Source organism: Arachis stenosperma, chromosome 3 (assembly GCF_014773155.1).
Source record: "Arachis stenosperma cultivar V10309 chromosome 3, arast.V10309.gnm1.PFL2, whole genome shotgun sequence".
Taxonomy (NCBI): domain Eukaryota; kingdom Viridiplantae; phylum Streptophyta; class Magnoliopsida; order Fabales; family Fabaceae; genus Arachis; species Arachis stenosperma.
The window spans coordinates 25,742,752-25,803,699 of record NC_080379.1 but is presented as its reverse complement, the minus strand read 5'-3'; the positions used below and the strand labels follow the sequence as shown (position 1 = coordinate 25,803,699).

General features: G+C 33.6%; 3 protein-coding genes across 6 annotated transcripts; 2 read left to right on the top strand and 1 right to left on the bottom strand.

Moving 5' to 3' along the window:
* Positions 1 to 2,324: 2,324 nt before the first annotated feature.
* On the top strand, positions 2,325 to 10,244 carry LOC130967832 (MLO-like protein 6). 2 transcript variants are annotated; one of them, XM_057892861.1, is made up of 14 exons: positions 2,325 to 2,601; positions 2,878 to 2,935; positions 3,086 to 3,309; positions 4,164 to 4,280; positions 5,975 to 6,035; positions 6,282 to 6,370; positions 7,255 to 7,329; positions 7,433 to 7,521; positions 7,684 to 7,733; positions 8,314 to 8,354; positions 8,435 to 8,608; positions 9,019 to 9,054; positions 9,148 to 9,276; positions 9,440 to 10,244. In XM_057892861.1, exons 1-14 carry the CDS (start codon positions 2,473 to 2,475, stop codon positions 9,950 to 9,952), a joined length of 1,785 nt encoding a protein of 594 aa, XP_057748844.1. In that variant the 5' UTR covers positions 2,325 to 2,472; the 3' UTR covers positions 9,953 to 10,244. The 2 variants fall into 2 exon arrangements, with proteins under 2 accessions (XP_057748844.1, XP_057748845.1); XM_057892862.1 differs by lacking the exons at positions 5,975 to 6,035; positions 6,282 to 6,370.
* Positions 10,245 to 18,070: 7,826 nt separating this feature from the next.
* On the top strand, positions 18,071 to 18,895 carry LOC130967686 (monothiol glutaredoxin-S9-like). The gene has a single exon (XM_057892656.1). It carries the CDS (start codon positions 18,327 to 18,329, stop codon positions 18,834 to 18,836), a length of 510 nt encoding a protein of 169 aa, XP_057748639.1. The 5' UTR covers positions 18,071 to 18,326; the 3' UTR covers positions 18,837 to 18,895.
* A 1,296-nt stretch (positions 18,896 to 20,191) lies between these two features.
* Positions 20,192 to 24,350, bottom strand: LOC130969200 (protein ECERIFERUM 16). 3 transcript variants are annotated; one of them, XM_057894837.1, is made up of 6 exons: positions 23,955 to 24,350; positions 22,670 to 23,249; positions 22,168 to 22,280; positions 21,104 to 21,208; positions 20,808 to 20,900; positions 20,192 to 20,678 (listed from the first exon to the last, which is right to left on the bottom strand). In XM_057894837.1, exons 2-6 carry the CDS (start codon positions 23,082 to 23,084, stop codon positions 20,229 to 20,231), a joined length of 1,176 nt encoding a protein of 391 aa, XP_057750820.1. In that variant the 5' UTR covers positions 23,085 to 23,249; positions 23,955 to 24,350; the 3' UTR covers positions 20,192 to 20,228. The 3 variants fall into 3 exon arrangements, with proteins under 3 accessions (XP_057750820.1, XP_057750818.1, XP_057750819.1); XM_057894835.1 differs by having other exon boundaries at positions 20,192 to 20,900; XM_057894836.1 differs by lacking the exon at positions 23,955 to 24,350 and having other exon boundaries at positions 20,192 to 20,900; positions 22,670 to 23,920.
* Positions 24,351 to 60,948: the final 36,598 nt, after the last annotated feature.

The window sequence follows — 60,948 nt, the reverse complement described above, 5'->3', positions numbered from 1 at the left end:
AAATTTTTAACTAATCCTTAAATATACATTTCTAAACTTCTAAAAATAGTAACAATAAATATGTAATAATAACATAAATTTTGAAATAAAAAAAATAAAAAATTTAACTTACATAATTAGAATGGCAGAGATAATTGATAATATGTAGTTCAGGACGATCAACATCTTTAACTTTTTTTTTGGCATTGTAATTTTTTTTACAGTGCAAGAAGCAAAACTTTGTCCCAGTAAAGATGAAGAAGCAGAAAAAAAATGGTGAAACTTGAGATGTAGAAAGGAAAAATGACTTCTGAAAGAGAGTGGAGCTTCAAGGGGGAGATAGTCACGCATGGAGGGGGCACCGCTGCTGGGGAGACTGCATGCTCGACACCTGGCCTGCAACCAACAAATCGGACGGTCCGATTTGCTCCCCTCTAATCGGACCGTCCGATTACTCACCCCAAATCTGGACCGTTCGATTTTAGTTACGCTGACACCACACTCCAGTATTGCACCCATGTATCCCATCATGATGTCTCACACCATTCCTAGCTCCATAACAAAAATAAAAAGCGAAAAAAGAAAGCTTTAAGCAGACTCAGAAATTCGCTACAAATATGAGTGTGCAAGAGTATTTTCTGATACAAGATTCCAAGCAACCACTATTTCTTCAAATCTTCACCTATTTATAAGAATCTTTAACCAATCAAATTTAAATGTAACTTTCACGTGCATTAATTTTTAAATAACAGTTTCCACCTCTTGTACGGCGTGAGTAACTACCATCAATTATCTTCACTTATTATTCTTTTTCAATAGGACTTATCGATCAATCTTACCTCTTTTTTCGATGAATCTTTTTTTGATGAGTATTACATTCTTTGAAAGAATACCCATCAAACTTTTGCTTCAATGTCTTCAACTTTATATATTTTCTAACTAACAATATCATAATAGTTAAAAATCTAAGAGATAAATATCTATTCAAAATCTATCACAAAATTATCTAAAAAAATTTCAGACAAAATATAAATTAGTAACAAAGATTTTTGATACAAAAAGTTTTAACTTGCTCGAGTCATATGTTTCTATTGTTGCATACATGGAAGGTGTTGTGTATGCAGGACTTCTATGTATAAATTGGAGGCTACTATTGCATGTACGAGAACGATGCGTATGTCTTGAGAGTTGTGCATCTGATGTTGTTGTAGGCACAGAAGGTTGCGTATGTAATAATATGTTTTGATTGTCAGCTTTAATTTTCTTTATCAATTTTATACTTTGTTCGTGTTTTTTCATTATTTTAGACCACTAAAAATTTTTTATTTAAATAAATAAAATAAATATTTCAATTATTGAAATAAATAATTTTAAAAATTATTATTAAAATCTATTCTCCAACCTTATCTCGTTTAGACGTTTACAATGTAAACAAAATACGTGCATGTTTAATTTATACGTTAATGCTCTAATTTTATACCAAAATCTCATTTTTCTTGTCTTTAATGCATTTAACTTAATTTAAATTTTTCGTTTTTTTATTCTTTGTGATTTTTTATATATACTTTTTTATCTTTCTTTCATATTTAAAGACTGATAGAGATTATCGAATATTCTTGTTCTTGTTTTATTTATTGTCATTTTTCAAATATTGCAGTACAAGAACTACTCTTAAAAAAAAAAAAAATTTATCTGTGCCTTTTTTTATACGCTTGTGTCCCATCATTATGACTCCTTTTTATAACTTCGATTTTTTTTTATTTTAATTTCACTAAAATTTTCTTTTGTCACTATTTTGATAACTCTTGCCATACCACATCTCGTCTCCATTTCTATGTCTTTCTTACCTTGCTTCTTCTTCTACTTGTCTTTGGAAATTTTTTTATTTCTCATCATTTATCTTCTATATATCACTTCATCTTCATAATATTTTTTTAGTGTTTTTTTTTTCTCATCTTTTGCTTAACGCAAAAGTTCATTATAAGCACTTTAATTTTTGGATTAAAAAATCATTTTTGTTTGGGTTTATTTTTTTATATTTTATGGATTCATGATATAAAGTATATATTGTTGTTTATGTAATAATAATTATTATCGTTAGATGTCTATAAATTTCTTTTTATCATTGTGGTAGTGTGTAGACAAATGAAGTACATTTACTAAAACACAAATTTGCGAGCATATGAGGTTGCTTATAGACATAGTTTATTAATTTAATATTCTTCCTACTAGCTAATCGGTGACGACTTTCCCATATTGTATTGTGACCAATGAAGCATTTCTTCTCTATAAAAACAACATCAACCTTCTAATATTGAGGCTAATATCCTCCTCCTCCTCTTACATTAAGTTATAAGCATCATCATATATGCATATATCATAAATGTACAAACACTACACAAACAAGGAATTGTTCTCTTTTCTTCTCTCAAGGGATAAAGAGATTAGAAGAGAAGAAGCTCTTCTTCGAAGCAATAAGAACTCATCATCAACATGGCGGCGGGGGAACAAGAAGAGCAAAGAACCCTTGAAGAAACACCAACATGGGCTGTCTCAATCTGCTGTTTCTTCTTTATTTTGTTATCTTTGTCCATTGAAGCTGGTTTACACAAATTGAGTGCGGTAATTAATAATAACAATAACACTCAGCCTAATAATTAATCTAGACTCTTCTTTTTAATTTGGAGGAAATTAATATTATGCTATACATGCAATTGTCTATCTATCAAGTTATATTAGGTACTATTAACTTATATACCAAAATATTTATACATATTATACTCTCTCCGTTTTCTTTTTTGAAAATCAAGTGTTATTTAACTATCTCAATAAATAAATAAATAAATTCGGAATCTAATCCTAACCAGATTTTTGTATTCATCGTCAACCATGCTTCAGATTTTGAAGAAAAATAATCGAAGGTCCCTAGGGAAGGCTTTGGCTAAGATCAAAACAGGTTGGTCTATAGTAATATGTAGTTGCACCTTGCTTTTATTGTTATTTTTTTTTTCGGAGATTAAGAATTTCTTAATAACATATTGCGCTGCACATATTATTATTATTATTATTATTATTATTATTAAATTATTAACTCGTAATGATATAGAGATGATAAAATATGGATTCATATCGTTTCTTCTGACAATATCGCAACAAATACCGTTATCCAAAATCTGTGTGAGAGAGGCTGTGGCAAATTCTTTCCTACCATGTAGCGATCCACCATTGATGAGGAGCTTAACAGAAGAGGTAGCTTCTTGGGACTTTGGAGAAGAAAAAGGACGTTCCTTAAATGCAACAGCAAACGAGGTCAACTATTGTGAATCAAAGGTGAGAGACTCGGTAAAGAACTTTAATTACATCCAAATTCAAATATTATATTAATTATATTGCATGAAAATTTTAGTTTAAATGATATTTTAATAACTTTTATGATTTCATCCTCAGTATTTACATAGAATTACATGACATGAATTTACTACTTTTAATTTTACTCTTATTTAAAATAAGAGTTTAGCGAAAAGCACTTGATAAATTTATTATTAGTAAAAAATTTTAATATTTTTATTTAACGAAAACAAATATTAAAAATTTAAATTTATATATTTTTAATAATTTTTTTTAATTTATAAATTTAAGGATACTCTTAAAATAATTAGTCTCAATATATATGCACACTCGTACACACACAAACTGCATTTACTTTTTACTTTTTCTTGCTTACAACATGCATTGATTACTTCTTTAATTAATTATTAATCTCCCTTATACTATATATACGTCACATTTTTCAATAATAATAATAATAATTAATATCACTCTTTAAAAGTTAAAAAATTTAATTTAAGAAATTATAGTGACGGCCAATAAAAATGAGACAAGTATTCTTAAAATGCAAATTTTTACTATTCGTCAATAATAGTAGAACAGAATTTATATAGAATAATAGTGGCTTTTCTTTTTACTTTTTTTGTCCACGCATACACTTAAATAAAGTCTTTCTTCATTAAATTAAACAACAATGGCATTGACTTAGCTTTCGTTTACAACAAATGGCGTTGACAATTAACATTATTCATTCATATATGAATAATTGAGTATGATATATGTATCATTATGTATCATCATCATTATTATTATTGTTATTATATGACCCTATGAATATGATCGGTTGAGGGTTTCAGGGCATGGTTAGTCTGATCTCGAATGATGGAATCCAACAATTAAATATCTTCATCGTATTTCTGGCGGTTTTTCATATATCGTCCTGCACTCTAACAATGTGCCTTGGAATGGCCAAGGTCCGTAACATTTATTTACCTCAAATAAAATTACATTCAATCTTTTACAAATTACTAGTAGAATGAACAAATATTCTTGCATAACTAAATTGTAGTAATTGAAGAAAAATAACATTTTGTTCAGATATTTAACTGAAAGAATTTATAAGAGTTAAGGAATTTTAACAAAAAATTCAATTAGATAATATAAGGAATTTCAAAAATTTCACTATAATGAGAACATTTTGATTTCTCCTTTTCTCTATCTCATTAAAAATGAATAAAAAGGAAAGTCAACTATATTTAATGAGAGAAAAAACAAACTGATGGAAATAATTTAATTACCTTACCTATGTAAAGAATTTTATAAATATTTTTTTAAAAGTATATGTTAAGATTATTATTATTATTATAGTAAACATGTTTTAATTTTTTTTAATAAATAAAAAATACATTAGAAACTTAAATTTTGTACATTATTGGCTGAACCTTTTTATAAATGCAACTAATATTTTTATTTCAATCAGATGAAAAATTTTATAATTAATGGAAATTCAATTAAGGCATGTGAATTTCTTGGTATTTGAAATTTCGTGAAATTTGAAAATATATACCTTATTTGTTAGTTTTTTATTGTAATTTTAGTTCATTTACCTTATCCAAATAATAACGTTTTTGTATATAAATATTAAAGTTGATCTAGAAAAAATATATTTATTTTTAAATTTAATCGATTTTTTAACAAATTAAACTTGTGCAATATAATGAAATTATAAATTATTTTTAGTTGTTTAAGTAACTTATAAAATAAAGTATATTTATAATGTTTATTCTTTAATGATATTTTTAAGTCTGATATTTAAAATTCATTTTAAAAGTTGATCAACTACACATTTTATCAGGTTAATGGTCAAATTAGCTCTTAAAAAATGAGTCATTCTTTAAATTCGTCCTTAAAAATTTTATCAATTAAATAAATTCTTTAAAAATTACAAATTAATCATTTTTGTCATTTCGTCACCCAATTAATAGTTTTCATCAACGATTGATGATATAAAACGTTAACTAACAACATATATAACACCGCTCATACCCAATTAGACACAAATATGTTTATAAAAATCAATCAATTTAATCATTTTTTCAATTATATAAACCCTAATCCTAATATAACCTAATGACACTAAATTGATAATTTTTCATAAATATATTTATTCAAAATCTAATTAGATATATTAGGTGTCATGTATTATGTAAATGAACATTTTGCATTATCGTTGATGGACAAAAATGATTAATTTATAATTTTTAAAAGACTAATTTAGTTGATAAAATATTTTAAGGACGAATTTAAAGAATGTATCATCTTTAAAAGACTAATTTAACTATTAACTTATTTTATTAGTTTTGAAAATAAAATTAAGTTTGACAACTCAATCTCATTTTCTAAAATATGATCATTTAAATGAAAAAAGAAATTAAAAATAAAATATTTTCACAGACTAATCTTTTCTAAGTTATTCTCTATATTATTACATGATAGACCTAATTAATTATAGACACATTTAACTTATAAAATTAATTTTCGTTTTTTTTTAAATTTAATATATAATAATAATAATAATAATAATAATAATAATAATAATAATAATAATAATAATAATAATAATAATAATACTTTAATTTTAACATTTTGTTTTAATTATTTGTGAAAGATGAGAAGATGGAAAAAATGGGAGAACGAGACTCAAACACTTGAATACCAAATAGCTCATGGTAATCTAATTTAATTTATTGCTTTATTATATACTTCTTATCCCCCCGCCCCTCTTCTCTCTTTTCCCTTTTCTTTTTTGTTGTCTATTTCTTAATCTGATCCTAATTGTAAAATGGAATCATGAAGAGTGAAGTTTGCAGACTGTTATGGAAACCAATCTTGTTAAGTTTGCTATCAGTATATATATTATAATGTTCTTAGGTTTTTTAGCTAGTCAATAAATAAATTAAAATTCGTGTGTGCAGATTCCAGTAGGTTCCAATATACCCGTCAAACATCGGTTGGCAAGCGTCATTTGAACTTTTGGAGTAATTATTCTCCCTTACTTTGGATGGTATGTAAATTTGAAAGGCGGCTTGTTAATTTAACAATAAAAATTTAAAATTTAAAAACCGTAGCCTCTATATTTCATAAATTAAATTAAAAATATTTTTTAATAAATATAACTAATAATTATATTAATAAAATAAATTTTAAAATTTAAAGTAACTGTAATAGATGTAAATTAATGAAAAATTTAGTTATAAATAAAATTTGATATCAATAATTTAATTAAGAATAAATCTAAATAGTATGAGTATATAGGACTCCTTTAGATTTTTTTTAATTTTAATAAACACAAATTAACTTTAAAATATATATTTTTAAATATTTTAAAAAAACGTCCTTAACTTTTGATTAAAGCTACCGTATAAGGATACAATTTTTATTTATTTACTAAACACAATCCAAAAGACTAGCGATATTTTGGTTAAAATTTAAATTAACTATACTAAGAACAGAGAAGAGAAAGTGATTGATTACATGAAACCTGAAAACTGCAGAATTGTGAATTTTGTGAATTGAATTACATTACTCAATGTGATATATACAAGGAGTTAGTTATAACTGGCAATAACAGCTTCTGTTAATTCAGTTTACATGGCAAAACAGAATCGGTTGCTTGTGTGCTAAGTAACAGCTTCACTAGTTGATCTAAATCTGTGATTAACTTCGTTACATTTAAATAATCTATTTTGATTGATTCATATTACTCCTGTGACTTACTTATTTTATATTAATTTATGGTGATGCTTTATCATGAATCATAAAAATACTACTTCATGATATCAACTATCAAGCATTTACTATTTCTATGGAATAGTGATTATTGGGAAAGTCACTTTTAAGTCCAATTATTATTCACTATACTAATTAAAACCAAACCGTGCTTAATAGGTTTGTTTTTTGAGGCAATTCTATAGGTCAGTCTCAAAAGATGATTACTTCACTCTCCGAAATGGATTCATTGCAGTAAGTGAATCATCTAAACCAACTTCTAATTTACTATGAATGCATGTCGTGACTCTTCAAAATTTATACCAATTTTAATGTAAATTTTATTATGAATTTGCAGGCTAATATTTCTGTAGGGGGCAATTTCAACTTCATGAAGTTTCTTTCCCGTACTTATGATCAGGATTTTGAGAAGATTGTTCGAATCAGGTAACAAACTAAGATCACACGCTATAAAAGCAGCACTGTCATTCATCTATATATTGTTACTCAGCAATATACATTTTAATTTCAGCTAGATCAGCATTTATAGTTAAGTATATTATTATTTTTAGTAGTGTCAATCAAGCTTTTATTTTGATGCTCTTTCAGGTCTTGGATCTGGATTTTCTCCATACTTTTCATATTCTTCTCTGCTCATGGTATGATGACACAGTAATTATGTCTCCATAGTTACTTAGAAATGTGACAGACACAAAATTAAAAAATATATTCATCTTTTATTTACTTAAAAAGCGAAAACAATTAGAATAGAAACAAAAATATAACTTTTTTTAATCTTTTCTTTATTTCTATTATCTATGTATTTTTTTAAAAGAAAAAACTTAATGAAACGTATTATTATAACTAAGATAAAATACAAATACATGAATAGATGAACAGGAAATTTGTGTCTCCCATGTTCTAGATTTATAAAAGAGAAAAAAATATTACAATATTATTAGAGTTGTTAGTAGTTGGGAATTAAGTTAGTAATGGCTAGTAGTTAGTAGATGAATATGTACGAGGTTAGCTGGTAATATCCTTATAAATAGAGTGACTCTTGAATTATGTAACAGCAACTTCAACACAAGAATTTCACATATAATATTATCTTTATATATTCTGCTCTTTACCAAAAAATTTAACAAAAAGGAATTAAATTTATATGTTGTGATAAACTATGATTGCCTCAAAGTTCAAATATATTTATGTATCTCTCTATTTTTATTAAATGTGCAGAGTTCTATAATCATTACTGGCTTCCATTTATTCCCCTTGTGGTATGGTTCGTTGTATTGAGTTACATTTTTTCCTTTTATTTCTTGTGTCATGTTTGGTTTGTTGATTATTATTTATGAAGGTTGCTATAATTGGCGGGACAAAACTGCAAGTGGTTATAACGAACATGTGCGTGGATAGTGTGAAGGAAAAGGCAGTTATCAAAGGAACTATTCTTGTGAAACCCAACGATGACTATTTCTGGTTTGGTAGACCTGAATGGCTTCTCTATTTAATTCAGTTCATCCTTCTTCAGGTACTCACAACTCTCAAACATATAAATATTCACACACATTCCTGTAGTCCATGATTGATGATTCAATCTACACCTTCGTTGATTCTGCTCAGTGGACACAAGTTAAATGTATAATAGATATTTCTCTAATATTTAAATGAAGAATTAGCTAATATTGATTCAAATATAAAGCAAATATAAAAAAAAATATTAATCACTTAATATTTTCATAATCCTTAAATTAAACCGAAATAAAACACGTGAAAAAAGAAACTATACGGTGAACATGACATTTAACTATATTCATTGCAAAACAAAACTGAGAGGATCCAATCCATTTTTGTAGGCTAAGAATAGAAAACAAAAAGATTTTGGAGTTAAATAAATAAATAAATATGCTGATGCTTATATTTGAATGTGATTGATGGCAGACCTCCTTTCAACTAGCATTCTTTGCCTGGACTTGGGTAAGTATTTGATTGACTAAGACAATTGATTTACTCATCATGAAAGAGATGTTGAAATTTCTAAATGCTGATGATTTTGTTAACAAATAACAGTATGAATTCGGTCCAAGATCATGCTTTAATCGAGAAGTAGAAAGCATTGCCATACATGTTATCATGGGCGTAACTGTGCAGATCCTCTGTGGTTATGTCACTCTACCCCTTTATGCTCTTGTTACTCAGGTAACTAGACACATACAATTTCCTTAATTGCTTCAAAAATTAATCTAATTAACTGCACCAAGATTAACTGTTATCATATAGTATCACTCATAATTAAATCGTACAATATATACAAATTAATATAATAAATTATGAATTATTTTTTCATTTTTTTAAACGACAGATGGGTTCTGGCATGAGGAGTGCTGTATTCACAGAGCGCGTAACTGAAGGCCTTAAAAGTTGGCACAAAAGGGCCAAACAATCAGTTTCAAACAACAATTCAACTTCAAGCAAATACTTAGCTTCTTTACATTCCAGAAAAAGTGAATCTTCAATAAAAGAGAATCTAAGCAACCGAGGTGATTCAAGAGAATCTAATGAAAACACAATGCACCCTCTTCCACTACCTTTGGCTAGTGGAAGCGGTGAAGAAGAGGAAGAGAGTACTACAGGTGAAACACAAGAGGAAGAAATATCAACTCATTCCATTTCAGAAATCAAAACTGTTGAGGAAGAAGAGAATGAGAATAATAACGACAACAACAATCAGATTATTGTAAGAGGAGGAACATTTATTGGAGAAGCCTCTTTTGGAAGTAGCTGGAAAAATATGGACAGTCCAAGAACCATTATTTCAAAAGTTGGTTCCGTAACCGAAGAAGATGACAACATTAGTGACATATACCTCACTTGATTTTCTAATTAGTATTATTTATCTGGCGGAAATATTTCTGTGTAAGATAAGTTATATTGAATTATTTGATTAATGTTGTAGCTACATCACGACACAAGATTTATTTGAGTTGAGAACTTGAAGAGAAACTTGTAGAGCAAAGATAAAGATGTAAAATCTTGAACTTTGGCAGTGCTAGGAATTAGTTAAGCTAGAGTTGTTGTGGTTGGTTAGAACTTAGAAGAGGTCTTTACTTGTTAACACTGACTATAAATACTATCTTGTACATTCAACTGAGATTACATTAGTTCAATTCAGATCATTTTCAATTCCTTATTCTTCTTTTTTTATTGTGTTATTCTTTTTGCTCTACAAGTCAATGAGCAAGAATTTTTTTATGGCTTCACCAACTGATAATTCTGCTAGTTCAACAAACATGGTTGTAAACAATGTCAATTCGATTCTTCATCAATTCTACAATCAAAGGCCCTTTAATCTGCTCAAGATAAATTAGGGGAGAACAATCATAAAACATGGGAGCAACAAGCTCTTGCTGCAGTTCAAGAACAAGCACTAGAGGATCATTTGCATAAAGATAACATTCCTACACATTTTGAAAGCTCAGAAAATCAACTTTCTGGTATTGAATCTTCTCAAAACAAACAGTGGCAAGATGATCAAATCTGATCTCGTGGATGTTGGACTCTATGGATTTAGTCTTTAAGCCAAAAACGGTAGGCTATGCTTATAACTATCAGATATGGGACGGAGTCATATTTTGTTGAATCTACCAGATTCAAAAATCAACACCATCATTTTCAAAATTCACAAGCTTTTCTTGCTGCACCATCTACAATTTGTGATCCAACAATGTATCGAGATACAAGAGCGTCACATCACGTGATTACAAATCAATCCAACATGATTTCTTTCTCAAAATATTCTGGTCCTAGTCAAGTTCAAATTGGGAATGGTTCAGGTATCCTTATCTTCCAATTTGGTAACTCTTTCTCGTATGCTTTATATTCAAAAAGATAGTTTTCATTGCAGTAATTAATTCATACACCTTACATCACTAAAAATCTAATTAGTGTGTCTAAATTTACTGAAGATAATTTTGTCTATTTTGAATTTCATGTCACTTATTGTGTTGTTCTATGTTAATTCACCAAGAAAGTGCTATTACAAGGTTTTAAGAGGGGAGGCTTTTATCAAATTGTGAATATTGTGCCTCAATCTACACTAGATGCTATTAAACCTCATGACCTCACTGTTTCTTGTTCTATCTTTGATTTGTGTCATAAATGATTAGGACATTCAACCACCAAAACTATTCAATTAGTTCTTAATCAAATGTAATATAGCTAGTGTTAGATCCAATTCTGATTCTATTTCAATGTTTGTAAAAATTTTGCTAAAGCAAAAAATGTATAAGTTGCCATTTTCAAATTCTAATACATCCTATAATTCACCTTTTCAATTGGTTTATTCTGATGTTTGGAGACTGCTCCTATTGTCTTTCATCTTGGTTATAGATATTATGTTATTTTTATTGATGCCTTTAGTGGATATACCTGTATTTTTTCGCTTGTCAATAAATCTCAAGTATTGCATGCTTTTAAAATATACAAAACTCTAATGAAAAATCTTTCTAGTTGTAAAATAAAAGAGTTTCAGTCTGATAATGGAGGTAAGTATAAATCTGCTACTTCTGCTAATTTTATGACCCAAGAAAGCATTTTACATAGATTCTCTTCCTGAACAGAATGACTGAGCAGAAAGGAAGCATAGACATCTCATTGAAATGAGCTTGGCTATGCTATCCACTACTGATATGCCTTTAATTTATTAGGATGAAGCAGTTATTACCGCTACCTACTTAATTAATAGAATACCAACTACAGTATCTAATAAATCACCATATGAAGTCTTGCTAAATCAAAAACTAAATTACAATACCTTAAAAATTTTTTGACATAGCTGTTACCCTTGGTTAAGACCTTACAATAAGAAAAAGCTGACTTTAGATCTCAAAATGCTTGTTCTTGGGTTATGCTACTAATTATAAAGGATATAAATGTCTTGCTTCAAATTATAGAATTTATATTACCATACATGTTTTGTTTGATGAATGTGATTTCTCTTATATGGAGCTGTTTACTAATTCTAATACTAAGCCTATGTCTGAGACTACTCCTAAAGTTCTACGTATAGGCCCTACTTTGTGTGATTCTGTTTCTCCTATCAAGCAAGACAGTAGTAATTTGACTCTTTCTCAGCTACATCACATATTTACTGATGCTTCTTTGTCAAGTAACTTTGATAATGATGAGTCTCATGATAATGAACATTAAAATCATAGTGAACTCCCACTTATACCCAATTTTATAATACCTGTTTCTGGGATTCAAATTGAACTCCCATCCATAGATAATCAAGATATTCAGCTTACTGAGAAACATCAACCCAAGACTACCACTAATATTCACTCTATGGCTACAAGATCTAAAACTGAATCTTCTAAACCAAAAACATATACTGTTATTGTCTGCACTGCATCTTATGATGAGCATGTTCCTAAAACACCTATTGCTTTTTTAAGTATTCCTCATTGGTATAAGGCCATGGTTGAAGAATACAATGCTCTCATGAGAACTAAGACATGGGATTTAGTCCTTATACCTCAAAATGCCAAAAATTACTGTCTGCAGATGGGTTTACATTATTAAGAAACTTCCTTATGGTAGTATACAGAAATGTAAGGCTCGTTTAGTTGCTTAGGGGTTCCACCACCAAGAGGATTTTGATTTTGAACAGGATTTCAGTCTTGTTATTATACCTACTATTATTCGATTAGTCTTAAGTATAGTTTTATCTAGGAATTGGGTTATTAGAAAATTCGACTTTAATAATGTTTTTTTGAACAAAATGTGGACACTCATGTTTGTAAGTTGAAGAAGTCTCTCTATGACTTAAAGCAAGTCCCAAGAGAGTGGTTTCTGAAATTGAGTAATACTTTGAATCCTTTTGGCTTTAAGAGTGCAAATTCTAATACATCATTATTCGTTATGAAGTCTTTAAATTCTATAATCTATATATTATGCTATGTAGATGACATTATCATAACTGGAAATAATGTATAACAAATTAATTCTATGATTCAACAACTTGAAAGCTATTTTTTAAGTGTAGAATATCAATATACAGAAGATGGTCATCTGCATTTGTCACAAACAAAATACATAAAGAACTTATTGTTTAAAGTAGGTATGTGAGAGGCATCACCAATGCCAACACCCATGATATCTTCTTTGCAGCTACTATCCTCAGGTTCAGAACAATTTGATGAGCCAAAACTTTTTAGGATTGTTGTTGCTTTTTTGGAGTATCTTACCATCACTCGACCAAATATCTCGTTTTGTTGTCAACAAATTAGACAATTCATGCACTCTCTTTTGTTGGCACATTGGAAGGATGCTAAGAGAATTCTAAGATATCTTCAAGGAACAGAAGAGTTTGGTCTGATTCTACACCTGCTGACTATCTACTATGACAATTTCAACACAGTCCTGCTCAGGCACAATCCAATTCTGCATTATAAGACTAAATATTTTCAGATTGAAGTACAATTGATAAGAGACAAGTTGAAGAATAAGTCCCTGCATGTTGTCCACATTTCTTATCTGCAGCATCATTTGAAAGATTAAGGGTCAAACTTAGAGATGCTCTTCGAACACACTCAAATTTGAGGGGGTGTGAAGGAGACCAAAGATAAAGATATAAAATCTTGATCTTTGGCAGTGTTAGAAGTTAGTTAAGCTAGAGTTGTTGTGGTTGGTTAGAAGAGGTCTGTACTTGTTAACACTGTCTATAAATACTCCCTTGTACATTCAGTTGAGATTAATTAGTTTAATTCATATCATTTTCAACTCATTCTTGTTTCTCTCTTCTGCATTCTTTCTTTTCCGGTTTGCTTCATAGCTTGTTCTTTTTTCACTGTGTTCTGCTTTCTTACTCTACAAGTTAGTAAGCGAGAACTTTTAGGTAGGTGGGGTATCTACTAGGGTGTTTGGGGTGCAGTTTGGTTTGGTTATTTAGAAAAAAAAGTCATCTAATCCGATTGTTTATTAAAATTGCAGTTCACATTGATTCGATTTTTTTGTCGAAATTATCCAAATTAAACTAAACCAATTAAAATTGGTTTGGTTTATTCGATTTTTTCAATTAATTCAAACAAAATCTATTATACTATTTCACAAAGTCATAAAATTAAAATCATACAACACAATAAATTAATAACTAACAAGAGTCTTGCCATAATAAAATTCATCGACAAAAAAAATTACAATGATAATTAAAGTTATTAAAAGTTCAATTAGTTAACATAACAAAAGTTAAGAATAAATTTTCAACAAAAGACAGCTACATTTTAGTGTTCTCTCCGGCAAAACGACGAAACATCTTTAAACAAACCAACCTAAAATTAAAAGGCAAAAACACAACAACAACAATAATAAAAAAATATGAATACATAACTCATCATAATGATCAAATATTTTAAAAAAAAATTCAATTATACTTTAAGATCAAGAGTGGGTGTAAAAAAAATCGAACCGAATCAAAAAAAATTACAAAACACCTTTTTTTTTGTTATTTTGATTGTCAATTTTTTTGGTTTTTAAATTTTTTATTCGGTGGATCAGTTTTATTCGATTGAATCGATTTTAAATATTTTTAGTATCTTTACTAAATTTTTGACACTTCATTAAGAAGAGTCTTTGAGGTAGGATATTAAGATCAAAGGAGGGTGGATCATACTCTTGAGAGATTATAACCTCTCTTATTTATAAATGAGAAACTCCAATATTAGAATTGTCTCTTGAACACTTTTTTCAAAATCTTTGAGATTTGGATTTGATCATATATGACTTGGGTGCTTTGGCGGTCTACCAGGTCCTACTTAGTGTTTTGGTCAGACCTTAAGATAAGTAATTTTTATTAAGTATTCTCAAACTATTTAGAATAGTGACCCGAAATAGACACAGGAAATTGGGATTTCTTTTTTACTATAAAATAAAAAATTTTTATTTTTTAAAAAAATGATCCGAACTTTAATTTTTGGGATACAATTTTTTTTTGCCATTTAAAGTAAGTTAGTCCCCGACAAATTTCATTTTTTTTTATTAAAGTTTGCCGTACTCTAAGTTTTATATAGTGTTCACCATATCTTCAATAAATTTCACATTAAATTCGTCTAAATATAAAAATTTGTGGAGACCACTTTATTTTTCACATTTTCATTTCATCTTTTTAACTCTTTTCACTCTATCCTCTCTTTTCTTGTTAAAGTTATTTTTTTGGATATTGTTAAAGTTTTTTGTCTCTTTAGTTTGTCAGTTTTAGATAATTTTATTATTCTGTTTTTTTTTTGTTCGATTTATTGTTATGTTCTCATGTTTTACGTTTTCACTTCATCTTTTCATTCTATTCGCTCTCATCCTCTCTTATTTTGTTAAGATTATTTCTTCGAACATCGTTGAAGTTATTGATTTCTTTAGTTTGCCAATTTCAGATAATTATATTGTTATGTTTATCTTTTCTGTTTGATTTATTGTTTTTTATTATTTAAATATGTTTCTTTAGCAAGTTAGATTAAGTTATTAGTTATGTTAATTAGTTTGATAAGTGGATGATACATTTAGTTTACATAATTATGTATGTATTGTTAGTTTAGAATATGTAAAACAATCATGTGGTTATGAATAGATGTTAGGCAAGAAAAAAATTTAACATGATTATTGTTTTGTTTGAATTAATTATAGTTAATTTTGGTATTTTTACATATATATTAATAATTTTTGTGTATAAATAATATTTTTTAATTTAATATTATTTTGTTAAATAATTTAGAGTTAATACTCAATTTGGTCCCTAAACTTACACACGAGTCTTAATTTAGTTCTTGAAGTTTCAATTGTCTCTATTTAGTCCCCACACTTTATAAACATGCCTCACATTAGTCCCTGAGACAATTTTCAGTACAAAAACGTTAATGGAGTGCTGATATAAACAGTCAGATGTCACATTGAGACTTATAAAATGATGCAGTTTTGGTTTTGACATTCAAATAGCTCATAATCGGCTTCGTATCACTTATTTTGTTAGGTAAAATTTTAATAAACACCACTTATGATGTTGTTTTTGGGTTATTTGAGTGCCAAAACTAAAACGACGTCATTTTACAAAGTTTAGTGTAACATCTACTGTTCACGTGGGTATTTCGCTAACGTTTGTACGTTAAAAATGGTTTATGTTCACAAAATTTAGGGACTAAATAAAAGAAATTAAAATTTTAGAAACTAAATTAAGGCTTAAATGTAAATTCAGAGACCAAATTAAATATTATCTCAATAATTTATTTAAATATTTCATTTTATAATTGGACAATTTATTTTGTAATTAAGAAATACAATAGGTATTAAAAATATTATCTATATATAATATTAACCTATATAATGTAACCAATAACCAACGAGCTATAATTCAAATAGTATAATCTTTTTATCGTTACTTAAAAATTTTAAATTCAAATCTCACTTCTAATTTTATAAAAAAATATAATATAACTAATAATTAATATTAATGAAAAACTAATTAACTATTATCGTTGGCTGATGATGAGACATTCGTCGAATTAATTAAATTTTTTATTTTTAAATTTTAAAAACATATTTTATCGATACTCAAGACGTTGCTAATAATAATCAATTTTACCGATAATTTTTGGATGTAAAAATTATTCAAATTTACCAATGCAATTTTGACTTACAATTTTACCAATCTAAGTAGTGTTTGATATAATTTTTTTACAAATATAATTTAAAAAGTAATATATTTTAATTACTAAAAATTAATATTACGTAATTTGATTTGATTTTTGAAAATTTTTTAAAAAGCTTAAAAAATAGATGTAAGATAGAATTTTTCCAATCTTTTAGATGTGTTTTTTTAAAAAGTATTTATTAAATAAAAAAATTATTTTTCAATATAAATTTATTTTTTATAAAAAAATCTTATTTTTATTATTATTACCAAATTAACACTACTTTTTCAAAAGGATTTTTTTTCGCTTTAAGATTTTAGATTTTTTTTGGATAAAAATTTATATACAATTATTTTTATATAAAATTAAAAAAAATATAGAGTATCAATATACTATCTGTCAACTTATTACCAATAATGATTAATTATTATATTTTAAATATATGTATAAAGAGATCTAGAAAATACATATATAAAGACACTTCTATTAAACACAATCATAAAAAAAGATATTTTTATTAGACATATCCACAAAAACACTTTCATTAAATACAATCATAAATAAACAAGAGTTGGCAGAAGTGGACAGAAATACTATTGGTAATACAGCAGAATTGATAAAATTAATACTTAAAAATTATTAAATAATAATTTAATTAAATAAAAATTATCTAACCATGTATAACTAGGTTGCACCTTACTTTTGTAATTTTTCCGGACGTGATGGCGAATTACGGACGAAGAAGGAAGCTTCCTCAACCACAGTTTCTGCGCCTGCCGTTGTTGATTTAAAGTGTAAGGGCCATCGCATCAACGCTCAACCACGACGCTTACGTCATCCTCGATGGATTTCTTAGCTACGTGGCGCTGCCTGTGCTGGTTGGCGACAATACAATGACGTCATGTTGTGGTATGAGATTTATCCACATGGTGGGCCCCACTCACACCCTTACGTCATGCCACACGGCTCCCGCTGCGCGTCATCCTTTTTCATTCATTAACGTGTGTCTCGCGGCGCTCTTCGTTTTCATGCTTCATCATGAGTCATGACTCATGACTAACAATTTTTTTAAATTTGTTTTATTTTTATGAAAATATATTTAATAGCAGCATTATGTCAGAAAAACATTTATTCTTTCTGCAGATATAATTATATAAAGATAGTATTTTCATATAATTATATAATGATAGTATTTAGTTATATAAAGATATAACTAAGGATAGGGATATGCAATTGCCGTCCCGTGCATAATTAAAACGTACATAATAAAATAGACAAAGGAGGAAGTGACACAAATCCAATCAAATGCTAATACTACCAAAAACAATAAAAATATGACCTTTAATCTTTCGAATCTTAGAAAAGAAAAATATATGCTTATATTGGCGTTGACGTTATCATCATCATCATTGTAAGTGAAATAAATAATATCACCCACTCACAACCCCACCTCTTCAATTCAATACCCCCATATTTTATATATGTTCATTCGTATATAAGGCATGGCTCCCCTAAGATTCAGCCACCACACATTAATAATTTGATCATATCCATTATAGTAACCTCAACACCATGCAACAAGCAATACCTTACAGGTCATGGCGAATTGATCCACACACCCACACCATCACCACCACCACCACACACTTCACAACCCCACCGCCACACTCAGAAAGCAGGGATACCAACAAGAAGAAGAAGAGTAAAATGGTGGAGAGAATAGTGTTAGAGAACGCGGTTATAGTGTTTGGGAGGAGAGGGTGCTGCATGAGCCATGTGGTGAAGCGGTTACTTCTTGGACTTGGTGTCAACCCTGTTGTTCATGAGGTGGAAGAGAACGATGAAGAAGGCGTTGATGGAGAATTGCAAGCAGCGGTTATTGCTGCCAACAACAAGAACAACGAAGATTATTCTGATGAAGGGTATTTTAGGAATAGCAGTAATAATAATAATAATAAGGTGCAGTTTCCAGCAGTTTTTATAGGTGGAAAGTTTTTTGGAGGATTGGATCGAATTATGGCTACTCATATTTCTGGTGAATTGGTTCCCATTCTCAAACAAGCTGGGGCTTTATGGCTGTAATTAACTCATATACCATGGTTTAATTTCCTTTGATTAATAAATTATGATCATTTTTCTTCTTTTCTCTTTTCGTTTTGTTTTGTCATAATATGTATTGATAATGGTAAGTGAAAGCTAACATACTTATTTTGATTTCATGATGATTTTAGTCTTTTGGACATTTGATATATTTAATTATTTTTGTAAAGTTGAACCTGGTATATAACAATAACACTACCGCCTACAATGGTTTTCTGATTGAGATTTTGTTAATGCATAGATTAATATCATTGAAAATTTTCTCACTTAAATTTTCTTTCATGAATTCCTTTTTAATTAGTAATCAATATAGAGTGTTTTAATAAGTGATGAATGAAAGTTGAAGAAATATGTTCAAATGTATTAGAAAAGGAATGTTACAGCTTACAATGCTGTTAAAGTGAAGCTATTCATCGCATGTGCAAATTATAAATTGTAAAACTTGTCGCTCGAGTTGCAAAATAGAGTTATAAATATGACTCTATTTTAATAAATGGTACTCCAATGAAACATTTTAAATGTAAAGAGGTCCTAAACTGGGTTCTTTTTTTTTTCCCTCCATTTTTGCAGAACAAATAAACTCCTTTTATTTTTGGATCTGTATACAATTCAATTTCATCTTCTTTGAACCACCATATATGGTTCAGCCATCATCCATCGAGTCTTATTCAGACTCTGTTAGAAGTTAGTACTTTTTGTTAGTTGCCAACAACTGAGCACTCATAAAGTCTATTTTCCATAAAGTTCAAATTAATTAAAATGATGACTTAACGTAGTTTTTACTTTCTACCATCTTGTTGAATGACTGTTCAATGCTCAATAAATAAAAACGCAGATTTGACGGGGAAAAAAACTGATTATGGTTAAATCAAGAGTGGTCGAGAGTCTGTCGCAATAATAATTCAGTTGCCTCATGAGTAACCACATCCAGGTTCGAAATTTGGCTGAAGACCAAATAATGGATAGAAAGTTAGAAACTCTTAAAGTGCTGCGCTTGTGAGAATATAGTGTGAACAAATTTGTGATGTTAAAATGTCTTGCGTTGAAGGCTGTCCGATTCGTCTAACCCAAAAAAATAAAAAAAAAACAATAATCAAGACTTAGCAACAATATAGCTTATCATAATTCGCTAATTCCTTTTCCTAGTTCTTGAGTTTTTTTTTTTTCCATTTAAGAGTTCCATACGCAGTAGTTATTGATTTCAATGTAGTCCCTACAAAATCCTTGATCAAATCCCAACGTACCAGTTTTGCAGGACCAAAATTCCATTCTGAAAGGGTCCATCTAACCCAAAAAATGAAAGAAAAAAGACGGTCTGAAAGGTTAGGACTTAGGAGTAAGTAAAAAGGATCACTTTTCATTCACCATGGATAATCAAAGTGTACCAAACCATGAATCAAAATCATCTGTTACTTTAGACTTGCTTTCAGAATGTGAAGATTGTACACTCTGGAGAACAGACTTTTCTTCCTGTGGCCTTACTAAAACATTTGAATTTGTCAAAGTAGATGTTTCCTCTAGCAAGTCATCAAGTACATCATCTAAACTCGCACTACTTGATGCAGTTTTTGGAGCAACTGACTCCCTTTTTGAAATACCAGGAGGATCCACCTTAAAGGCCCCCAATGAAACAGATGGGGTATTAGGTTTATAACCTTGCGTATCTAGAATCTTGGTTTCACTAAGCGAATCTAGAAGCATGTCGAGTTCCTTTTCTGCATCAGCTGCCTCAAATGTTGAGTGCTTGCGTCTTGTATCTTCAGCAGGAAGTAAATTAGCTTCCACACTTGGAAAAGATGCTTTACTTTCATGAGAACTATCAACCTGTTGAAATTGAATATCGATGTGGTTCACAGAAAGTGGAAAGTCAGCGGAAAAAGTACATGCAGCATGGCTGCTGCCATAGGGAGTAGATGATGTAAACTGATCTATAGCTAAAACATCCGAATTTACTTCTTTGGATATAAGATTGCCTAGTTCACTGTCCCCTGTACTTTCCAGTTTATAATTTTCTTCATTGCTTCCTTCTGACAATCCTTCCATGCTCTGTAAAATAAACCACGTTAATGCAGCATAGTGGAGTTTGCAGACTGCTATAATGTAAGATTTCAACATTAACTTGTCTCAACTTATTCAAATGTAGAACAAAGATACTTGGACCTATTAAAAGTAAAATCCCATGTAAATAACGAAAAGTTATTTGAAATTCCGCAAAGAAATAGCCAGCAACAAATAGAGAGTGAACATACCAGTTCAGTGGGTAACAGGTCAGGCTCAATGAATAATCTCTTTGACAATTCAACTTTTGCAAGATTTTCAGCTAGAGCATGCAAGTTCAGCGAAATAAATGATGCCTACATGAAATCCCAATTCATGGTAAGTAAAGCAACACTATGATTGGTGGACCGCATACATGCCAAATATTCAACTATAGATTATGGAATGTTTCATGGACAAAACTTGATAAGAATAGCATAATTACAATTCCCCCGATAATAATAATTTGCAGAATAAATATTATTTGACAAAGCACTAAAAAGTGTGACAAAACTTTCAAGTTGAACAAGCACAACCAATAAAACCCAAATAAATTGCTCTATATTGTGGCAGTGTAGAAGCTAAAAACACTAGGAGTTCTAATGATAATAAGTATCCTATAACAACTTTAGCCTGAATCATGATATAACAACAATATAGGAAGTAACTACAAAATTCACCATGGTAAGTTCAGAGATGCTATTTCATCAACGACGTAATCACAAGTTCAAACAAACAATGATATTTAAAATTATGGATGCAAGTACCAAAAGAATAACATAAAATAAAGAAATATAACAAAACTTGTTCAACCAGTAAGGTAAAACCTTTGGCATAAGCTTTAGTTCACTCAACTCTCTCAACCGCAAGTGTTATTACGAAGTTCACCAAGATGGCTGAGTTAAAACTAAAACCAACCTACTTTGCTATTGAAGCCACAAATATCAAGAACATATCACAATACAAGATTTTATACATCAATTAAGTATATCTGTCTCTATTTTTCTCAAAGCGGGAGGATGAGCACAAAAGCCAGCACTATAAAGTTCTTCCAATACTTTATTGTAAAAAATAAAATATAAAAACACCAAGCATTCATCAAGTTTTAAGCATTTAGAAGGTAAGGTGTATGCAGCTGCCTTTTGTATATTCTCGAATAAAAAATATGATCATAACCATCTCCTCAACAGCAAGAAAAATATTATTCAATATGTGCAATATACATATCTTATAATCTCATTAACATCAACTCTAGTAAAGTGACCAAATAAATTACCTCCTGATATGCACCTGGTTTTTCCTCTACCACAAAATTATCATCTCCAATCCATGAGACAAATCCCTCTCCCCTAACTGCAAGCATAGACCCTAATCCCACATTGAACTCACCTGAAAAATAAATAAATAATCATAAAAGAAATACAACATTTAGATTAATTCAACAACAAAACAATATCAATCTCACTCGAAGTCTCAATGTTGAAAACACTTTCGAGCAACAAATCCAAAATTTTGTACTAGGACGTGTCCTCCAACAAAGACAAACACCCTCCAAGCTTGCATTAAAACATCAATGGATACAAAAATTCCAGAAGGTTTAACAGTTCAATAGCATTAAATAGGCTAGAAAAGCTTAAAATTAAATAAATAAAATTGAGCCTTGAAAAGTGCAGGGCACAAAGCAAAACGCTTAATTAATCCACAAAAAATTGTTAAAATCTCAGTCGAATCCTCAATGCCTCAAAAGCTTTATCTTCCGAATCAGAAAAAGATCGTACCAGGAAGAGTATCATCCAGAGAAGGCAAACCCTCCAAGCTTGCATCTGCTTGAGACCGAGCCTCATCAACAAGGTGCCTAAAATCCGCACCTTTACTTTTCAGTAAAACAGCACCATCGTTAGGTACTTTGGTCGCACCTTCAGCAATCACAGAATCGATTTCTTCATCTTCGTCATAGTATCGATCCCAATTGTTCGGGAGTGTAGAAGAAGCACGAGAGCTAGAATTGCGATTCACAGTGGTTCCTTTCTGGTTCAGTTGCTTCTTTCTGGATCCAATGACGTCGTTTGAGACATCAGAAGATGAAGACGGAGATGATTGTGATGGTGTTGGGGTTTTGTGCTTATGGTGAGGCTTTTTGGTATGGTGCTGTGTGTGAGCTCGCTTTGATTTTGCTAACGACTTCACATCCATTGTTGAACTTGAAAAACGGTACTTAACTACTAATACAATTCGCCATTGGGTTTTATGTGAAAGATTTTCGATTATTGGGAATAAACTGAGATTGATTTGGTAGATTAGGGTTTAGAGATGGCTTGAATATTGGAGCGCAAGTTCTAGTTCCGGACTCCAGATCCACTGTTACATTCCAAGTAAAGTTTTTAACTTTTAGAATTTCTAAAAATTAAGTACTAATCAAGCTCAATTGCTTGACAATCAAGATAAGCACTCCAAGAGAGGAATTCTTGTGATATAAGAAACAAAAAAATGAATTCAAAGACTTAGAATTGAGAACATAATTATTGAGAATCAATACAGACGATCATATTATTTTGAACTAAAAACTGAATCACACTTCCAAATACAAGGTCCGCACTATATATATGGAAGTTATTGACCTGAAGCAGCATAACTAACTAATCAAGAGTCTAAGTGCTCTTCTTTCACTCTTTCTTGAAACGAATCTTGTTCTATTACATTTGTATCCTCAATACTAATCAAGTATTCAACAAAAACTCATAATCCAAAAGCTTCTCAGCATCCAAAGCCAGAGAATCCAAAAACAGAAAACTAAGCAAAGAATACATCCAAACTAAATTCAGAATCCCATCAGCAACAATCCCAACTCAGACCACAAAATTATTTCAGGAAATCAGCAACTCAAGAGTAACAAAATTATTAGAAAATTTAACAAAACAGCGTCAACCATCATCCATCAAATTTTAACAAAATAAGCAAAAATGAACAAAAACAGAAAAATCAGCAACTCAGAATCAGATTTCAGCGACTCAATCAGGAAAATTAACAAAATAAGAAAACATAAATTGAAGTAGCTTTGCTTACGACGGCGAGGGAGGAAGAGAAGTGACGGCGAGGGAGGAAGGAAAGTGAGCTTGGACAGAGAAAGGGGGGATCGAAGACAGAGGCTTGACGCGAGAGAGAGAGAGCGGGGCGCGGGGGGGGGGGGGGGGGGCTCGACGACGAGGACAGAGACACGAGTTCAGGGCGGGCTTGACGACGAGGACGGAGGCGGCGACGCCAACAGCAGTTCCGAAAAGACCTGGCGACGCGAGGAGAAGGAATCCAGGACAAGAGGATCGACAACGGCGGGCTGAACGCTGGCTGAGGAGAAGAGTTCGTCGTCGACAGCGGCGCTGGGCGCTGGCTGCTGCTGCTGGCTGGGCTGGAGCTCGGAGAGAGGGTGGCTGCTAGGGTTCCGTTTGTGAGAGAGAGAGAGAGAAAAAGGGGGGGGGGGGGGGGTTATGTATTTTTTTTTTAATTAAAAACCGACGATTTTTTATTTCAATCCAACGAGTTCAAAGATCAGTTCCTAATTGAACCGACTGATTTGGTTTAGTTTTTAGGACTATGATATATATACACGAGTAAATACTCCATTCGGCGCCTGACAATTATTTCGGAAGGACAATGAGGCTCCCAAGAAAAAAAACATCCAATCTGGCTCCTGATAAATTTTTTTGGGACTAATTAGTTCCTATGCAAAAAAAAAATAACATTGATTTTTTTTTGGCACAGGGGCCTCGTTGTCCTTTCGAGGTAATTGTCTGAAGCCGGGTTGGATTTTTTTTTGTCAGGGGTCGGGTTGGGATTTTTTTTTGTCAGAGACCTCGTTGTCTTTCGAAGTAATTGTCAGGGGCTAATTTGGGTTTTTCTCTATATACACTGATGTTGGGATCCAAGTGTTGTTAGGATATGGGACGATAACAATGAAATCAATTCCTAATTAACCTAGTTGAACCGACTCATTTGGTTTAGTTTTTAGAATTATGATATATACACACTGGTGTTGGGATCCAAGTATTGTTAGGACATGGGACGATAACAATGGAATAAATATTAGACATGTTTGTATAAAAATGTAATCAACTCGCTCGTTCGTTTAAATAAATGTTGGGGTTCGAATTCCGCTTTATGCATATAATAATTTATTGACTAGTGAAAGATCTTTTAATGAAATTTCGATCCGTGACGGATTAATCATCGACCTATCGGATCAGAAAATTCCATAGGCCACCAAAAGAAAAGATTAAGTATATACAAGGATATTGAATTATGTTAAATACAACTAAATTTTTTAAGTTGACAAAAAATAAATAAGTATGCATGTTATAGATTATTTATTACATTTGAGATTGAAAATATGTTCATCGGATAATGTCTAGCATTAACAACTTAAATCAATTACATGTTTAATTCATCATTTGAGATTTTAGAATATTTCTCTATAAACAATATTTATCGTTAAACATATTTGTCGTCGTAGACATACTTGCATTATTTTGCGCTAAAACTCATAGTCCCTTTTTGTTGTTAACCTAGAGTAACGTACAATTGTCAAGTGTGTAAAAACTAGTTTTGGTAGGTACAAACCAACGGTGGTTAATGTCTGCCTTTGGGATATGTTTATTATCATGGTAAACGAAACTATGATGGAAACTAGAATCGAAAAGGTACAGTCTGATTGTCAGGAATCATATTCATGCATGATATTAGCACTACTTGTCCTGTCTTGTCTCTTGTTAGCATCATAAACTCAATGATGTAATTATCCAATCTTCGCACCTGCAACCTTGTTCCGTCACATTAGCCTTTAGACTGATCGATGTTTGGCAATAACATAATCGTTACACTTTCTTTCAGTGTGAGTTGGTGTGGTAGCAATCCAGGAAAACTAATTGCATTTAGAACGTTGGTGTTAACGGTTCTAACTCATATTCCATATTTTCTTCATCAATGCACAACGTATCTAAACTAAGATAAGTTTTCTCCTCATCACCTAGTTGTTGCATAATGTATGTGTTGACCGCATTTACAACTTCTAATGTTGGCGCTAGGATGAATCTATCTTTAAAGAATGCTTTGTTGTCAATGTTACTGATGCTAGGCACTACATCAAACTAAATAAATAATTATACTTGTTTTGTGACCTTTATTTAAATAGTTATTATTAAATTATTAAATAAAATAATAACACTTACTTATATCATTTTTTTACTGTCACTAAAAACTTAAGTGTCTGAGTAATAGGTAACATAGCAGTCTATCCATTTTCACTCTCTTTTTTATTTTCTATTGTTTAAAACCATTTCTATTTTTCAAAACCTCAACTGATTTGATTGCTTTCCATTAATCGATTGCTCCTGTAGCAATTGCCGTTGAGATGAGAAGAGAAGAGATGAGAAAGTAACAACGGCGTTCGCGTTCTTCGCCGTTCGCCTTCCTTTGCCATTCATCTTTTTTCGTCGTTCGTGTTCTTCACCGAATTCACCTTCCTTCACCGTTCACCTTCCTTCGTCGTTCGTGTTTGCGTTCCCATTCACGTTTGTATAGAAGCCAAATTGCTCTGCTTTAAACTCTGCGACGGAACTGCTCTCCTTCATCACCATCGTAAATTTCAAACTATATATACTAGTGTCTTGGAATCAAAGGATCTGTGTATGATTAATTTCGGTTTGGGTTAAAATTTGAGCGATTAATGGTGGGCAACGGGAATACCCTTATCAATCGGAAGTCGTTGTTAATGACAAAGAGCATGTTTTTGTTTATTATTTTTTGGAATTATTAATTAAGGTTTTCAATGGGAACAAGACTAGAAACATATACATAATCAATCCATTATTGTACTTAACTATCTCTAAATAGTTAAATATGAAGAGTACTATTCGGAAAAAAAGACTAAAAAGTTCACAAAAGCATTGAAAAAGTTAGGAACCATCTTTCAACTAAGTGATTTATACATCACCAGTTTATGCATATGAACTTTTTAGTTGCCTCTGCAATGTGATTTCTTTATCAGCTCAATTCCAGTGATCCTGCATAACTCCATCAAAATCAAATATAGTAGAAAGTCCTCGTTAAGAGTTGTTAATGGAACATATATCTATTTTACCTGCATGATTTGGACATTCTAAAGTTGAAGAATGTTTACTTCACTCTCCACAACTTTGTTGACAATTATACACACACAAAAATATCAATTTCTTTTTTAAAATAATGATATAAATACTTATATGGCTGCTAATAAATCCATATTTGATAATAATTTTCGACTTGAAATTAGTAGAATTTATCAATTTAACTTGTACTTATTCATTGAAATTGCATGCCTTTGTGAATCTTCTCTTAATTGAGTTTAATTGTTGAAAACATACTTTTTATGCTTGAAATTATTAAATTTAATTCACTTTTCTTCCATTCAATGTCTTGATATGTTTGTTTCAGTGATTTTAGGATTAGAAGGCAAGAATGACGTGAAAAAATAAAAGAAAAGCATGCAAAAGTGGAGAATTAATGAAGAAACAAATGAGAAAAGAATTCAGAGTCATGCACACGCATACATCTGTGCGTACGCATACGTCTAGTTGCGAGCCTCATTTAAAAAGGCACATGACTCGTGAATTAGGGGCTTTTTTGGCCCATTTAAGATGCTGGAAAGTAGGGGTGGAAAAATACCAAACAGCCAGAGACCTGCAGCTTGGCATGTCCTGTTATAAAATAGGCATAGGCTCAAACTCTTGTAAAAACCTTAATATGTTAATAGGTCAAGCCAAATCTCACTAATTAATTTTATTGGTCCTGTTAAAACATAATTAAATATATAAATAATTTTTTACTATTAACAAAATTATGAAATATTTTAAATTTATTATATTTTATTATAAATACTTTTGTATATTTTAAATATTTTAAAAATTTAAAAATTCTTATAAATATTAAATATGACATATTACAAATAAATATTTTTATTAAAAAATAATTTTTTTAAATAATATTTTTATTTTTGTAAAAAAATTTATCGGGTCTTTTAACAGGCTTCAAGTCAGGCTAGGCTAAATAACAGACTATGCTTAGTACTTTAAACAAAGTCTATAGTAGGCTGCAGGCCAATTAACTATATGACAGGACAGGCCTGTTAAGAGCAAAGCTTGACCTGGTCTGGCCTGTTTCCACCCCTACTGGAAAGCTATATTGATGAAGATCACTATTCGAGGGGGGAGAAGACACATACATACATTTACCATTTTTTACACCTTTTTTTAGGTTTAAATGGAATTTTAGAGAGAGAAACTTCAACTTCTCTTTAGAATCTCTAGGGTTTACCTAATCTTCTTGTTAGTTTTAGGTTTTAGTTTCATTTAATTATAATTTTGATAAGTTTTATATATGCTTGTTCAAGTTGTTAGTACTAATTTCTTACATTAGTTAGTTATAGTTTTCATTAATTTTTGTAATTAATCATGCTTTATCTTTTTGCACATCAAGTGTTTGATGAAATGTTTACTTTGATTATGGAGTAGATTTTTCATCTCTTGGCTTGGAATTGAGGAATTAGATATCATTGAGTCATTAATGTCCAATATTGATTGGTGATATAGGGTTGTTATTTGATTTTGTTTCCACTAACGCTATCTTTTCACTAAGCCTAATTAGTGAATTAGTTATGATTTGTGGATGAAGATTAATTATGCCTACTTGAATTTTTCTAATATTTAGGTTGATTAAGTGGGATTAACTCTTAATAATCGCCATGTTTGTGGTTAATGATAAGGATAATGACCCTTGACTCTCAACCCTTGCCAAGATCTTTTTAACATTTGAATTTACTTTCAATTCTTAGTTAATTACTTTAATTGTCCTTAGTTTAATTTCTCTTGATATTTAGTTATTGTTTACTCCTTTAAATTCTTGCTATTTAAATTTCCGTCAATTGCGATAAACTCCCTTGTCCCCATAGTCAATAATTGAGTATTCGGTTGCAATTTTTAAGGAGAATGACCAAGGATTAAACTCCTGGTCTTTAATTTGAATTTGTGACAATCTATTAAATTTTGAAAGGGTTATTTACCAGTGTAGGATTATGCTTTCAACGAATTCAAATTTTATACCTATGAATTTTTAAATCGATATCTAGCCATCATGAGCTGCCTAAAAACTAACTAATAAAATAAAAACATTGTATGAAGTGTGTAAGAACCGAGCTTAATTAACTGTTTAATTAAGTAATTAATTTCCCCAAAGTAGGTTCCAAATAATTAGAGTGAGAATTTGAGGATTTAAATATGATTTTTGGACTCATTTGAACCGGTCGAACTAGTTCAAGTCTGCCCGGTGCTGTGCGAGAAAAAGTGAAAATAGTAAAAAATCTTAGAAAAATATTAGAAATAGAAAACCAGACATTAATTTTAAAGGTTTAACCCGAAATTGGACCAAACGGGCTAAAAACGCTATATATATATATATATATATATATATATATATATATATATATATAAGCCATTAATGAACCCTTCAGCCCATTAAACACAACACACACATCAGAAGAGAGATTGAAGAAGAGAGGAGGGTTTCCATTAAAACACTATTCACACATCTCTTCATTTCGCGATATCTTGAGCTACGGTGCTCTGATTCGCATGCCGTCAGCGACTACGCGAAACTCTTGCTGATTCCGTCATTTCTATCCAATTTTTGTAGTGAGTTTCTTGATTTTCCTTGCCCAGTTTTCGTGCCCTTATGAAATTTGAGTTTTGGAGTTTGGTTTTGAGTGAAATCTTGTATTTTGGGTGTTTTAGGTACACTCTAGCACTTGATTGTTTGTGGTTTTGCCTACCAAAAATGTTAGATAAGGTAAGAGCTTTTGAAACCCTTGTGAGATTATGTTTAAATTGAGCCCTAGGTTGATTTGTGATGATTTATGTATATATAGCTTGAAGTTGTGATTTTTGGAAATTGTTGGAGCTTGTTGGTGAATTGTTGGTGGCTTGGATTGTGATAGAAAGCTCAGTTTGTGCTCATTTGGGGTTTTGGAATATTGAAAATTGGCTATGATATGGTTTCAGTTTCTTTTATGTAGTATATAATATTCATGGACATTTAGGCTAGTGACCTATAGGATAGGTTGGATTTATATGGTTGTTGATGATGGTTGATTGATGATGTGTGTTGAATGGGTATTGTTATGTTGTTATGTTGAGAACTATTGATGTTGAGGTATAATATTTGATGACTTGAATGATTGAATATTGTGGATATGGTTATAAAGCATGAATGAGATTGATGATGAGAATTAATGGTAATAAAATGATGATTGATGAATGTGTTGGTGGAGAATTGATCTTAGTGTCATATAATTGATGTTTGATGGTTAAGAATGGTGAATTGTGACCCAATAGGGTAGATTCTATGGTAAATGGGAGTTTGGTAGTGTTTTGGTTAGATGTGGTTTAAGGAATTGGAAAATTTGGTAAATTGTGACTTTTGGTAAAAGTTAGTTTTTGATGAACTTTGTCCGATCATAACTTATGCCTCAGTTTTTAAAATTGATTGAAATTTATTTGAAATTAAAGTTTATTGAAAACCCTTTAAATCAATATAAAGTTTGTGAAATTTGGAGTTTTGTGGAGGAAGTTATAATCATTCAAAGATTGGTGTAAAAATCTGAAATTCGGCAAAGTTGCAGAATTTTGTGATTTCTGGTATGTGCACACGCACACCTCTGCGAAATTTTTACCTGTGCGTACGCACAGACCCATGCGTACGCACACGCAGAGACAGGCAATCTATTCACAGCGCTAGCATAGCTTGTGCGCGCACATACCCAATGAGAAATTGCAACCTGTGCGCACGCACAGCCCTGTACGCACGCACAGTCCTGTGCGCACGCACACGTTGGGAAAGCCAGTCTGTTGAGGGCGCTAGCACAGGTTGTGCGAGCGAACATACATTATAAATTTTGGTACCTGTGCGTACGAACACCTCTATGCGTACGCACACTTTTAAAAACTTCTCCTGGACATGCGCACGCACACCCCTATGCGTACGCACACGCCCTGTTTCTCAAATTTAAATTTTGTTTTCAACTCTTTCACCTTTTCAACAAGATTGTAAGCTTCTATGACACCATTTTAAGACTTTTGGGCTTAATTTTGAGTATGAGAACATGGAAAATAACCTAAGGGTTTTAGTTGATGCTGTTTTGAAAAGTTAGAAAATGGAGGCTAGGTTTCTAGTGTACTGAGGATGGTTTGATGGCGTGTAAAGAAGGATTGGTATATGAGATGAGAACTGATGAACTATTGAGTTCGGAACTGGAATGTGAATTGACAGTAGTTGAGCTGAGTCGAGGACTCGGAATGGAAATGTTGATTGGACAGTAGTTGAGATGAGTTGAGGACTTGAATGTGCAATGATGATTCATTGATGTGATGAAAATGTTTTTCTGAAAAACCACTGAACTACTGTTTTATATTGAGATTATGAGACGCTATGCGCCTGGCAGGGACGGCGGTCGGATCCAGCCTGTCGAGGTAGCGGCGGCGGCGTAAGGGCGGTGGTTCGTCCCGCTTGCGTTGAGATGTGAGGTCCGTGGCAAGAGCATCCCGCTCGCATCCCTTCGGATCAATAGAGCGTGCAGGCGCAAAACCCTGGACAGTGATCCGGGCACTATATCTCGAGGGTTCCCAATGATGATTCCGAAGGGCGACATCTCCATGGAGATGTGTCGGGTTGGTAGTTGAATCGACAATGTGATATCACAGCCAGTAGGACAGGCATTCATCATGTGCATTTTCTATCTGTTTGTTTGCTTTATCGACTTGCAATTGCTTGCCTAATTGTATAATATGCCTAATTACTATTTGATTTACTTGCTTTATATGCTTTTACTTGTGATTTACTTGCATTGTATATAATTGTGATTTCTACTGGGATTGAGGAGGTTCGGAAGGCGGTGGCGATGGGATTGCATGGAGGATAGGTTGGTGAAGGCTGTGGGACAATGGTGTTTGGTTAGAATAGAAATCTCATAAGATAGAGTACCCTGTTTATTTATGCTAAAGTTTATATATATATATATATATATATATATATATATATATATATATATATATATATATATATATATATATATATTTATGGTTTTAGTATGCCTTAAGATGAGATCTTGTGATGAATATGGAGCTTAGGATTGTCTTTGGCGTCCTGGAGTCTTATATCCTACATCACTGGGCATTGTTACCATACTGAGAACCTCTGGTTCTCATACTGTATTTCTGTTGTGTTTTTCAGATGCAGGTCGCAACCCACCTCGGTGAGTTGCTTGGATGGTGACAAAAGCGGAGGATCTGGATACCTTTTGGAGTCTTTTTGGTTTATTTTGTTTATACATCTCTCATTTTGTATTTTGCTTTATTCTAGAGGCATATATTGAGAGAACAAAACTTGTATAAGCTGTTTTTACTGTCTGGTTTCATGTATGGTCTGTATATGGCTAGCCGGCTTAAACTCCGCGAGCCGTGGCTAGATTATTATGATATTATACTCCTTATCTTTTGATATATCTTATATGTATCTTGTGTTTTAAGTTAGAAGCTTCGTTAGTACGTTTGCGCGTTTTAAATTCTTTTTTTGAGCTATATTCTTCATCCAGCTTTTAGATTATATTAAATATGAATAAATGACCATTTGTACCCATGACAGATGAAAACGCTGACATTTGTACCCATGATAGCCTGAAACTAAAGTTATACCCATGATAGATGCCTTCCGTGTGACAAATGTGCCCTGACTAGGATCTGAGCTTGGTTCGTGGGAATCCGATCCTACGTGGCACTCCCTATCTTATCTTCAACCTCTCTCTCTCTTACTCACTCACTCTCTCTCTCTCTTCAACCCCCACTCTCTTACTTACTCTCTCTCTCGCCCTTCTTCCTCAACACTCCTCCCTCACCTTCCTCATCGTCATCAATAGCGCAAAATGGTAACACCAATACACCAGTAACCAACAACATCAATACATAAAGTGGCACCACTCTTTCCACTACTAAGTAGTACCTTCTGAAACTTCAACCCTCTTACATTGTTTTTTCAAAGCTCCACATGGGTTGCTGCATCAGCGAATCCCAGACCCAAAACCAAAATCCATATCACCAGAATAATTAAATCTCCCAACAATACTTTACACCCTCTTTCCCCAACTCAAACCTTAACCAACAAATACCACAGCGGCAACCACCACCAGTGTTAGAGGAAGAGTCTGTTAAAGAGGTCCTATCAGAAACACCCATTGCCAAACGAAATCAAGTTACAATTTTGAAGCCAGAGTCGGACACCCTTCTGCCTCCTCTTCAAAATCCTGATGACAAAGTCGAGTCAAAGAACCCACATCCCATTCCCAACCCCATTATCATCAACAAAAAAGAAGGTGAAGTCTCAGAGATAGTGTCTCAGCTCTCAGAAGAACCATGCAGCATCAGCGGAAGCTTCTCCACCACTACCACAGTTACGGAGAAGAGAGAAGAAGAAGTAACTAGCAAAAGAAGCATCAGGGAGGGAACAACAACAATGATGAAGAATCATAAGTGGAACAGCAACAGATCCCCGTCGAGGAAGCGCCTTCACGGCGAAGTTCTGGAATTGGTTTGACTCGGAGAGCTGGTACCCACTTGGACGGCGGAACCCTCTGCCCCGGTCTCATGCTCACTGCCGCCGCGCTCTACTGGGTCCTCCGCTTCTTCCGTTTTGCAGTCCACATCCGCGAGGTTTGCGTTCTAACGGCGTCCTTTTTCGCCTCCAACACCACCCTCGTTGCTTACTTCTTCGGCAAGGAGATTTGGGATTCCGTCACCCTTTGATTGCAATCTGCCCTGGGTATATTTCGCGGTCTGTGGCAGGGTCCTATGACAATGAAGGTGGATCAGAAGCTGCTTGGTCTTGAGCTTCAGGGTTTTGGAGAACGAGAAATTGTTGAAGAGATCTTGCGCCATTGATGACGACGAGGAAGGTGAGGAAGGAGTGTTGAGGAAGAAGGGGGCAGAGTGGGGGTTAAAGAGAGAGAAAGAGTAAGAGAGTGGGGGTTGAAGAGAGAGAGAGAGTGAGTGAGTAAGAGAGAGAGAGGTTGAAGATAAGGTAGGGAGTGCCACGTAGGATCGGATTCCCACGAACCAAGCTCAGATCCTAGTCAGGGCACATTTGTCACACGGAAGGCATCTATCATGGGTATAACTTTAGTTTCAGGCTATCATGGGTACAAATGTCAGCGTTTTTATCTGTCATGGGTACAAATGGTCATTTATTCATTCTTTCTATATATTATATGTATAAGTTTAGAACTGTCGTAACCTTTGATTAACCTTTGCTTTACGACATGAGGTAAAACTTAGGATAATTAGAGTGTTACAAAGTGAATTCAACACCCTAAAAGTCTCCCAACCCCTGTCGGTGGTATGGTTGGCAACAATAATGCTTCCTTCTCCATGTTCTGCGCTGAGATATCCCTGCAGCTTGGTTGATATGAACTACACTTGAGTTCCATCTTGAAATTTTCCATATTATTGATAATCTTGTAACAAGAAAGAAAATGATGAGCATAAGGTGATACATTACAAATCAACAACGTGCTAAAAGATCTTTGTTGGGAATTCCATAAGAGAGAGAAGGTTTCATTCATGCTTCAATAAGGAGCCAATTTCCAAGGTTCACAACTCTAAGTGACAAAGAGGAACTATTATTTTCATCTTTGGCAACAGCAACATAGTGACAAGAACACAAGTAGAGAGCAATCACAAGGTTCAAGAACAATGATCGGTTGTTTATTTTACATCACTATTGTCTCTAGACTTGTTGCAACTAAATTATTTTCTGTGGGTTCTACGGTTGCTCCAAAATCTTTATTTGTTACAATGCTTTTCTATATGATGAGCGCATCTAATTTCATTTAGACTGACATGAGTTATTATCTGTCAAAGTATAATTAAGTTGAACCATGTGAGTAGTAATTTGTATTTTTTGTAATGTCTTTTGTAAAAGTAAGGAGAAGATTCGGATAAGTATCGTTGGAAGTGAGAGAGTTAAAGGGTGGAGCTTCCTTGCGACATCGTCACATTTAGTTAGTTTTTTTCTTTAATTTATATTTATTTTTACTACTGCACATAGCTATTTAATTTATTGAAATATATATGTATGTAGTTTTTCTAAATTTTTATTCCATTGTACTTTTCATAGTATAGTATTTATTACATTGTAGATAAAATTAAGAATATATTCTTGTTTAAAATTTGAACGAAGGTTCTTATATTGATTCAATGGATAAGTCATGGATCATAAAGCCACGAAACTCAATAGAGTATAAGCGAGGGATTAAGAGGTTTATTAATTTCACCTTTGAAAATAGTTTAGTTGAAACAATTGTATGCCCTTATTTGAAGTGCAATTTCCGAAAAAAAAAAGTGACAAAGAGTGAGATGTACGATCACTTGATATATACCCCATTCCCGAAAGAATATTGTTTTACTCAAATTTTGTTATACGTTTAAAAAGAAAATGTGGGTATCTCAATGTCGCAATTGTAACGTTAATAGAAATTAAAAGGAATGAAGTTAGCAGAAAAACAAAGAAATGCAAAGTGTATGAGGCAAAGTAAATTACAAAAATTAAACAAAAAATTAAAGAAAGGATGAAGAAGAAAAGATAAACATAAAAGAGAAGAACACGTAAAATTAAAGTAAAAAAATTTTATTAATAAAAACTGGAAAAAAGCAAATTACAAGTGTTTGAGCTCAGAGAAATTACTTAAGATTCTCAATTTTTACTCTGTGATGTCAAGGGGTTGAGAGCGTTTTTCAATTTCTAAGTATTTTCTAAAAAAACTGAACTTCTTTACAATGCTAGCCTAAGACCTATTTATAGGCTTTCTATGTTAACTGACAGTTATACTTCATACACTATTTTCGGCCAATTTAAATTGTTTCTGTATAACTGTTCCCACACTCTTTGCATAGTGTCAATTGAAAATCTCAAAAAATAACTAAACTGCCAAATGACTTAATTTAATTAAAAATAAATATCATAAACGGAGATATCAACATATAATTAATTATTTTTTACCTAGTTTTCTTATAATAATAATAATATTTTTGCCTAATATAATGCCCCAAAATTTCTCACTTAAAGTCATACATTGATGGAAGGTAAAAAATTTTGTTGTTTATATATATATATATATATATATATATATATATAATAATAATAATAAATAGAAAACATATATTGACTAGTACAAATATATTATTTTAAAATATTATCTTAAAATATAAATAAGAGTACTCGTTTTCTTCTTTTTTTTCTTTTTTGATTGACTAAACAAAAATAAAATAGCCCAATATTAGATGTATAACATAAAATGGTTTATTGGACAAAAAACCATATAATATCATCTAATAACACATAAAAGAGAAAAAAAGTACCTTAGTGTTTGAACAACTAGAAACTTCTTCTTCAACCTTGCATCTCTCACTCTTCCAACTTTCATCTACAATGATGGTCTTCTTATATATACAAAGATTCAACTATTCCTAGCTTTCTTAATATTCCATATAAGATTTAATTGCTGCTTTCATTTTCTATTTTTTTTTCTTTTTCTCATCATTTTTTAGAAGAACCTTACCCATATAAAAGTAGTGTGAACAACGTCTCTTGGTTTATCTATAAGTACCAAAATCTTACTCTAAAGAGCATCTTTTTTTATTTCTTGGTTCAAATTAAGATTTGATTTCTGAATCCTTATCCTTCAATCCTACTATGTTGCTATTTTTCTTTTTCTTGTTTTTCTTTTATGTTCATTTTCTTGATTTGATTAGTGTGACCTTATGAGCAATTTTTATTATTTAGTAAATTGTCTAAGTTGCTGTTATTTACAATTACAGAATTGTGTAATGAATGTTTTTTACTATAATTTTGTTTAATATACTTTTCTGTTTTTTTTTTCTTCACTTCAAATTACTTGCATAATCCACTGAATTAAATATTTTTGCATATGAACTAAATGTTAAAGATTGTTTTCTTGGACATGTTCGTGTGTGCTAGAATTAAAATGCACCTTAGCTTAGTCCTTTTGAGTTGAAAAATAGTTTATTGTTCTAATTTCTAAAGAGACATCTCTTTTTTTATTTTTTTTTGTTCTATTGTGAATTTGTGATAAAATCCCAATTTATAAACAAATAGGCTGCTAACATTTTTTTATATTCATGAGTATTGATAAGCAATATTAAATTTTGTTCCATGTTGTATTCTTGTTTTACTGCTTAAACCAAATTAAATTCATATAAGCTCAATTTTTATTCATTTCTTATGCACCATCTTCTATCTTTATAGCTTGTTTGATCATTGTTGACAACCCCGGAACATTATACTAGAATTCTTCAATCTGAACTCATGGAATTTTCAAGCAACAACCTGTCAATGAGTCTTTATTCTTCACTCAAAGTGGCCATTTATGATAAACCTGTTGTCAAAAATGGCAAAATCTTTGCTCTTGAACCAGAGGCATCAAAGTCAAAAATCTGAAAATCTCAGGTGCTACTCCCTTTCGCCATTAACGGTGTAGACTCGGCTTTATCGGCCCTATTATCTCTCCCAATGCCACAAACAAGATAAAAAATTTCTTCCCTGGTCACTCTCAAAGAAAACCCGTTGCTTTCTCTCCCAAACAAACTATTGATGCAATGTCAAGGGAATTACCCCTACTCCATGGATCCAATCTCTTTCCAACATCATGTTGAAAGTTGCTTTGGTAGGCACCACTATGAATACTGTAGGTCGTTGGACACTCTCTACTTTGACCCTTAGTGAAATCATTCCCAAGACAGTTGTCGACTTACCATTGAATCCAACAATAGCCAAATTTGTCTTAATCAAATCCTCAACTATTTTCTGGAACAATGGGAGCATACTTCCAGGTAACAAATTAATTGCTGCTCCTCCATCCACCAAGATACGATTAATCACCAGTCCTTCAACTTTTGCCTTAATATACAATGGTCGAAGATGACCTTTGTGATTTCATCCAGTCTTTCAAATAACCCTTCCTTGATCATGCCATTTTTGACAAATCGACATTCATCACCTGAAATTATGTCATCACAGTCTCTTTCGAGACAACTCCAAGACCCTTCAAGATTGCCCTGGAAGTCGAAAGGGAGAACAAAAACTGTGGCAACACACCCAAAACCAGTTTCTCCAAACATCACATCTAGATCATCCTCAAAACCAAATTCGAAATTTCTGTCAGCGCCTCTTCTTCTTTTCCATTGGGGATCGACTTGATAGCCCATATCTCCTTTGACTCCTCCGTCCCCTGGTCTTTGTTCAAGGACACCTTGTCTCCTTTCTGTTCCTACTTTTGAGGTGACTTACTTTCTTTGCTCAATTCTGGATATGGCCCCTGTGTATCGGCGAAAGCATTTTTCATTTGGGCCACATATCATGGAATGAAGGGAGCTCTTTCTGGAAAATTGCGTCGAGACCTTCCTCGACCATTGCCCTTTCTACCTGCTCCTCGTTTGGAGCCTCCTCTTTTTTGGACTCCAGCCCAATTTCCAAAACCTTTCTTAGGAACATATTGAAATTGTAATTTCTGGAGTTGTTTTGGCATTGTTCTGTACCTATTTGTTGTTCAATACATTGGATAGAAGAACTCTAGTTTGACTCGACACCCTCTGGAGTTTCTGGTCGACTGTCACCATTGTGTGCATGTGTTGTTTGACAGGAGCAGTTACGGGCTCTGGACCTTTAATCTCTTGCTTCAAACGAGCTTATCTTAATTCTTTTTTATGAACACGCTCTCTATTCTTTTTATATGAGTCGAAAGCCTTAGCAGCTGAGGTGTCGAACAAGGCACTACATCGAGGGAATATAGCTACATTTTCTTCCTCCTCCCTTTGTCTTAAAAAAATCTAACAGATCTTTTCCTGCCTATGGATAAATATACCTTTCTACTTCAAACATGTCTAGCTCGAACTGCTCATCTTTCTTTATAGGTTCGACAAAAACTATGTTAACTGTAAATGCCACTTCTTCTGTTTCAATGAAATTCAATGTGACTTGGAAGGGATCAGAATCCACCTTCATTTCAGGCTTATCAGCAAACTTAAGTTGACTTTCGTCAATAACCTTTTGTATCAAGTCCCTAAAACGAACACAATTATTAGTATAATGTCCAGAAACTTGATGAAATTTGCAAAATTTTTTATTTCAAATTTCAGAAACAGATGGCATTATTTTTCCTTCAGGGAGTACAAGCTATTTATCTTTTAACAACATGTCTAAGATCTGTTTAGCTTTTGTTAGATTGAAAGAATAATTCTTTCCTCCTAACAAAGGAGTTTTTTCTTTTGTCGGATTAAGAGATCGACGCACATAAGGAGGCCCATCTTTTAATTCTGCAGCAAAAGCAGATTCATTATTCGACTCTTCCTTACTCATGCAGTTAACATAGTTAACTTTTTTTTTATTAGAAAAGGGTTTTTTTTGTTTGACTTTAACTCTTCTTTTTCTTTATTCAATTTTTCAATTTGCTGTACTTTATCAGCCAACTGAGCTAAGTTGAGGAAATGCTGATTTACTAATTTCTTTCGAATATTGAGACCAAGCCCATTGATAGCCATCTTAACTATTTTAGGTTCAGGAATAGGTGTGAAACATTTATTTCTCATATTCTTGAACCGGATAAGATAGTCAACGATTGATTTAGTTTTTTCTCTCTTCACTATGAATAAGTCGAACAAAGCCACCTTCATTTCTCCCCTAAAGAATTGATCATGAAAACTTCTTTCTAATTGAACCCAACTATGAATTGAATAAGGTCGTAAATTTGAAACCAAGTAAAAGCGTTCTTTGTCAGTGAAGAGGAAAATATCTCATTTTCAAATATTCATTATTGGCCAACTCGCCTATTTCGACTTAATATTGAGAAATGTGCTCCATAGTTGATTATTCACTTCCCCCAGCAAACTTTGTAAGAGATTTAGGGGTTTTGACTCCCCTGGGAAGCTCAGACTGTAAAACATAGTCTTGAAAAGCGGATATAAAATAAGGTTGATTTGTCACCCCAATATTCAATCCTACTCGATTTAAGATTTGCTCGACAACTTGAGTTATATTTTAACCATAAGCATGAGTAGCATTGTTTGCTCTGGCTTTGTTCAATACCCCGTTTAGATCATCTCCTCTATTCAACATGAGAGGAGGATTATTAATATAAAGTCCACCCTAAGGTTGAACTAAAGGTCGATTAATTGCTCCTGCAATATCCTTGACTCGTCGAGAAACTTGCTCTATTCTAACATTGTTATTTTCTAACATGGAATATAATACTATAGCCATTTGTTGCGTCAACATATTTACTAAATTATGATGGCTATCCTTGATTTGTTGTCTAAATACAGCGAAAGATTCAACTGTATTAGGCAAAGATGTCCCGATATGAATCTACCTCAACATTTCTGGGTATATAGAGGTACGTGTTCCTTCTATCTACACTCTAGGTGCCCCTACACCTTGTGCCGAAATGACATTCGACATTATAAGAATAGGTTGTGTCATGGGAACAGATCCCAGATATGGAGGGTTGTTCATTAAGTGTTGATAGCCATTATAGTTTGCCATGCCAGGGTCATAATAGTATGTCCCCATGAAGGGATACCTTAGGGGTGGTACAGGATTATACAAAGGATTATTTCTTATGGTAGCACCTTCTGTGTTTCCAATATTAGGATTTGCTATAGGTGGAGAATTATTTTGGGGTAACCCATATGGAGGCCATGTAACACGTACAATAATTGGGATCCCTTCTGTGGCAACTGAAGTTGTTCATCGACTCGGGGTACCCATCCATGGAACAACCTCTGTTTCAGGTCCTCTTGTAGAATCTCCAATATCATTATTTGACGTATCTGTCGAAGTCGAGGCTCTATCAGACATTATCAATTTGTCAATGTGTAATTGCATACAAATTCTGACACATTACTTAACCCAGGGTCCCACCGGGTATGCCAATTTGTTTAACTCGATTTTTGGTATTGTTTAACAGGGTGTCGAATCGATCTTGTATCAAAATCTTAGTTCGAGGAGCAGATATGACTCCTTTGAAAAAGAGTGAGCTCGACCTGGGAATTACTTAGCAATAGTGTCAAAGTGACTTGCGTCAAAATTACTAGTGACAAATTTATATTGAACAAGGTAAAGTAAATAAGCAGAGAGAATTTTTAAATCAAAGAAACATAAAATTGAATTGTAAAGGAAAGAGAATAATGACAAAATGTAAAGAAATTAAAGAAAAATGAATCAAATAAACAAAAGAAAATAAATTAAAAGTTGACTTCTAACATTCACACGCACGTGCACTCCGTATTCTTTCATTACGTCACTGGGACTAGGAATTTTACGAGTTTATCTAAATATTTAGTATTCTTGATTGAAGTCCCAGAACTCTTCTAAGTTTCTACTGTTTATAGGCCATGGAGATGGTCTTGTCATGGAGTATGTTATCTACCATCTTACTTATCCCCTTTTTCTCAGTCATCACCTTGCCTTGACCATGAAGAATCATGACCCCCAAATTTTGACACACACGTCTTCCTTGATCTTCAAGTCTCATGTTTTCTTCAGATTGTTCCTCAAATCTTGTACCCATTACTACAACAAATAAGGGTTTTCACAACGGTCAAAAACTATTGCCATAAATCGAAAAATCGTTCCTAAAACTTTAGGCAACGCTTTGGCAACAATTTTTTACCTGTGCTATATGCGGTTGTTACCAATGCTCATAGGCAACGATTTTTTACCTAAGGCAACGACAACCAAAAAACCGTTGCCATCGTTACTGATGCGTGAGCATCTTTCCTATCTTTTCCTAGTAAATTTGCATTCAATTTGTTGAGTTTAATCAAGAATTAATTATCTTTTAGCCACTATGGATGCTACTTTGAGTCGTGTGCAATTCTATTTATTTTAGGTAACATTCGGCTGGATTTGATGGAGTTTTCGCAGAAAAAGAGAAGAAGGCGAATGATGCTGTCAACCCTGACCTCTCTGCACTTAAACCTGAATAACTCGAGCTACAGATGTTCAATGGACGTGATTCCAATGGAGTTGAAAAGCTAATGTCCAAAGCTTTCCAACGATATATAATAGTATATACTTCTTCTCCACCAAGTCTGCCAAGGCTGCGCCTAACTTGAGAAATTTTAAATTAGGCCCAATGCACAACAACAATACGTAACATGGGTGTGACTCACTCAAGTTAGGCGCATGATCCCCTCAAGTAAGGTGCCAATGTCAAGCATTCCATGACATTCTTTTCTGCCCACATTCCAAGTAAGGCGCACTCCCTCATGAAGTTAGGCGTGGATACGCTTCTAAGTTTAATGAATCAACTGGTCCCACGCCGTTGCACCAGCCACGCGAGATCTTTATTTATTTTGATTAAATTTAATTTATTTATAAATAGGAAAAGATATTATTTAGTTTTAGAAAATATATTTTACATTAATTAGGATTAGATATAAAAGGAAAAAGAATCAGCCATTTGGGCTCCTTTCTTCTCTTCGACCTTATTCCGCAATTTACAGTTTTTTGAAATCCTTATTTTTCTCTCTGAACCATGAGCAACTAAACCTCCACTGTTAAGGTTAGGAGCTCTGTCTATTGTATGGATTGATACTATTATTTTTTTATTTTAATTCATGTACTGATTTATGATTCAAGAATTGTTTTCGTTCTTTATCTTATGAATTTGGGTGAAACGAAAGTATGACCCTTGTTCTAATTGCGTTCTTGTATAACTTGAAAAAGCTCTTTACTTGAACAACAGCTTAAAAACATATTTTTCTAAATTTCTAATTATATGGAATTAACGGGATACGTGACATATAATCCTCTTATATTTGGGTAATTAGGATTTTTGTGGCATATAACTAAAATTAAACTTCACCCTCTAATTGGAATTAAGTGACTAAAGAATTGGCGGTTGATAAATTTTAGAGGAGACTAAAAAGGTCTAAAGAATTAGGATTTAGTCACATATAGTTTGCCATGAATTAAATCTTGCATGATTAAAATAGTTAGTAAGAAAAGTCAATCCGGAAAATAGATATTTCTGAAGTCTTAACTATTTCTCCATATATATTTCACCTCAATTTACTGCTTGCTTTATTAATATTTTAAATTTACTGTTAATGCTTTTGAACCTTCAAACACCATTTTCTACTTGTCTAACTAAGTAAATTAATCAACCATTGTTGCTTAGTCCATCAATCCTCGTGGGATCGACCCTCATTCACTTGAGGTACTACTTGGTACGACCCGGTGCACTTGCCGGTAAGTTTGTGGTTATAAATTCCGCACCAATTACTGGCATAGACAACGATTTTGACAAAAAATTTTAAAGAATAGTTTAGAACCGTTATTAGATAGGCAATGGTTTAGAATCATTCTCTTTCATGACGTAACGATTTAAAACTATAATTGGATAGGGAACGGTTTTGTAGTGATTTTAATACTATTGCCATTTTGTAGCTGCTTTTAACAACGGTTTTAATACCATTTTTTTGTGACTTTTGACAACGATTTTTTATAATTATATAATTTTTCATTTACAATAATTTTCTCATGTTGTATTAAAATTAGTTCCAACTATTTTTTTAATTGAATATCAATAAATAATCTTAACTATTTGAATAAAATTACTAAAGAAAATAATTAAACATTTATCATCAAATTTGATTTATAAAGTATTATGTAAGATCCACAATCACATTATATCATCATTACAAAATACTATAATACTAGTCTAAGTCATAACTACTTTTAATTATATCATCATCATTTTTTAGAATACCATAATACTAGCTTAAGTTATAACAACTTCAAATTATATTATCTTATTTTGCAAAAAATATAATAATAAAAGAAAATTAAAATAGCTAACAACATACATGAAGGAAAATTAATCCTATAAAAAACTACTTTTATGCGGTCAAATTCCTCAAATGCTCCATTTTATCCTTTGGTATAAAGAACCAACATTGGGTCACTCTACAAGAAAAAAAAAATAATCGTAATATATTATAAATTTTCTGTAATGGATACAGTATTCATGTAGTTGAATGATAAGAATATTAATTAACAGAACCTAAAAGTATACTTTTAACTTATCGAATAAATAGTAATCCTATAACCAAAGGAACAATTGACATGGCCCCAGTGATTCATGTGGTTTATTTGTTGAACTATGTTAAATAAGAATTGATATGTTAAGTATGCCTTAGTCTCTTATGTTAGTATGAGGATCTATCATAGTGTACATTTTCTTCTTGTGTACAACACAAAGGAAGTTTGACATTATCTTTTTATTCTAGTAAATACAATTAGAGAAACAATTCCCATGCAATCCATTATATATATATATACGCACACACATAAACTTTCTTTGCTTTTACTTAGCATACTCTAAATTTGGCCTAGATTATTGGATTTTCTTTCCTTTTTCACTGGGATTAAATTGCATGCACTGGGATCTAACAATATTAAACAATGTTTAAACCTCAATCAATTATTAACTGCCACACAAGCAACACACTGACACAGTCAACTTTTAAATTATTAAATATTTTTAACAATGAAATCTTTAAAAGAATTTAAAAAGATAACATATTAAATGATTTATCTGTAGTGTAGTTTAATGTCTAAGATGATAGCAACTACAGAGAGACGAACTATTTGATTACAACACTCTAGTTTTAAAGAGACGAACTACAACAGCAACAAAGAATAAAAATATAAGCAATTCATAACAATAATCTTAATATTAATGTTACTATGACTTCTATGACTACACACTAGCACTAGCACCTATAAATCAAACAAAACCCCCTTAAAAACACTAGTTACCACATAACAAAAACATCTTCAACCTGTCTACTGACACACATTACCAAATTCTCTATCTCTTAACAAACCAATAAGAAAATCAACAATTATATACTTAATGAACCATAAACTTTCAATTTTGTAAGTAATCGGTATCTGTCAACAAGCCTTTAAATATTCATCTCCAATTATCAAATATCAACTTCATCAACTAAAAATCTAAGGCACAATTCACATAATTCTTTTTAATTAAATCATTATTTTTTTATAAAAATTTGGATATAATCTCCTCTAAAAATATGACTTAACCACCTTTATGGGTTCCTCAATCTCAATAATTTACCAGCTTTTCATCCGCAATTACAAAAACATTAGAAACTAATTACAATCATAAGCTCAAATTAAAATCAACCTCAACAATTTAACAACAGCTGTAATTCCATCACATAGTTAACTAAAGATCATAATTTTAGTATTTCCAAACAATCAAAAACCAATCAATATCGCGGTCACGAATTAAACAAACTGATCAAGACGTAACAAACTAATTGAAACACTAGAACGTCATCTCAATACCAAACCAATCACAATTTTTCAATCTCAAACCAAGCTTAATTCCATCAATTAGTCACAAAAGATATTTGTAAATTATTTGCAATTACTCACTAGACGTCAAAGGCATTCATAAAGTAAAACGATTAATTTTAAAATATATCCCCTACCTCAGAGTGTCAAAATTGCATAATTTAAACGCGACAAACCCACTTATTCCGAATCCAGAGCAGCAATGGCAGTTTTGGCATCTCCGATCAACGGCAGCAGCGCTCTGTCAGATTCCAGCACCCGTTCCGTTTCCTGGGCAGCAATGATAAACCACAATTTTATGGTGTATCTTGTATTGAATTTGGTAAAATTAATCAACTTTTCCTACATTTATTCAATGAAATAGCATGGTTTTGTAAATTCTCCCTAATTTGTACTTAAGAGTGAAAATATACTTTTTAGGCCTTTAATTTGCTAAATTTAATTCACTTTAATTCCATTCGATGCCTTGATATGTTTATTGAGTGATTTTTGGTTTAGAAGACAAAGATTGGATTGAAGGAATGAAGAAAAAAAGTATGCAAAGTGGAGAATTCATGAAGAAATGAGGATTTGAAAATCTGCCATGCGAGACGTACGCGTGACCAACGCGAACACGTGACAAGCAGCACGTGACCTCATTAATGAAACACGCTGGGGGCGATTTCTGGGGCTGCAGAAGCCCAATCCAACTCATTTCTGAAGCTATTTGATGCAGAATTCAAGAGGAAACAAGTGGGAGAGTAATAGGTTTAGAATAGTAACATGCTTTAGGTCAAATTCTAGAGAGAGAAGCTCTCTCTTCTCTCTAGAATTAAGGTTAGATTAGGATAGATTCCTCTTAGATTTAGATTTAATTGCTTGTTTTGATTTAGTTTCCTTTACTTTTTCTTGTTCCATTGCTTTAATCTTCTTAGTCTTCTTGTTAATTTTTCTTTTATGTCACTTTTATGTTTATGAACTCTTTGTTGAATTTAATTTCCATTAATGCAATTTGATGTTTCTTTGTTTATTGTTGCTTAATTTAGTTATTATTATTGTTTTCTTGCATTGGGTAGTTGTAGATTATATATTGCTTACAATTTACTATGCTTTTCTTTCATTCCTTCCAAGTGTTTGATAAAATGGTTGGTTAGATTTTAGTGTAGATTTTTGTGTTCTTGGCTTGGGTTGCTAACTTGGGTAACCTTGAGTTACTAATGTCCAAGTAATTGATGATTTGTTTCTATTGACTCTAGTCTCTCACTAAATTAATTAGTGAGTTGGCTAGGACTTATGGACTAGGATCAATTAAGCTCACATGACTTTCCTCTAATTTTGGGGATGACAAAGTGGGAATGATTCTTGTAATTATCATGTTGTGGTTAGTAACAAGGATAGTGATCCTTAACCACCAACCTTTGCCAAGACCTTTTTATCATTTGAGTTGCCATTTACTTTCTTGTTATTTACTTTCTTGTTCATTCAAAACCCCAAAATATTTCTCCATAACCAATAATATGCACACTTTTCTGCAATTCCTTGAGAGACAATCCGAGGTTTAAATACACTCGATTTCTATTGGGTTTGTACTTGTGACAAACAAATTAAACTTTGATTGAGGGTTGATTGTTGGTTTGGATCTATATTTCAACAGAATTATTTTGTGAAAATTTTTAACCGACATTTATCCCTCATCAAGTAACCACAGTGGTTCTGGGCAGCTCCAGTATTGGTTCCCGATGGCAGAGGACTCCAGAAACTTGCAGAACCAGAGGCAGAGGCAGAACGAGGCCATTCTCTCCAAACCCCCAATAGCAGCACCAACAAGGAGCGTCTATCATAGCGGCGATGGTGAGCTTCAACAATTGTGACGGTGACGACAAGGAAAACACCCACCACCATGCGTTCTTCTTCTTCTCCTTTCTCTGGTCGTTCGCATTCCTCTTCGTCCTGCCTTGATCGATGGTGCAGTTTCGGCAATGATGACGAAGCTGGCTTCAACGACGGCGACGAGGGTGAATCTTCCTCTCGCTCACTACTAGCATCTCCCTTTCGTACATGTGCTCGACGGCAACGTGCGATGATGGCGGTGACGGTCCTTCTGGCTCTCCCTCTCTCAGACGCAGTGATAAACCACTATTTTATGGTTTATCTTGTGCTAATTTGAGTGGCTTTTATCAAGCCTTTGCACACTTATTCATACTATTTGCATGGTTTTACATTTTTCCTTCCTAACTTTGTGCTATGATTGAGAACATGCTTCTTTGGCCTTAAGTTTGCTATGTTTAAATCCCCTCTTATTACCAGTCGATGCCATGATATGTGTGTTAAGTGTTTTTAGAGATTACAGGGCAGGAATGGCTTAGAGAATGGAAAGGAAGCATGGAAAAGTGGAAGGAATACAAGAAACTGAAGGAATTGCTAAAGCTGTCCAGCCTGACTTCTTGGTACTAAATCGACCATAACTTGAGCTACAGAGGTCCAATTGATGTGGTTCTAGTTGTGTTGGAAAGCTAACATCCGGAGTTTCGCAACGATATATAATTTACCATTGCTTCCTTGAAGATAGGCGATGCGCACGCGTGACCTGGAGAAAGCTCAATCCACGCGTATGCATGGACGACACGTATGCGTGACTTTGCCGCGTGCTGGACATACCAGAAATCGCTGGGGGCGATTTCTGGGCTATTTTTGACCCAGTTTTTGGCCCAGAAAACATAGATGAGAGGCTATAAAGTGGAGAAATGCATCCATTCATAAAAAAAGAAAACATTCATTATTCACAATTTTAGTTTTAGATATAGTTTTTCTAGAGAGAGAGGCTCTCTCCTCTCTCTTAGTTTTTAGGATTTAGGATTTCTCTTAACTTTAGGATTGTTTCTTCTTCATTCCAGGTTCAATGTTCATTTACTTTGGTTCTCTTCTACTTTTATTTATTCTATTACTTGAGTTTGTTTATTTTCTCAATATTGGTTTATAAACTCCATGTTAATTTGATTTTCTATTTAAGACAAATTGAGGTATTTCAGATTTAAGATTGCTTTCCATTATTTATATTATGGATGCTTTTAATTTAATTTAGATTTGTTCTCCCTTTGCTTTTGTTGAGTAATTGGTGACTGAAGAACTGAAGATTGATGGTTTAGAAGTTATAATAAATTTTCGTTGCAAGTATAGTTTCTAAACCAAGTAATCAACCTTTCTTACAAAAGTTTGGTTGTCACAAGTAACAAACCCCTTTGGAATTGATAACCGAAGTATTTAAACCTCGGGTCGTCTTCTCAAGGAATTGCAGGGAGGTATGTTCTTATTATTAGTTATGAGTCTTGTAAATTGGGGGTTTTGAAAGTAAGGAAGAAGTATGTTAAATGACAAGTAAAATAAATAAATAACTGTAAAATAAACTCTTGGCAAGATATGAGAAATTGGAAGTCCTATCCTAGTTATCCTTATCGATGGTGATGAGAATTGAGTTTTAATCCCACTTAGTTAACCTTTACTAAAGCAAAGGAAAGTCAAGTGGACTAATTTGTTTGATCCTCAGGTCCTAGTCAATTCCTAAGAAAGGACTAGAGTTCTTGGAATTTAATTCAATTAGCAAAAATAGTAATTATCAATCACGATGAGTTTAATAACTCAAGAGTCACCAATTAATCAACCAAAGCCAATAGTAAATAATCTAAATAAAAAAATAGGAAAAAGCAATCATGAGTCTGAAATACCTCAATTTATATCAATTAAAGAAAATCATAACATGAATGGTCATTAAACAAATAAAAGAGAAAATAACTAAAAAGAACATTGAACCTGAGATGAAGAAGAAATATTCCTAATTTCTAAAAATCCTAATCCTAATCATAATCCTAAGAGAGAGGAGAGAACCTCTATCTCTAAAAACTACATCTAAATTATGAAAAGTGAATTATGAGTTGTCTCCCTTCATTCCTCCACTTTGTAGCCTTTAATCTGTGTTTTCTGAGCTTGAAACTGGGCCGGAAATAGCCCAGGATTCGCTGGAAACGAATTATGCCACGCTGATTTTCGCATATACGACGCGTCCGCGTGGAGCACGCGTTCGCGTCACCTAAATGTACGGCCACTATAGTGACTTATATAGCAAATCGAATCCCCGGATGTTAGCTTTCCAACGCAATTGGAACTGCGTTATTTGGATCTCTGTAGCTCAAGTTATGACCGTTTGAGTGTGAAGAGGTCAGGCTGGACAGCTTTGCAGTTCCTTCAACTTCTTGTATTCCTTCCACTTTTGCATGCTTCCTTTCCATCCTCTAAGCCATTCCTGCCCTGTAATCTCTGAAAACACTTAACACACATATCACGGCATCGAATGGTAATAAGAGAGGATTAAACATAGCAAAATTAAGACAAAAGAAGCATGTTTTCAATCATAGCACAAAATCAGGAAGGAGAATGTAAACCCATGCATTTAGTATAGATAAGTGTATGAAGGATTGATAAAATCCACTCAATTAAGCACAAGATAAACCATAAAATAGTGGTTTATCAACCTCCCCACACTTAAACATTAACATGTCCTCATGCTAAGCTCAAGAGAAGTTATAAAGGAGTGAAGAGGAATGATAGAGAGTATGCAATGTAACCTATCTATGTGAATGCAACTACATGCAAAATGTTTCTACCTACTTGGTTAAAAGTAAATAAGTTTTCCAAGATAAATATGAACCAAATTCCACCAATTCAAATCGTACAATAAAAAGCAAATAAACTTGTAAGAAGATAGCTCATGAAAGCAGGGAATATAGAATCAAGCATTGAACCCTCACTGGTAGTGTATATCACTCTAATCGCTCCAGTGTCTAGGGTCAATCACTCTACTCTTCTCTAGTCATGCTTTCTAAACCTTATTCTTCATCTAACCAATCAACAAATATTTAGCATACCAATGCAAACATCATGAGGTCTTTTTCAAGGTAGTAATGGGGCCAAGGCAAGGGTGATGATATATGTATGGCTAAGTGAGCTATAAATTGAATCTTTGAGTAACCTGAGCTATCACCTAACATACATACATTCTATATAACTTCTAAAATCATGCCTAGCTACCCATAATTCCCACTTTTATACCACATACTCATGTATCAACTTTTCCTTTAATTTGTGTCACATATGCATTGATCTTTTATTAACTTAATATTGGGGTAATTTTGTCCCCTTATTTATTTATTTATATATATTTTTTTCTTTTCTTCTTTTTTTCTCTTTCTTTTTTTTATAGAGACATAAAAACTAAAATGACATATCAATGCATATGAAATTTTTAATTTTCTATTTTACATGAGTAGGTACCCAAATTTCCCAATATTCGAAATTAGAAACATGATACATTCCCTTATTAACCCATGTTCCCACAGTTTCCCCACACTTAGTTGATGCACAATCTCTATCTTAAGCTAACCAAAGATTCAATTGGGATATTTAATTTATTTTTTCGCTTAAGGCTAGTGATGTGGTAAAATATAGAATAAATGGGATTAGAAGGCTCAAAGTGGCTAACAAGGGTGACATAAAAGGGTAGGCTTATTTGGGATAAGTGAGCAAAAACAAGTAATGGCCTCAATCATATGCAAGCATGTAAATACACTAAATAATGGACATATAGAATGGAACAAAGCAAAGAGTGCAATTATAGAGAAGGAAACACACAAGAATAAAAAATCATGGTTAAATAATGTAACCATGTAAATAAGCTCAAATCTCACAGGTTGTGTATTTTTTTGCTCAAAAATTATGTTCCAAATATGACTTCCAAACAAGTTTAACACAAAATTTTCAATTTAAATTAGTGAAATACTATAAAATTTTCTTGAAAAAGAAAATTGGTGCACGAAATTGTGATCATCAATGGCGCCATCAACATGGTACGCTCATTGCAATCTCAACTCTCTATCACAACTCCGCACAACTAACCAGCAAGTGCACTGGGTCGTCCAAGTAATAAACCTTACGCGAGTAAGGGTCGATCCCACGGAGATTGTTGGTATGAAGCAAGCTATGGTCACCTTGTAAATCTTAGTCAGTCAGACTCAAATGGGTATAGATGATGAATAAAACATAAAGATAAAGATAGAGATACTTATGTATATCATTGGTGAGAGCTTCAGATAAGCGTATGAAGATGCCTTCCCTTCCGTCTCTCTGCTTTCCTACTGTCTTCATCCAATCCTTCTTACTCCTTTCCATGGCAAGCTTATGCAAGGGTTTCACCGTTGTCAATGGCTACCTCCCATCCTCTCAGTGAAAACGTTCCTATGCTCTGTCACAGCATGGCTAATCATCTGTCGGTTCTCGATCAGGCCGGAATAGAATCCATTGATTCTTTTGCGTCTGTCACTAACGCCCCGCCTGCTAGGAGTTTGAAGCACGTCACAGTCATTCAATCATTGAATCCTACTCAGAATACCACAGACAAGGTTAGACCTTCCGGATTCTCTTGAACGCCGCCATCAATTCTCGCCTATACCATGAAGACTCTGATCTCACGGAATGGCTGGCTCGTTTGTCAGGCGAGCACTCGGTTGTCAGGCGATCAACCATGCATCGTGTATCAGGAATCCAAGAGATATTCACTAGAGCCTCGTATGCTTGTAGAACAAGAGTGGTTGTCAGTCACTTTGTTCATGAGTGAGAATGATGATGAGTGTCACGGATCATCACATTCATCAAGTTGAAGAACAAGTGATATCTTGGACAAAGAACAAGCGGAATTGAATAGAAGAACAATAGTAATTGCATTAATACTCGAGGTACAGCAGAGCTCCACACCTTAATCTATGGTGTGTAGAAACTCCACCGTTGAAAATACATAAGAACAAGAGTGATCATTGGCTTCGGCCCCAGAGAGGGAACCAGAAAGACCAAGATGAAAATACAATAGTAAAAGGTCCTATATATAGAAAACTAGTAGCCTAGGGTGTACAGAGATGAGTAAATGACATAAAAATCCACTTCCGGGCCCACTTGGTGTGTGCTTGGGCTGAGCATTGAAGCATTTTCGTGCAGAGACTCTTCTTGGAGTTAAACGCCAGCTTTTATGCCAGTTTGGGCGTTTAACTCCCATTTAGGTGCCAGTTCCGGCGTTTAACGCTGGGAAATCTGAAGGTGACTTTGAACGCCGGTTTGGGCCATCAAATCTTGGGCAAAGTATGGACTATCATATATTGCTGGAAAGCCCAGGATGTCTACTTTTGAACGCCGTTGAGAGCGCGCCAATTGGGCTTCTGTAGCTCCAGAAAATTCACTTCGAGTGCAGGGAGGTCAGAATCCAACAGCATCTGCAGTCCTTTTCAGTCTCTGGATCAGATTTTTGCTCAGGTCCCTCAATTTCAGCCAGAAAATACCTGAAATCACAGAAAAACACACAAACTCATAGTAAAGTCCAGAAAAGTGAATTTTAATTAAAAACTAATAAAAATATACTAAAAACTCAACTCAAACTACTAAAAACATACTAAAAACAATGCCAAAAAGCGTACAAATTATCCGCTCATCAAAAATATTACTTCAACCAAGTAGTAACTAAATATGCAATCAAACATGCAAATGCAACAATGAATAAATTAACATTGGTGTTAAAAAAGAAGTAACTAACCCACGGAGATCGGTATCGACCTCCCCACACTTAAAGATTGCACCGTCCTCGGTGCATGTTAAGATGTACAAGTGGATGGTAGCTTCAATTGACGCTTTTCTCCCAGGATTGTGCAGATGGACTTGTTTGTCTCCCCTTGTAAACATCTTCCGGTTCCCTTCCGGGTGGCCATCCTGAAAGAAAAAGGGAACAAAAGTAACCCAGAAATAAAGATAAGAAAACAAATAAAATATGAGTGTTAATGCTAAATAATAAGGGTCCCAAGTACATGGTAGCTACAACATGCAAGTGAAAAAACAGTAAGAGCAAATGACATATCAATAGTGCAAAAAGTGCAACAAAGGGGAAGAGAGTGTGGGTAATGCAAGATAGTGTAAGTGCGTATCAATGCAAAAGGAATATCAGTATTATAAAAATAGCATTGATTTATGAATAATAATACCCAATCAAAATAAAACAAGTCATGAAGCACCAGATTAATTCAAGAAAAGATGCAATAGTTGAAGAAGAGAATTTTTAACACCAATAGAAAAAGAAAAAAAAAGAAAGTAAGAAAGGAGGAAGAAAGAAATAAAAAGGGAAAGAAAAGATTTAGATTTGGGGATGAAAAGATAAGATATCTTGGCTAATCTGGATAAGTTGTGCAGCGCAGGCGACGTGAACGCGTGAGTGACGCGCTCGCGTGGTGTGCGGTAAGTTCAGATGACGCGGACGCGTGACCTGATATGTGCTTTTGGCGCGAGTGTAGCCTCGAGCACGCACAACTCTCTGTTTTATATGCATATTGCCAATATTTAGGGCGACGCGGTCGCGTGGGTGACGCGATCGCATGGATGGTTTATTCTGAAAAATGACGCGGACGCGTGGGGCACGCGTTCGCGTGGTAGGGCTGGTGCCTCTAGTACGAGTCCAACCCAATTCCAACTCAACTTTTGGCCATACACCCTTTTTACGTCGATTTTACAGGGCCACGCGGTCGTGTGGGCGACGCGGACGAGTGGGGAGGTTATTTCGCTAATGACGCGATCGCGTCATCCACGCGGTCGTATGGATTAATTTGTGTTAGAGGCACGCCTCCAGCCACACTTTCGCGTGAATCTCTGTTCACTTTTCTTTTCTTCCCAACGCACATATGACGCGGACGCGTCGACGACGCTGTCGTGTCGCGTGTGTGATTTTTTTTATAATGCAGTGTGCATAATACAATGCTTAATATGAATGCTATGCATGATTCTAGGTTCAATCAAAACTCAAAAACAGACTAAAATTGAGAGGGAACGATCATACCATGGTGGATTGTCTCCCACCCAGTACTTTTAGTTATAGTCCTTAAGTTGGACATTTGGCGAGCTCCTTGTCATGGTGGCTTGTGCTTGAACTGATCCAGGAATCCCCACCAATGTTTGTACTTCCAATAGCCTCCGGGATCCCAAACTAGGTGCAAAAAGCCTTCAAGCAAGTTAAAGCAAGTGACAAGGCCCCAAGAGTATTGACTGTTGGAATGAATTCCGGGGTCCCAAACCTTGCTTTTGCACCCGTCTTTGTGTAGATCATCATGATTCCATCCGGGTGGCACGCAATTAAAAATCTCACTACAGCTTCCAAATAATTTCCAAGATCCATTCAACTGAGCTCTACACCAACCCTTACATTTAAACTTTGAGCGCACAATCATGTTGAACCTTGCTTGACAACTCCAACCACTAACCACCTTTCTCTTACTCTTAATACCACAAAGAGCTCTAAGTTGACCATCCGTCTCCAGTAGCCCATATTCAAGTGGAATTAGAAAGCTAAGGGATATGAATTTTACCCACTCGAATGTTGTGAAGGATGATAGCCTTGGGAGAGGTGTTTCTAATGAACTTGCAAGCTCCACTCCCTTGTGCTCTTCTTCGACATCTTCCATCTATTTGCAAGCTTCTTCAATTTTAACCTCTTCCTCTTGGTAGCTTTCTTCTGATTTAATTTCTTCTTCATTGTTCACCAAGGGCATGGAAGGCTGTGCTTCTGCTTCTTTAGTCTCCATCTCTTGATCAACCTCTTCCAAGTCTTTAACCATGACATGCCTTGGAGGTTGTACACCCTCCTCAACATTAATTTCAAGCATCTTGGAAGGAGGCTTTATGAATAGACTTTCCAATGGAGGTTCAGCATCTCCTAAGTCTTCAACCACTTCTTCTTCTTCAATAATTCTGGCTTCCTCCACTTGTTCCAGTACAAATTCATGCTCCTTACTGTCCACCGGAGTTTCTAATGTCTCCTTTATGCTACGTTATTCATTAGATTGTCCACATGAAGCCATGGAGGTTTCTTGAGTGTCCGAACGTCGGGAAGCTAATTGATTTATCGCTTGATTCAATTGATGAAGGGTTGCGTGAAATTGATCCACTGTTTTCTTGAGACGATCCGTTGATTCTTGTTGTGCTCGGCTATCATAAGTAGGATCATAGTGCTCTTGGATTGATGGATATGTAGATGGTGTATATTGAGGTGGTGGTTCTTGGGAGTAATTAGGGTGGAATTGGGGTGATTCTATATATGGTTCATACGGTTCATAGGGTGGTTGGTATGGTGGATATGTGTTAGGGTCATATGGAGGTGAATGGTGGAAAGGGGCTTGTGAGTATGGTGGTCCAAGTCATGTTGAGGAGAGGGTTCATAAGCATATGGTGGTGGTTATTGATAATCTAAAGAGCGCTCACCATAGCCATTGCCTGGATATGCATCACAAAATGGTTGTTGATAGTCCATTAGAGGTGGTTGTTGCCATGAGGGTTGATCAAATTCTTGCGGCTCTTCCCATCTTTGATTATTCCATCCATGGTGCATGTTGTCATTATAATCTCATCTTCCTGCAACATAATTGTAACTAGACTCATAGCCAAAGGGGTGAGAGTTCATAGTAGTGAGAGAAAAATAAAAACAAAAATTAACAAAAAGAAAATATTTTGAAAAAAAGATATTAATTTTGAAAAAAGATAAGATAAGATTTTGAAAAAGATATGATTTTTGAAAAAAAGATTTGAATTTTGAAATTTAAAACTAAGATAAGATAAGATAAGATAAAAAAATTTTAAAATCTGAAATTTTTTTTTGAAAAATTATTTACAATAACCAACAATAAGGCACACGTTTGCAATTCTCCGGCAACGGCACCATTTTGAAGAATTGAAGATTGATGGTTTAGAAGTTATAATAAATTCTCGTTGCAAGTATAGTTTCTAAACCAAGCAATCAACCTTTCTTACAAAAGTTTGGTTGTCACAAGTAACAAACCCCTTTGAAATTGATAACCGAAGTATTTAAACCTCGGATCGTCTTCTCAAGGAATTGCAGGGAGGCATGTTCTTACTATTGGTTATGAGTCTTGTAAATTGGGGGTTTTGAAAGTAAGGAAGAAGTATGTTAAATGACAAGTAAAATAAATAAGTAACTGTAAAATAAACTCTTGGCAAGATATGAAAAATTGGAAGTCCTGTCCTAGTTATCCTTATCGATGGTGATGAGAATTGAGTTTTAATCCCACTTAGTTAACCTTTACTAAAGCAAAGGAAAGTCAAGTGGACTAATTAGTTTGATCCTCAGGTCTTAGTCAATTTCTAAGAAAGGACTAGAGTTATTGGAATTCAATTCAATTAGCAAAAATAGCAATTATCAATCACGATGAGTTTGATAACTCAAGAGTCACCAATTAATCAACCAAAGCCAATAGTAAATAATCTAAATAAAAAATAGGGAAAAGCAATCATGAGTCTGAAATACCTCAATTTATATCAATTAAAAAAAATCATAACATGAATGGTCATTAAACAAATAAAAGAGAAAATAACTAAAAAGAACATTGAACCTGAGATGAAGAAGAAATATTCCTAATTTCTAAAAATCATAATCCTAATCATAATCCTAAGAGAGAGGAGAGAACCTCTCTCTCTAAAAACTACATCTAAATTATGAAAAGTAAATTATGAGTTGTCTCCCTTCATTCCTCCACTTTGCAGCCTTTAATCTGTGTTTTCTGGGCTTGAAACTGGGCCAGAAATAGCCCAGGATTCGCTGGAAACGAATTCTGCCACGCTGATTTTTGCAGATGCGACACGTCCACGTGGAGCACGCGTTCGCGTTGCCTAACTGTGAGGCCACTATAGCGAATTATATATCAAATTGAAGCCCCGGATGTTAGCTTTCCAACTCAAGAAGAACCGCATCATTTGGACCTCTGTAGCTCAAGTTATGACCGTTTGAGTGCGAAGAGGCCAAGCTGGAGAGCTTTGCAGTTCCTTCAACTTCTTGTATTCCTTCCACTTTTGCATGCTTCCTTTCCATCCACTAATTCATTCCTGCCCTGTAATCTCTGAAAGCACTTAACACACATATCACAGCATCAAATGGTAATAAGAGAAGATTAAACATAGCAAAATTAAGACCAAAGAAGCATGTTTTGAATCATAAAACAAAATCAGGAAGGAGAATGTAAACCCATGCATTTAGTATGGATAAATGTATGAAGGATTGATAAAATCCACTCAATTAAGCACAAGATAAACCATAAAATAGTGGTTTATCAGTGACACTTGAGTTATCAAACTCAGCTGTTGATTGAAAATTAGAATTTGCTTATTGATTTGGATCCCTCTAAAGCTAGTCTTTCCATAGGAGTTGACTAGGACTTGAGGAATCAAATTGATTAGTGCATTTGACTTTCCTTTATTTAGTAAGGGTTAACTAAGTGGGAGCAATAAACAATTCTCATCACACCTGATAAGGATAACTAGGATGAGATTTCCAATTCTTATACCTTACAATGGTTTTCATAATAATTAATTTACTTTATTGTTAATTTATTTCCTTGTTCAAACCTTTCAAAAAATCCAAAAGATACTTTTCCATAACCAATAATAAATCATACCTCCTTGCAATTCCTTGAGAGATGACCCGAGGTTTAAATACTTCGGTTATTACTTTTTAGGGGTTTTATTACTTGTGACAACCAAACTTTTGTATGAAAGGATTCTTTGCTAGTTTAGAAACTATACTTACAACGTGATTATTTTTATGAAATTCTTTACTAGCAAAAGTCCTCTCACCAAAATGGCGCCGTTGCCGGGGAATTGCAATCGTGTACCTTATTATTGGTTATTGTAAATATTTACTTTTGCTTGTTTATTTGTTTTTATTTTTTTATTTTTAAGCTACTATGAATTCTCACCCCTCTGGCTTTAAGTTTGATTCCAGTGTTGTTGTAAGGAATGGAAGCTATAATGAGAACAGGCATCAAGGTTGGAAGAATCAAAGATGGGAGGAGCCACAAGGATTTGATCAACCCTCTTGGCAACAACCCCCTCCAATGCGCTATCACCAACAACCATTATGTGATGCATACCAGGACAATAGTTATGGTGGACCCTTTCGTGACAACCCACCTCCACCAAATTACTATGGTCAAGAGTCATTCCGAGGTGCATACCAAGATGATAGATATGGTGGACCTCCTTGTAGTTACCAATAAGCCCCACCCTATGCTTATGAACCACCTCCACAACATACCTTTGAATCACCAAACTCACAAGCCCTTTACCACCAAACACCCCATATGACCGTGACCCACATCCAACACACCAACCACCACATGAACCACACCTAGAACTACCACCTCAATATTCACCATCTCCATATCCTTATCAAGAAGAACCACCTCCGTATTATGAGCCCTTTCTCCCAACAAATGAACCCTCCTATCCACCCCAACCTCCATTGGATAACAACACACTCATCTCTAATATCATTGTTCTCACCTCTACACTCCAAAATCTTATATCCCGCATGAACCAACCCTCAAACTCTAGTGCGCTTCCTTTTTAATCACATAATGATCTTCCCACCCCATCACCACCTTCCATGGAAGAGAACCCACATCCATCAATCCAAGAGCAAGATGATCCCAGTTATGCTATTGACATGGAACAAGAGAGAAGGGATCATCTTCGCAAATTCATACTTCATAAGAAGCTAGAGAAGGCCCTACAGGTGAAGGTAGTGGAGACCCTTGAAGTCGAAGGAGTGGTTGAAGAATTAGTGAAGGAAGACATCAAGGAGGAGTCTGATTTTGTCTTAGAGCAAGAGGAGGCCCAAAATTTAGAGGTAGGAGAAACCCTTGTAGATGAAGGAGTAGTTGAAGGGAGTTGTCATGGAAAGGAAATCATCAAGGAAGAGTACAATTTTATACTAAAACAACTGGACAAAGCATCAATTATTGAAGAGGAAGAAGAGGTTGTAGACTTAGGAGATGCTGAACCTCCATGGAAAAGTCCAGTCATAAAGCCTCCTTCCAAGATGTTTGATGTTGATGTTGAGGAAGGTGTACAACCTCCGAGGCATATCATGGTTGAAGACTTTGCAGAGGTTGATCAAGAGATGGAGATTAAAGAAGAAGAGGCACAACCTCTCATGCCCTTGGTAAGCAATGAAGAAGAGATTGAATTGGAAGAAACCTACCAAGAGGAAGAGGTTGAAATTGAAGAAGCCTGCAAAGAGGTGGAAGTTGTCAAGGGAATGGAGCTTGAAATCACCTTGCCAAATCTGTTGGAGACCTCTCCCCCAAAGCCATTACCATCCAATACAACATTCAAGTGGGTAAAATTCATACCCTTAACTTTTATTTTTCCACTTGAATATGGGATACTTGAAACAGATGGTCAGCTTAGAGCTCTTTGTGGCTTTAAGAGTAAGAGGGAGATGGTTAGTGGTTGGCAACACAATCCTAGGTTCATTACGGCTGGGAGCTCAAGTTCTAAATGCAAGGGTTGGTGTAAAGCTCAGATGACTGGGTCTAGGAAGCTGTTTGGATGCCTTAGTGAGAATTCAGATTACTTACCACCCGGATGGAATCATGATGATCAACTTGAAGACAGGTGTAGAATCAAGATTTGGGATCCAGGAATATATGAGGATCAATTTTGGGAGCTCAAATCTTGTGAAGAACTCCATTAAAGCTTGAGGAATTTACTTGGAATAGATAGAGCTTTATAGAAGTCCAAGCATTGGTAGAAATTTCAAGATGAGTTCAAGCACAACCCACCATAACAAGGAGCTCACCAAATGTCCAACTTAAGGACTTTAACTAAAAGTGCTAGGTGGGAGACAACTCACCATGGTATAATCGTTCCTTTTATTCCTAGTTTATTTTATTTTAATTTTATTAGTGTCATTCATAATGTTTGCAATAGCATCTGCATACTGCATTCTGCATTTTTCATAATAAAAAAAATGAGGGCAAACCACGCGTGCGCGCAGGCCACGCGTGGGCGTCGATTGCAGTTTTGCTCCCCCATCCAACGAACAGAAAGTTGTGATGGAATTGTGAGGCTGGTATGCTCTGCGCACAATTCGACCCACGTGATCGCGTCTATGACGCGTGCGCATCAATTGCCACAAGGGAAAGCCACGCGTATGCGTCAAGCACGTGCACCCGTGGATATGGAAATCGGCGTAAATAACATGTGAGACAGAAAGTTGTGCTGCCCCCATACTGGAACTGTGCTAGAGGCACAAGGTTATCCACGCGTACACGTTCCTGACGCGTGCACGTCCTTTTTTGCTTCCAAGACCACCCACGCGTACGCATGGACGACGCGTACGCGTTGCATGACGAATACAGTTCTCACGCGCACGCGTGATGCACTCGTGTGCGTCGCGTACCGATTTTTCATTCCCTTCTCCTTTCTTCCTTCATTTTTCTTATTGCATTTAACAATTTTTCTCTTTCATGCTTAGTTATTGATGGTTTCTTTTCCATTCTTTTCTTTTTCTTCATGAATTAATTTTTATATTGGTGTTGGAGCTTTATTTAGGTCTTATACTATTATACTTGAGCTTGTGGATATCATCAAGAGTGATTTGACAATTAATATTAATTTTTGGATT

Coding starts and splice junctions, on each gene's coding strand:
- LOC130967832 (XM_057892861.1), top strand. CDS start 2,473: ATGGCGGCGGGGGAACAAGAAGAGCAAAGAACCCTTGAAGAAACACCA. Junction 4,281..5,974: donor TGTGCCTTGGAATGGCCAAG/GTCCGTAACATT, acceptor TATTTGTGAAAG/ATGAGAAGATGGAAAAAATG. Junction 6,036..6,281: donor TGAATACCAAATAGCTCATG/GTAATCTAATTT, acceptor TCGTGTGTGCAG/ATTCCAGTAGGTTCCAATAT.
- LOC130967686 (XM_057892656.1), top strand. CDS start 18,327: ATGCAACAAGCAATACCTTACAGGTCATGGCGAATTGATCCACACACC.
- LOC130969200 (XM_057894835.1), bottom strand. CDS start 23,084: ATGGATGTGAAGTCGTTAGCAAAATCAAAGCGAGCTCACACACAGCAC. Junction 22,281..22,669: donor TCTGGATGATACTCTTCCTG/GTACGATCTTTT, acceptor TTTATTTTTCAG/GTGAGTTCAATGTGGGATTA. Junction 20,901..21,103: donor ACCTGTTACCCACTGAACTG/GTATGTTCACTC, acceptor TTTATTTTACAG/AGCATGGAAGGATTGTCAGA.